Below are 71698 nucleotides of genomic sequence, written 5' to 3' on the forward strand. Positions count from 1 at the left end.
CTATGATGGAACTGTTAAGGGTAAAAATTTCCTACAAAGAACTGAAGAGACCTGGAGATACATCTGATTTTTACTAAGTTTTCTTTGACATAATGCTGTGTTGTTTTTTTTTTTGTTTGTTTGTTTGTTTTTGCATTTTGTTCTGAATCCACAAAGTTTTCTTGTTTTGAGTGACCAGGATCTGTAGCAAGGTTGCATTTTTTTTTTTTTTCGGCAAAGCTAACTTAACTTGTGTTTGCATTTTCTCTCCCCTTGATACCAATACAGTATAAAAATAGTGGTAGTAATTTTTTTACTACTTATCTCAGAGTCGGTTTTTACATAACTTCCATAGGGATTTTTTCTGCTTAAACTAAAAAATTGGACATGAGTGTCATTGTGTGGCTATGAATGGAATCTTCCAGGAAGTTGAAACAGACCTGAACCAAGAAGAGGAGAACCTCTTGCTTTGTCCGTGGGCTCCAGAGACCCCCAAGGAAGGTAAGGAAGCTGCCTCCATGGGCAGGACTAGACGACCCGGCAAACGAAAAAGTCCTGGTACCCTCGAGAAGCGGAAAGCCCAGGTGGAGTCTGAAGAAACCAACTTTGGTCTTGAAGCCTACATGGACCAATGTCAAGAGTTCACTCTGATCCTATATGGAGTGTTCCAACTAAGCCAGCTAAAATTGCTGTTTAGTTATTCTGCCCTTTGATTTTATGCAAAAATAGGTAAAATAGTTTAAAACTTTTGGCAGGCTGCGCTACCTATGCTGTCTCTTGACAAGGTCCTGACATTGGGGGAGAAGAGGGAGTTCCTGCACTTCCCAGAAAATCTAAACTCGGGAGTCTCCATGGCAACGCCTGCTAATGCTCTCCCGTTTATTCTTGGTTAATGCAGAAGTAAGTTAGTTATAAATTGGCTTGTGAAAACCTAATTCGGACCTAGATGCTAATTGGTCTATTGTTCTTAAGCTTGAATCATTACTAAAGAAAGTAAAAAATGCTAAAGGTATAGCCAGGAAAGAAATGTTTTGGCCCTGAGAACTATGGAGAACAAGCTGCCCTGAACCAGCTGTGCTTGGAAACCATAGCCTAACCCAGGGGGTACGTGTTTGTGGCAGCAGTACATTTCCTGGTGTGTGCAAAAGGTCAGTAGTTCTCTGTGTGGAGGTTAGGTATTTCTAGTTAAGAGTTAGACTTCAGTAGAACTAACATAGATTTGATGAGTTACTTTAGGCCACTTTGAAGTAATTGATAAATTAGCTAGATTAATTGAGTGCTAGGGAGATAGGTTGACTCCAGTAATAGAATATAGAATAGGACTTTCACGCCCACTCCAAAACTAGGAAAGTTTAATAGAATGATTAATTGTTACTGAATGTTGTGCTGTCTTAAATAATTGATCATGCTGGAAAATGAGCTGTACCAAGAAAACTAATTGTCCCTGATGTTTTTCTTAAGGTTATCAAAGAAGTGCCCTTTTGGTATGAGACCAAGGGAGTCTCTATATGTTCATGAGAAAATATGTAATGATTGTCTCTGTTCTGCTTTGATGCTTACGCTGATGTAATCTCACCGCTCGCCTTAAGGTATAAATAAAGACCTGCTGAGACCCTCAGTAGGAGATACTTGCACCAGAGAGGGTGTCTGTGTCTGCCTCACTCCACTTTCCCTCAGCCCCCCAAGATTTCGCCGACACCGTCCTCTCCTTTCAGGGACTTCTGACACGATGTTCTGCTGGAGCGGGTCTCCAGCAAAAACTAGATTTAGTTTGCAAACTTTTGCTGTGCTGTTAAAACAATTTGGGATCAAGGTTGAGAGAAGTTGTTTTTACGTAGGTTGAACCAATTTTAAGATTTTTTTTCCCTGCAATTTGGTATCTTTGCTGTTTTGTTTTGGCTAATGTTCCCAGATGGGTTTTTTGGGTTTTTTTGGGTTTTTTTTGGCTTGGACTGATAAACTATTTTCCAGAAATGGAGGACTTTTACTTTCCACAATGGACAATACCTGGAAAGACTGGTTTTCTTTCAAACTGGACCCCTTAGAAAAATTTTCATCTGAGGCTGTGCCCCTACATCCATATATTTGATCTCCATCACTGTGGAAATGGTGGCAAAAAGTGAAAGGGGGGAATTTTTAGGGAGAAAGAATTGTTAGGGGGAAAGGATGTCCTGAGCTAATTCCATACAGGCTTTGTGGATGCCACCCTGACTCTATCAAGACACTGGGAACTACAAATCCCATGATCCCCAAAGGGAAGTTGCAAGGACCTAAGGGCAGAATTAAGAAGCCATTTTCTCTGCTTGAAAATAAAACCAGCCATCTCAGTAGGTCTGGGTGCACTTGGCTCGTGCTCTCGGACAGGCAGGTTTGGTCTCGGTGGGTCATTTGGGATTCCAGGTCAGGGGAACAGGTAGGACACATTAAATATTTTATCTCCCTCTTTTCTCCCTGAGTTGTACATTTCCTCATTTCCCTTTCTCTTGTAAATAAACCTTTTGTTAACCTTTTTTGTGTGCCTGCAGTGTAAGTCCCTTTTAAGCGTACAGGTGAGGACCCACAGTCAGGCAACCTGTTTTATATCGGGGTTGCCCTGTAACATCTAGAAATGAGTGGAACTAAACCTCAGATTCCACAGTAACAATAACAACAAAAAAATAACAGAGACAGCAAGTGTTGGCAAGGTGTGGGGAAAAGGAACCTTCATACACTATTGTGGGAATTGGTCCAGCCCCTACAGAAAACAGTATGGAGTTTCCTCTAAATATTAAAAATAGATCTGCCAGAAGACCCAGCATTCCCCTCCTTGGGATTTATCCCAAGAACGCAAAACTCATTTCAAGGGATATAAGCACTCTTGTGCTCACTGCAACAATAGTTACAATAACCAAATTATGTATACAATCTAAATGCATAAAATAGATGAGTGGAACTATTGTGGCATGTACACAATGGAATACTACTCAGCTGTGAAAAATGATGAAATCTTGAATTTACAACAACATGGATGGAAATGGGTAAAATTATGCTTAGTGATATAAATCGGGAGAACCACAAATTCCAGGTGCCATGACTCATATGTGTAATATACAGAAACCCAGCAAAGGATCAGATAAAACCTAACTAAGCCCTTGGAGTCTGCTGCAGAACTGAGGCACCAGAGGGGGTTGAGGGTGGGGACAAAGGAGTAAGAAGGCCCAGAGGAACACAGGGGAGGACTCTGGGTGCATTGGAGGTGGGGGTGAGGAAATCTGCATCGAAGAGGTGAGTATCTGACTCTGAGTCATGTGCAGTGTGTAAACGTATGTTACCTCAAAAAAGGCTGTAATAAAAAAAACTCTTTTAAACCAAGAGAAAAAAAATACCTTGTCCTCTCCATCAATCACTGACCTCAGGACTTTGCCCTTGCCTCCTCACTGTCAAACAGGTTGAGGGGCTGGTTTCCCACAAGGTCAGAGGCAGGAGGTGCAGGGACTTCTGGGGCTGCTCAGACCCCACTGAGTAGAAACACTGCAGAGAGGGTGGATCTGAGGGTGTTATAGGACAGGGAGAGGGGCAGCCCAAACCCCCGCAAACCTGCCTATTCTAAATGGGTTCTGCCATCCGCCGCATCAACACAAAACATACGAGACTTTATTTTTTTATTTTTTTTAATAGAGGCATGTTTTATTTATTTATTTGTTTATTTGTTTGTTTTGTTTACACATGCACTGGGTACAGTCAGAAGCGCGGGAGGGTGAGAGAATTCACCAGAGCCAGAGCAGGGACCAGAGCAGGCAGAAGGACCGAAGTACACTGCTGAGGGGAGCGGGGGCAGCAGGAGAGGTCTGCGCGCCATGTGGGACCCTCCTCCGGTGGCCGGGGAGCAGCCGGGGATCGAACCAGCGCCGCAGAGGCCGCGGGCAGCTTCGCAACCCAGTGCTCAACCGCTGCGCCACCGGGGAGGACCCCATACGAGACTTTAATGGGAAGGAACTTTAATAAAACTAGGAAACAAGACAGGAAAGGCAAAGAATCTAGTTTCTAAATGAAGCACCCAAAGTTACCCGTCTCCTCGTGGGTAAAAGTCCACCCAAGCAGGATTGGCCCAGAGCAAGGCCCCAAGGCCTGCCACAAGTCTAAAGCATCTTCCAGTGGGGACCCACAGAAAAGGGTCAGAAACAACCAGACAAGCCCGGAAGGAAAAGAGCAAAATCAACATCAAGATAAAAGCTGCCATTGTCACCTCCCCACGGGTCTCACCCACATCTGTGTCACCCCGTCCACGACCAAAAGACAAGCGCAGTTTCTTCACGTGTCTCTAGAATCCATGTGCCTCCTCCAGGTCTCCTGGTTCCATCCTGCTTCCTTCCTCAGTCTCTTCTGCCGCTTCTCCCCTCCCTGCTCAGCTCCACCCTCTTGGGTGGGGCAGGGAATCTGGAACTTCCCCCTTTCCAGGGGAGCACCCTGTTACTAGGGGACCAGAGACAGAGGGTCAGAGTAACCCCAGTGCTGAGTGAGGATCTGGTTCCCAAAGAGAAGGGTGTGTGTGTGTGACAGGAGAGACAGGGCACACTATAAGGCAATGGGAGGACAATCATACATCACGCTCCAGCATAAATGAATTCAAATCCCACAGAGTGAAGAGTGTCAGGCAACATCCCAAATAAGTAAAGTTCCATGGAGAAGCAGGTTTGGAGCAGGATCTGAGGCAGCAGAGGCTCTGGAGACAGGAGAAGTTATGGGACTGGGCTGTGGGGGCAGCCCCCTGCCCCAACAGCTCCCTCTCTCCTCTAATGCTCACTCCAGGCTCATCTCCTTTGGCGTCAGGCAGCTCCAGCCTGGTAGCCCCTCTGTTTCCCAAGAGGTCACTGCCTCCTTGGGCTGCAGCTTCTTTCTGTCTAGACCAGAGCTGGAGGGAGTCCCACAGGGGGAGGGAGGAGTGTGTGCCCTGCTGGCCTGGCCCAGGGCAGGATTAGCCCAGGTCACCCCAGTTCCTGAGCTGAGCCTTTGTCCACAGTCCAGGAAGGGAGGGAGATGGAGCAGGGTCTACCTCAGCTCCTGGAGGAAGGGAAAATGCTAGAGTGGGTGAAATTATTTTTTCATTTCTGGGGCTCTCCCATCTCCCCAGGGTCACCCTCCATGTGCAGCAGGGAGAGGATCTCAGATAAACCCAGGCTGGTTCCCCACCTCCCCCCCTCCCTTCCTCCCCGCTGTGCTCAGGATGACTGTCCTGGTCCCCACTGGAAGAGGAGGCAGAAAGTGAAGTGTTGTTACCACATTAGCCACCAGGATTGGAGGTAAGTGTTTTCTTTTTTACTGTAAAAGTTCTATTATTTTTTGTGGTTATAATGATGTTGCTCTTGTGATGGAGGAAGATGAGGTGGGAGAGAGGAGGTGATGACAGGGGCTGTGCCCTGACACTGCTGCAGAAGTGAACCGGTTCTGACCTCTGGGTTCAAACAAAATAAATATAAATGATGTGAACTAGAAAATTGTGGGAGAGGGAGAAAATGTTAAATCGAGCAAACAATAAAAGCAGGACAAAAGGCAAAAATGAAACAAAATAAACACTTGGCTCAGTGCCCCCTGCTGTGGCAGCTGCAGTGAGGAAGGGTCTCAGAGCTGAGGGGGCTGAGGCCTCCTTGTGGTCACATCCCCTGGAAACATCCAGAGTGGGGGTTGGGTCCTCTAAGTGAAGGCGCCCACTATCTCCCCAGGCAGCCATATGTCATTAACTTGAAGTTAAAAATTCCTCCTGATGTTGCTCTTGTGATGGAGGGAGCTGAGGGAGAGAGGAGGTGATGACAGAGGCTGGGCCTGAGACTGCTGCAGAAGTTGCTGAGTGAGGATCTGGTTCCCAAGGAGAAGGGTGTGTGTGTGTGACAGGAGAGACAGGGCACACTATAAGGCAATGGGAGGACAATCACACACCAACCTGGACTCCAGCCCATCCCCCAGCACACGGGTGGGACCCGCACAGAGACTCCCCCGCAGAGCCTCAGTTTCCTCACCTGTGTGTGGTGAGGTTAGGGACATGGTGAGGGTGGGGAGCTGATGCCTGTGAGTCTCAGCTCAGGACCTGTCACATTGAGAGTGCTCAGCCCCTGTCTGCTCTCCTGGCTGCAGGGAAAGGGCGTGGGGGAGAAAGTGGAGGTGATGCCAGCCCTGTGAGCCCTCCCTGCCTGGTGTGGGGAGCAGAGAAGGCAGGTGAGGGTCCATATTGGGAAATGCCTGGGGCGCTGTGGGGAGCGGAGGCTGGAGAGGGTGAGAGTGCTCGGGGCAGGGAGGAGGCTCCTGCGGCCTGACCAGGGCATGTGGGGTCACCACCTCCCTGAGCATCTCCTCTTCTGTCCGTTTGTTCCCCTTCCTCACCCACCCTGCAGGACAGTCATGACCTAGGGGCCACGAATGGACCCTCCTGGCAGAGGGGACCTACAGCGTCTGCCTGGAGACAGGGGTCCGGGAGCACCTTCTGTGGCCACAGCTTCTGCCAGGCCTGTCACAGCTGAGTCACTCTCAGACCCACTGAGGGCCACGTGCTGTCCACGCTGCCAGGAGCCACCCAAGAGGGGACAGCAGTCAGTATGTGCTCCGGCCCCAGCTCTGGAGCTCAGGGGAGAGAACCCAGACAGGAATGGGGTCTGAGGGCAGCACAGGAAGAGGACATTTTCCATGTCCAGCTGCCAGGAGGGTGTGGTTTACAAAGACCTCAAACACGAATATCACCCAGTGTTGCGGAACGGGAAGATTCTAGGTCTTCTGTGAATGGTAACCTCTGTGACTATTATTCTGAATTTTTAAATTTGAAAGTTTTGGTGACTTGTTCTATTATCGATTGCCAGGCACTATCCTAGAGAGATAAACTCCTGCATTCTCAAATCAATACTGCTGGCAATACCAGAATCTCTTTGAATCTGATTGTATTGTTACAAATTATTTGTGAACATAAATACCTGCACTATCAAAGGCCCCTCCTAGATGACAGCAGGGGGTCTCCCAGGTTTGAGGACCCCTGACTCTGAGAAGGGGTGAGTAGGGGTCACCAGATGACTGACCTTCTTTCCCTCAGGTGGAAGGGGGTGCAGTTTCCACTCCCATAGCTGTGTCCTAGTAGGCTCACATGACTTACTGCCCCTTATTTAAAACAGCGCCTAGAAAAATTATAACACTTATTTCAAGGCTACGCAATCGGGAACAGAACTAGGATTCAATCTTGGTGTTTCTTCATTTGAGATCATGTGCTTTGCTGCATCATACTCTACAGCCTGTTTTTCTTTTCTTTTCTTTTCTTTTTTAGTTAGTTAGCTAATCATCCTTATTTATTTTTTCACAATATAGGAATTCCCCCCTCAGTGGGGCTCATATAATTTTTCCACCAGCAAAGTACCCACAGCCTTTACCACTGCTCTCTCCCCCACACCTTTCCTTCCTCTCCTCCTCCTGACTGTGTGTCAGATCTGAGATCTGATTTCTAGGGTCAGACTTACTGTTTGTCTTTGACCCTTTGTTTACTTTCTCTAGAGTCCACATTAAGTGACACAATCTGTTATTTCCCTTTATCCTTCAGGCTCACTTCTCTTAGAATCATCCTTTCCAGCTCCATCCATGTTGCTGCAAATGGCATGAGTTTATCTTTTTTTTGATTGTTGAGTACTATTCCATTGAGTACATAAGCCAGGTCTTCTTGAACCACCCATTAGTACTTGGGAGTTAAGTTGTTTCCATATTGTGACTATTAAAAGGATTATATTCTCTGACCACAATGACATTATGTTAAAATTCCATAGCTGGAAGCTCTGGAAAACCCCCAAATATTTGGAAAATGACTGATATACCTTAAGCCACATATTCATAGTTTTCAAAAGCTGTGAAAATGTCATCAAAACTTGTAGGCTGCAGCAAACACAGTGTTTAAGGGAAATTTATAGTATTAAATGGATAAAAAGAAAATATGATGACCAACTTGAGCAAATAAATTTGATAACTGATATGAAATGGATCAATTCCCTTAAGACACAAATCCCAAAATGAAAGGAGAAATAGGAATCTTAAATAATCCTGGATGAATTAAATCAGTTAAATTCATAATTTAAAAATACTCCACAAAGAAAACTCCAGGCTCAGATGGCTTCACTGGCAGATCCATTGAACACATCAATAAGTAGTAAGTACCACCAGTCCTGCCAAGCCTTGGAGAAAATAGAGGAAGAAGAAACACTTTTTTCTCATGTCATGAGGCTAGTTGTGGTTCACTGATATAAAAACCAGACAAAGTCTTGGATGAATATATAGAAATCAATCTAATGTATCATATTTATAGACTCAAGAATACCCACAGGGTCATCTCCATGTAGAAAAGGCATTTTAAATATTCAACACCTACGCCTGTCAGGCCATCATGGGCTTTTCTCTCCCCCCACTCTGGGTTCCTCCATTCTCCTTGTCACTCCAGCATAAGGTGAGGGGGAGTTCTTGAAAAGGGGAATCCCCTTAAACACTCCCCCTCTCCATTTTCCCCCCTTCCACCATATATTTGAATGACACCACACCTGCAGTCCAGAAAAATACCTAAAACTTGAGTACAGTTTGCCAAACATTTCTAGAGACAACACCTGTGTGATCACCACCCAGGTGAAAACAGAGACTCTCCCAGGCCCCAGCCAGAGCCCCTGGACCCTCCCAACAGACCAGCCCTCCCACCAGGGGCCCACTAAGCTGACCCTTCCCTGCCCCCACCCTCTGGCTCCCCCCCCTCCACTCCTGTTGGCCTCCCTTCCGTAAAGCCCCTATTTCCTCCCTCTCCTCACTCCTCCAGGAGCCTCCCCTCTTCCTGGCCGATGACCCTGGGTGTCTCTTCTCCTGACCCTGTTCCAGCACGTCCTGGGGATGGTGGGATTAGTGTTGATTCCCTGGAGGAGGAGCCTCCATCCCTGGAGTCAGCAGCTGGAGCAAATGACAGGGACTCTGGGTCAAGATCTCATCCCAGGAGACTGAGGGCACCTGGTATGTTTGTGGGGCCCACCCTGGTCCCGGGAGTCAATTATTATGACCTGGGGATCTTGTAGATCTAGGTTTCTCGAAGTCAAAGTATGCGCACGTTGTTATGAGAGAGGATGCTCCTGGGTCCGGGTGTGTCTCCGGTTGAGGAATAGCAGCCGCCACACCACACGTGAGAGCAGCAAGAGGCAAGAGCTCCTGACAGCAGGAGGGCTCCGGGAGGACACCTGTTCCCTCCAGCCTGCCTGTGACTACAGACGTCAGACTCCTGCTTTCCAGCGTGACTATTGATCAGGCTCTCGGTGGTCAGGGGGTTTCCTGGTGATTGTTTTTCTGTTCCCTCATTATCCTGTAGCCGGATCTTATCTAGGTGGTGGCCCGCTCAGCAGCATGTCAGCAAAACACGTCCGTTTTCCTGGGCGCTGTTTTGTTCCTTCTGTTCCTATATTGTGTAAAATCACTGTCCCGTGTCTCAGCCTTTCCCACTCCCCGGTCCCCTTGGTCTCAGTCCCTCTCAGTGTCAGTATGTATTTTGGGGAGCAATTCAGATGCAGAAGCTGACCTGGGTGGGGGCCCCTCCTCGCGTGCACAGCCATGTCTTGCTGCTGGGAGCCCCGGAACAACCTGGGGGCGGAAGAGGGTCAGAGCTTCTGTCCTCAGCCCGCGGCCACACGGGGGCGCTGCGCACCCCCCAGCTTCTGAGCCGCCGGGGAGAGGCTGTGACAAGGCAGAGCGGGCGGACCTGGAGGCTGAGCCTCAGTGCTGGGACTAGGGCGCCCTGGGGGTGGGAACCTGGGGTGGGCGCTGGGCGGGGCGGGGTTGGAGGAGAGCGCTCTGGAGGCTGCTGCGTGTCTGAGGTGCCGTCTTCTCAATCTTTCTCTCCAGCCCCTTGAGGACAGCACTGTGAAAACTGCAAAACGGTTAATTTATTCCACCATTCTCTATTGCTTTCCTGGGGACCGTTTTTTCAAATCAAATTTTTATTTGAGAATATTTAAAATGTACCAAAAATCGAAAATTTATTAGAATTCCTATATATTATCCCACACTCAGTTTCTCACCTCCAACATGTCCCTGACATATATCTACAGCTTGTGAACCTGCATGAACACACAACAACTGAACTCACACATTATTCAGATTTCACTTGTTTTTCTTTTTTGTGCTCCAGGATCCAGCCTTTCCTTCTTCTTGATGACCTGGATATTTTTAAAGAAGTGCTTCTTGGGTGTATTGTAGAATGTCTCACTTTGAGTTTGGTTGACTGAGACACAGGTTTAGGCAAGACCACACCCAGGGGCCATTCTCAGCCCCACACACCAGGGTAGAAGATCCACATGACTGTCACTCGCGGTGTTCACCTTCCCCACCCAGCTGAGGGCTGTTTCTCAGCTGCTCCCTGTGAAGTTCTTTTCTCCTATCCACACTGCCATCTTTGAAGGAGTCACTCTGTGCAGCCAGAGTGAGGGTGATCTGCCGTAAACATTGGGTGCGGGTTTCTGTGCAAATATAGTTTTTCCATTGAGTTGGATCATATTTAGGACAGTGGTCAGTAGATTGCAGGGTGAGTCTTTGTAAGAAACTGTTGAATCTTTCCTAGTTTTGGTGCTGTTTTTTATCCTACCTGGGGTGAGGGTCTCCGTTGCTCAGGTTCCTGATCTGCACTAGGTATTACAGGCACCACTTTTTAATTTGGCCATTCTCATAGGTATTTGATGGCATGTCATTGCTATCCTCATTTTCATTTTTCCAGTGACATAGGATGTTGAGAATCTTTGCAGAAGCTTATTTGTCACTGGCACATCTTTTTTGGTGAGGTGCCTGTTCAGATTGGCTTACTTTTAATTGAGTTATTTGGTTTTTTTATTGTTGAGTTTTGAGAGTCTATGCAAATTCTAAAACAAATCCCATATCAGATTGAATTGCAAATACATCCCCCAAGCTTTGACCCAGACTCTTTTACAGATATAAAATTATACATTAAAGTCTAGTTAGAAGCATAGCTATATCTTCCTGGGAAGAGTAAAGGACAATTACTACATGAATGTTTTCTAAGTAGAGGGGGTGACAAGGGACAATGTACATTGATTTTTTCATATTTCTGATCTTTTGAATTCTCTTGTGCACGAGTATTCACAAAATTACATTGCATTACAATTCCTAAACTTGTTAAACACTTTGCAGATCATGCTCAGATAATATGTTGATACTTAGATTCTGATCCTCTACTCTGGGACCCATCATCTCTGAGCTGAAATATTTGCCTTAAAATTTCCATTTCTGCCTTGATGCTGGGTGTGGTGTGATAACATTCATTGAGAAGGTATGTCCCTGTACCCCTAAAATATATATACAGTGTTGTAAACCAATGTCACCTCGATACAAGTAATTTAACTAATAAACAAGAATTCCTATTTCTATAATAGCCGGGCTAATCTGTATGAACAAATATTTCTACTGAAATTAACTAAAGATATCCTGTAAATTACAAAGGCATCACCTTCAACCTGACAGAGCTGAAAAGCTATTAATAAATTGCCTCACCTTATAATGAAGGGGGAGAAGCTGCGTGGGTCCCACAGAGAGCAGCGTCCTGAGGAGGAAGGAAGGGCTGGGAGGGCCCCACCCAGAGCAGACACAGAGCCCAGCCCTTCAGCTCTGCTGAGCCTGATGACCACCACCCGCCGTCCTTTCCAAATTTAGAAAGACCTGCCTTATTCTGATTATGATGTACATGTATAATATATTATGTATATGTACATGTTCACTACAGTACAATATGTTACAGTAGATAAATTTTCAAGAAAAACGAATCCACACACTTGTTGCATTTTCTCCTAGACTATTGCACATCTTGCTGCTGCCTGAGTGTGGATTTCTCTCTCTCTCTCTCTCTCTATGAGCCCAGAGCCCACCTCCAGATGCCACTGCCCAGTCAGCTCACCCCCACCCCTCCTGAGAGGCCCCTTCCTCCTTCCTCCTCTCTGTTCAGTCCCTTCAACTCCTCCCACTCCCCACTCAGGGCTGATGAGTTTATTTCCTTTATTCCTCAGAATCAGAAGCAGGACTCAGGTGAGAACTGCAACATCAGTCCCTGCCACCCCCACATCTCACCTGTCCCCTCTGACTTCAAGCAGTGAGGAGGGAGGCTCAGGTGGTGTCTGGGGCTGCCCTCAGCTTGGACTTTGCCCGCTGGGGTCCATGAAGGGGCATGAGAAGGAAGACACTGAGGCTCCCAGCATCCGGGCCTTAGCTCACAGGAGTCAGAGGTCCTGATTTGGTGTGGGGCTCTGTACTGTGCTCTGCTTTGGACTATCTTTCCCTGAGAAGTGGGGAGGCCTGGCGTCAGTGTCTCTGGCTGCAGGCCTGTGTGTGTGCCGCGTTGAACTTTTCAAGGTCCTTCGTCTCCACCCTTTTTTTTTTTTCCTAGGAAAAAAAAAACTTCATTTATGTACAGTCAGATATAAAGACATCTCTTTGACTCCTGTGCATATATTTCTTCAACTCAAGATTAGGGCGTAGAAGACAGGCCATATGCCAGACGTGCTCTGCCCAAGGCAGGGCCAAGGAGAGGATTGTCACTTGAAAGTGGGGACACTTAAATGGATGACAGACAGCACTGGACCAACAGACCCAGGGCATTCTTCTAAGCCCGTACTAGCTCTGGGAATGGAAAAGGGAAATTGGAAGCAGGGTCCCTTTCTAAGTCTCCATGTGAAGACTTCAGGTATTCAAGATGAACTTCCGTTCCCCAAGCCTACTTCCTGTCCAGGTTCTTTGCTTCCTGCCCTCCCAAGTAGGACATTCTCCTTTGTGCCCAAACCCCTCCCCACAATCCCTCCCAGGGAAGTCCCGTGATCTACAAACAGAGGCCTCCATAGCAGCGGGCAGGGCAGGCATCAAGTTATCCTCTCCCTTACACGTGGCTGGATACTGACTGAGGACCTGCGTCATGTGGATCACCAACACCCCACTGGGAGCCGCATCAGTAAGAATCTGGAAAGTATGGGGAGAACACACCAAAGAGGGGAAGGATGGATTCCCTCAATGCCCAGTGTCACAGGGCACACCTAAAGCATATTTTTCTGAGCCAATCAGCTAAATACAGATAGAGAAGATAGAGATAGATCACTGCAGCTAAATACAGATAGAGAAGTGACATAGCCAGGCTAACATCCATCAGAGTCAGTGACAAAGAGCAGCTGTGAGGGAAGGGTTGGGGAGAGGAGGGGAGTCTCCAGAGTCCCAGCCCCAACCCTCTTCTGCCATTGGCTACCTGTGCTCCCCACAAGTCCCTGGGCATTGAAGTGATAGGAGAGGGACTACAGGTAGGGGTGAAAAATACACAAGGAGAGCCAAACAAAATACAACAGGACTAGCATCAGTCTCCCCGCTGCACCCCACCCCCAGGGAAAATACCCTCATTGTGACTAGTATTCATGAAAATCTGTTAAGACTATTCTATGCAATGGCTCTAACCCCACACACACAGCAGCTGCCTGTGTTGGGAACTTATTCAAATCAGTGATTGCGGGAACAAATGGCATTTTCAGCATCTTTGGTGCCTGTGCAGGCTTTACCATGACCTTGTTTCAGTCCCAGTCACATTTACCTTGTTTTAAATCTAGAAATGGGGGGTAGGGCGCAGAGGAGAAAGGTGCTCAGGTGCTAAGTAAAGCTTACTCATCAGCAGCCTAGACTCCACCACTGTTCCTTCTCTTTGGTCTGTCTAGAACAGTGACAATAAATTAGGAAAAACAAAATTATGCTGGCCCATGGGAAAGAGAAGCAGGGAGGAAAGGGCATCGGGAAGGCTTTCTTCAAGACTGCAGACAGACAGACAGACAACCACCCAGACTGCTTAATGTCACAGACAGTCCCCCACCCCAAGCTCCCTTCCAGATATCCCCACAAATCATTGGGCACACTCCCTCTTGGAACCGAGATTTGCTGCCTCCCACTTATCCCTAAGGAGCTGGCCCTGCAGAGAGGTGTGTTGGTTGTTTTGTTTTTGCCAGAGGCCTTTCCCCTAGGTGCTCCTGCATAGGTAACTGTGGCCCCTGATTATGGGAGGAACATCGCCTCAGAAGCTCGAGAGCCAAGGAGAGCCAAGGATGTCAGATGGGGACCAGCCTCCCCACTCCCACACCCTGGGATCCAAGCTTGCTTGGTTCTTGCCATCTTGCGGGATGACCTCACACCACATCTGGAGGGAAGATAAACAGTGCCTCTCCAACCCTGGGGTTTGGGGAAGGGAATTTGCTGGGACTCTCCTGAGACTCTCGAGTGGGGGCAGGGGAGAGGGGAGCAGGGTCTAAATCCTCAGGCTCCTGTGCAGGTCTGTCTCTGTCCCTGGCGAGCTGCTATCAGAGTCCATTTCCGTGTTCTCATTGTGGAGCCTCTCCAACACTTTCTGGCGAATTAGTCCCAGGCGCATCAAGAGGGACTGGTAGTCAAAGTGGCCCCGCTTCTCTCCAAAAGGGTCCTGCACAATCTGGCCTTGAAGGTGCAGGCGATCTTTGCAGGCCACCTCATAGAAATCATAATATTCCAGGAAGGACTTCTCCATCACCCCTCGTAGGGGTTCAGGGCAGGGACACTTTCCTTCCATCATGTCGCAGACGGCCACTCTGATAGTCTCATGCCGAATACATTCACTGTAATTTTTGCTGTCTCCTGGATGTCTCTCCTGCTCAAAGCCAGGTTCATTGTGATGGGGGTTCTCAGTCCTCAGGCACTGGATGGAGACGAGCACGGAAGAGACGCTCTGGGCTGGGCTCCAGGCAGGGCCAGTCCACGGACCTAGAACACTCAAGCAGACTTTCCCATTGCGGTAGAAGTTGGGGTCAAACCTCACTGTGTTATTGCCCGTTGTCATCAGTTTGACCCGAGGTGGGTGGATGGGATAGTCGGGCGGACACCGAAACACGACCAGGAAGAAACCCCCTTCCTAAGGAGTGTCAAATGGGCCTGTGATCAATGCATGAATCTTAGTCATGTCAGCAGTATCAGGTACAACGAACATTCCTGGAGGAGGCTCCTTATAAATGGACGTGCTATCCCGCTTGGTCCGGAGGAGGCACTGCGGCCAGGTCTGAGCGGAGAGTGGGGTCCCAGAGGCTGAGCCGCGGCCCCAGGGGCAGCGGCCAAGGGCGGGAGTCCCCCGGCCCCGCCCGCCACTGCCGCCGCTGCCCACACATCCGGCGATGTTTTTTTGAAATATGTAAATCATGTCCTGTGCTGCATTTTTAAAAATAATTTTATTAACTTTTTGGAACCATTGACTGATAGAAAAATATCCTACAGCTCTTCCCTCTCTCTCCCTCACTCTCCTATCTGCACTCCTGAGCAGGGTGTGGCTTAAATCTTTCAATTCATCTATTGAATTCATCACATCTCTGATATTTTTAATTTATATGATTTCTTGCTCTGTAATTGTACATAACTGCAGACAATCCCATTTATGATTCATGTCCCATATAATTTTCATCTCTTAGCTATTGTTGACAATAGTGGTAGAGGGTCTGGTGGATCCCCTGCTTCCTGCTTTCATGAGATCATGAGCTCTGACCTCAGAGCACTAGCTCAGTCGTGCTTTACATTTTCCTTTGTCATTTCTGCCAACTGTCCCTCTCTTACAGTGACGGTGTCACATCACCAGGGTCTGGCTCTGCTCATCGTGTCTGCAGTGTCTAGAGGAGCCCTGATGTACTGGGGGTCTGAAAAGATACTCCAAATAATGGGAGGTTAGTCTCACGTCCTTCCATGTCTCCCTGAGCTGTGTCCTTGCGGCCTCCTGTCATAGAACATTCTGAACTGTAAAGCCGTTCACAGCAGAGGGTGCGGAGTCACCCTGCCTGCCTGGTGCACAGGGAATCAACGGAGAATGAGCCAATAAACTAAGAGGGACCCCAGGGGTTGAACCGCAGTTCTACCTCCTCCTCCACCTCTCTGAGCTGCCTTTTCCCATCTGCACAAAGGGACACGTCTGGGTTTCTCATGGGTTTGCTTTGAGGAGTAAGTGTGACCTGTGTGTAAAGCGCGTGGGATTATTCCCTGAGATGCTGTGTCCCACTGTCAGTTACCAACACTGCAGTGACTGTGGCATTTCAATAAGCTCCACTCTTTGCTTTATACATTTCAATTTAAGAAACACCCTTGAACATATATTTTTGGAATAAGATTATCTTATTGTATCCGGAAGACCAGACTTCGGGCCTTCACCTGTCACCACCAGCACTGAGCAGGCCTTCACCGCTGCCAGGAGATTGTGATGTGCAGCCCCCGGAGCTCCTTATCGCCCTCCTGGACACCTGGCCTCAGGCTCATCCCCCTGTGCTGAGGCTGGTCTTCAGATAACACCAGCTCCTGGCACTCCTCCAGCTGTGTCCTCAGGCTGGAAATGTGTGTGCGGTTTTCCTACTATACCAGCTTAGCATCTCCCCCAATCTACTCCCCCTCCTTATCCCCTATCAATAGGATGGGTTTTTTTTAACAAAATATCAAAACTTTTAAGTTGTTGAGACATTTTGCAAAATTGACCTTTTTCAGTCCCATCAGTCCTTATGCCAGCATGTTTTTGCTGCCCCCTAGTGGATTCTCCTGTCAATAACGTTCTTCATTATCAAGGTAACAGTTTGTCATTTTATTCCCCTCTCCCACATTCTCACATTCCTTTACATTTACCATTAATATGTCTGACATTTCATTGAATTTTTACAAATTGTTTTCAATATCCTTTAATTTTTTTTTTGCTTGGTATATGCTTATTTTAAAATGTGAAATTTAAGAACGCAGGAAGATCAGCCCCAACACCGAGACCTGGTCTGACACTGAGCTGGGCCCGGGGCTGTCAGGAGCCACCTGGCCCCGAGGCCCTGCCCTGTGCCTCTCCCGGGACCGGAGTCCTCCACAGACCAGCAGAGAAGGACGCTCAGAGGTCACAACACAGTGAGACACGCAAGACCACAACACCTTTTCTGTAGCGTAAGAAACACGCAGCACTGTCCATGTCGCAAATAGCAAACACCGTCCTGCTGCATAAAGTGAGTGACACTGTTTCTCTGCCAAATGCAGCTTTACCTTCACTCCACTCGTCCCTGTGGATAAGATTCATTGAGATGCCCAGTCATTCACGCTCCCAAATTGCGAACAAAGCCCAATCTACAGCGAACCCCACTTCCACAGGCCCACCCCCAATCATTCACCCAAGGACTGAGTCCCTCCAGTGCCCCCTCCACCGGTGGCCTGCAGCGGCTCCATTCCCCCGCAACCCCCGTTGCTCATCTAGCTGTTCACCCTGGTACCACCCTGGTGCCCCTAGTCATCTTTGGCTGAAGAACATCGACCCATTTCTCTTTTGTCTGTCAAAACATTTTAGGTATCTTTGCGTCGTGTATGGATATTTGTTATGTGAGAATGTGTGCTTGTCACAGATGTTTAGGATTTCTCATTACAGTTTTTCCTTTTTGGCTGTTGCTTAGAGAATTCTTCACTCTACAAGTGAAAAATGTCATGTATATGTTCAGAAAACTATGGTGAGAGGGGTCCAGGGGTGAAGGGAAACAAACGAATTCTAAGTGGTGGAGTTCTACATTTTATGTCACCTGCTCTATAAAAGTTTGTCTACAGGGACAATAAGGGATCTGACATGTGTTGTATTCAGTAAACATTACAACTTGGGTTACTGAGTGAGAACTTACATGTGATTATGTTTACAGGGTGATGATAATAAGCCCGAGGCCCTGTGTAGTAGAGACAAGAATTAGCTTCTGATGTGGTACATATACACAATGGAATATTACTCAGCATTCAAAAAAGATAAACATGCAATTTGCAGCAACATGGATGGTGCTGGAAGGGATCCTGCTCAGCGAAATAAGCCAGAAAGAAAAAGAAAAATACCGGATGGTCTCACTCATAACAGGAATCTAGAAAACCTAAATAAGGGACCAGGAAAAAGAATAATTATAAGAAAAAAAAAATCAAAATCAACAAACAACTATGAACCAGAGACACACTGTGGGGAGGGGAGCAGGGAAAGGAGGGATTGGGGTCAAAATAAGGGGGTTGCAATTGTATGGGGAATATAAAAATAAAATTTTAACAAAACAAAACAAAATAAAATAAAATCTCCATTTAAATTTAAAAAAAAAAAGAATTAGCTTCTGTGATGGGCGTTGCTGATTACTTATGACCTTAAGGTGATAAGCTGGGTTTTGATTAATGTCTGTACATCTAGTTACTAAAATGCATATTAAATTTTTGGACATGCTATATTATAAGCATAAGCCTAAGACCCTTTCAACAAAGCCACATGAAAAAAATTTGAAAATGAAAATTTCCACATGAAAATAATAAATCCACGTATGAGTCACACAGTATCTCTATGGAGGAGGAGACTGAAAACGAAGAACATTTCAGATGTGAACTGTCCAGTATGGTAGCTATTAGTCACACATGATTATTTAAAATTAAATGCAAGAAAACTAAAGCTGTAACTGCTCAGGGAACTAGCACAAAATGTTCTGCTGGAGACACTGCTCTTCATGCGCTGGGGCATCAAGTTGACACTTTAGACCCATGTAAAATGAAAGCACCAATATTATTTCTCTCAGAGACCATGTCAGATTTCTGTCTGGGTCATGAATTCACATCAAGCTGATATAAAATAAAACCAAATGAGGTCATGAGTGGGTCAGATACCTCCCGGCCCAAGTGGTTCCCTGTTCCTGAAGGGAATCCATGTCCCTCCACCTCCCTCCCCAGACTGAGGACTCTCTGTGGGGTCAATTTCCAGGAGTTGAGTTCTTTTCTAGAGGAGCCCAGGGACAAAGCTCTAAACTACCGCGGACCAGCGCAGCGGTAGACTCGCAGGACTGTCTCAGGATTGAGAAACTGTGAGGATGGTCAAGGATTCAGTGCGTAAATGACAGACAGACACACTTCAATAGTGAATATCTGACTGTAATGTGTTTAAAATCATCATACATTTTTATACCTTTTTCAACAATGGATGATTTCATACAAGTTAATTTTTTTTAGCATGAGATGATTACTAATACATAGGACATCATGCTATCTATCATTGTAGACGTGATCAATGTTGCATAGTAAAAAACAATCTCAAGGTAAGGATTACAGGAATTTAAACCCACACAATTATTTATGATTACACAGAACAACATTCTTTAAGCTAGTTTTTTTTGTTTTGTTTCCAAGGCTACAACTTATCAGATTTTGTTGAAAGTATAACATTTCACTAGTTTTAGATTTTGCTTTAGGTAATCACAAGTAATTTTATATATGTAAGCATGTTAATATTTGCAGTGTTGTCTCATGTGAGAAGTATTATGATTACTTAAAAACTAACATTACTACAAATTATTTTCTTTGTCATGCATTTCCTAACAACTGATTTCACAAGTACATAGAAAAAAGTAAAGTAGGTAAGAAAATAGTATAATTATAGAATGGTTGCTATGTTGCTTCTTATGCAGGAACAATGACCAACTGGTTAATAGTTAAACCGCTTTGTTGGTAGTCCATCAGGCTTGTTTCTTGATGACGATCTGCAGCAGCCTTTTTCTCAAGCAATGGAGGGATTTTTACTGTGGCCTCGATATCTAGATCGAGCTTGCAGGCATTTGCCTGAACTGAACGCCAAGGATTTCTACTGGGAGAGCGGAAAGACAAAAGACAAAACCCCTTGGGACTGCGCCTGTCTTAGGTCCTCAGGAGTCACAGACATGTGGCTAGCCAGTGCCCCCTTCAGTCTGCCCCCGATCTTACCTGTCATTGACTGTCCAGTCCATCGCACAGGGGAAGGGGGTCTTATTTACTCTGATTTATCATAAGTCAGAGTAAAAGCCTCCCTCATTCCGCATCTCCAATTTCATTTGTGTCCTGCAGCTGCAGAGGCAGCTGCACTAAACAAATTCTTGGGAGGCAGAGCCCAGGTCAGAAATACCCAGGTCAATTTCTGCATTCCCAGAAATGCAGAGGAGACCACGTTGGGCCCATTGGGAGATTCTCCCAGTTTTTTTCAGAACATCAGTCCTCAGAGTATGATCTATGGGACACTAGACTTCAATGAGATCCCTTTTCATGGATTCATGAGATCAAAACTGTTTTCACAGATTACTTAGACATCAATTGCACTGAGGTAAAACTTAGTAACAATGGAGGTTGTGGTACCAACTGAACTAGTAGTTATTCTTCACCACTTAACTACAAAAAGGCAAAGCCCACTCCAGTTTCATCTTAAAATGCCCTGGTTGGACCTTTGAAAATTATCTTTACTAAATCATCCTCATCACACATTTAGAAGATATCTCCTGGGATGACCTTCGATGCAACATGAAAGCACTTCTCTTACAGCCAAAGCACTGCGTCCCAAGGAAAGTAGGGTTGTTTGCTGAGCCAGGTTCTCTTTTTTATAATTATCATTTTTACTGGACAGGTGAATGACACAGGAAGTATATTACGTAGACTTGGCTCACTGGCATATACTTTCTTGAAAATAAAAGTGAGCTTCTCTCTCTTCGAGAAAACCAACTGATAGTTGACAGGACAACTCTTGTCTTGATGAAATGTGAGGTCTCAGGAGGAAGCCAGAATCACAGTGTGTCCACCCCTGAAAGCTCATCAGCTTCCCAGTGCTGCCAGACTTTCTGCTGGGTCAGTGGTAACACTGACAATGGGATTTTTGGACAATAAATATCCTGTGGAAAAGCTGCATAACTTCGTGAACCAAGGCATTATTGTAAAAGATCACGCATTAGTGCAAGACCTGCCCAATAAGCAAGACGGGCCAATGGAGTTTAGTGCACAGAACAGGAAATCCAGTGGGTCTGCTCCAGGCTCCACCTCAAAAATAAAAGTGGAAAAACTATATTTTTGTGGTCTTAGTATAAGTGTTGAATATCCATAATTTACTGGAGAGATAATTAAAAGTACCACCTACATTTGTGTGAGGCTGTATATATTTTTTCAGACTTCAACCAAAACAACAAATTAAACGTAGAAGCAAATATGAAAATCCAGCAGCCTACTGAGAGAGAAAAGAAACTTGTAAAAATATAAAAATGTCAAATATAAAAATGATATTTGTGTTTCCTGAGCCTGCCCTGGATCTGAAGTCAGAGTTCTGGAAACTTACCTGTGACCCATGACTAGGGGGTTTCTCTAGATCTCATGACAATTTTCTCCAGCCTCACATGTGGTATTCTCTTCCCATAGGTGAAAGGTCAGACTGCAGATAAATGTGTGTGAGGAAAGTGAGCTGAGCCCCTGAGAGTATGGAGGGAAAATGTGGGAAGCTCACCCACCCATGTCCCCTCTCCAGCCTCATCATGGGGCTCTGACCCCAGCCTAGTGTTTGCCCCCGCTCACCCCCAGCCAGCAATGATACCAATGTAACCAGTGGCTAAAGTCAAAGTCTCTTACAGGTGACGCCCCCCAGAGGCCGGTGCTGGTAAGGATGGAGAGCCCCAGGGAACAGGTGAACAAAGTATGGGTGGGGGTGGAGACTCTGATAGAAACATAAGAAAAGTAACACTAGCGTTTAGTGTTCGGGATTGAGCATTTGAGCCTTCAGTGTTTGGGATTTTAGAGATTTTGGATTTTCAGTGATTTCAGGGTCAGTGATTTCTGCACCCACTGCGCTAATCTTCCAGAAGGCTGTTGTGGGCTTTTGAAGGACATGGAGAGGCTTCCAGCATCCAACCTCAGAGAGGAAAAGTTCAGAGACTTTGCAGGAAGCCAAGCGACTAAAACTGCTCCTGGTTTTGCTGCTGTTACAGCCTGGCAGGGAAGGCGAATACCTAGAGCTGGATGCCTCGCTGAGCTTCAAGAATTGGGTTATTTGTCTGATTGTTAACCACTGCAGCTGCTCTTTTGAGTGTTGCTTGTCGGGTGCTGTGCTGGGGCATCTCAGTAGCTCTGATGAGCATCTCCTATTGTGTCTTCTACTGTCTTTATGAGTTGGAATCTGGCCTATAGTTTGTCTGCCAAGAGTTCCAGGTCTGCAGTGGCGGAAAGATGCCATCCTGGGAGTGTTTAGGACTTTACAACACTGGACACTCTTCAGGTGAGATAAATGGCCATTTTTGGCCTCAGGAACTCTTTGTTTTCCCTGGTTTATTGAAGCAGCAAGTTTCCCAAGTCTGCTGCTTAGATTCTGCTACTTTCCCAAGCCTGTTCTTGGGGGAGTCTGCTGCTTTGATTCTGCTGCTTGCTGGAGTGGAGAAGTTGCTGGGTGCACTGTACTGCTTGTCTTTGGTGGTAGCCATGGCTACCTTGACCCCCCTTCCAGAACAATAAAGAATGCTTATGCTATGGTGGATGGCATAGCAATTTTTCTCATACAAACTGTAGAAAACCTTGCCATTTTTGCTCTTGTGTGCTCAGCCTTCCAGGAACGATCCCACTGAGCCCGCCGGTGTACAATTAAATCTCTCTCTCCACCTCTCTGAGTGCCGTCTGATTTCTCTGGAATTGCCCTAGCATTTTTGGTTCCCTGACCAGGAAGCCAGCAGCACTGGCCACTTTGACCACTGATCTGGTGTTGGGGCCCTGCCCAGTGATTCTCCCTTGAGTGAACAAGGTGATGCCACCCACTTTTTGTCGGGTCATCCTTCCTGAGGTGAGCAGAGCTGGGACACACCTTACCCCTTCACACCTTACCCCAACTCGCAGAGAGAGGTGGACAGACAGATCCCATCAGGACTTCTGGATAAGGTAAGGCTCTGGAGCCCAGATTCTAGCCTGTCCCAACGGACAGGAGAGCCTGACCACCCCTCATGCCCCTTCAGGGAGGGGGGGGCTTGGTTCTAGTTCAGCCAGTCCCAACAGATGGAAGGAGAGATTGATCACCTCTCACAGCCCTCATGGGCCTGGTTACAGTTTTAGGCCCATCCCAAAGGACAGAAGAAGAACCCGATCACCTCTCGTGCCCCTTTGCGGGGCCAGGTAGAGTTTCCTGATGGGTGGAATGCACAGCTTCTGTTTGTGTGTGTGAGTGTATGTAACAGTCCCACGACTTTGTACGGGATGTGAGTGGTCTTGGCCTGCAGTTCCGTGATGACGTCATATGGCCTATACACTTTTTATACCTTTTTAAGGCAACAGCCCAGGGGTTATATGGGCTCGCCAGAAGCCAAGATGCCTCTTAAAACCCCAAGAGGGCTGCAGCCAGGGAATAACGTGAGTATTCCCCCCTCCCCTTTTGTGGTGGCACTGAACACAATGGGAGGGACTCAAAAAAAGAAAAAAGAACACAATTTAGGGGCCATCAGATTGTTCATGAGGGTACCTGCCGTACTGCCCAGTTCCTCTATTGAAACAAATTGTTCTAACCAAACTCAGGGTTCAAGTCAGTTCAGCCCAAATGGATTAGTCCACCTCTCACTTTCATTCCTAGACTTGGACAGCCTCATCTTATTGGTCACCCTCCCTAGAGAGTGAAAATGAAAGCTTTCGTCCAGGACTGAACTAAACTCAACCTGGAATCGCTTAAGCTGCAGTGCCCTGGTGTCTGGGCTGAAAAATCTCTGCCGTTTGGCCCTTAGCCATGCTCGGTTTCACATCAACCTTGAGCTCAGTAAGATCTCTGTTTTGCTACAACATTGCCCGATCTTTTGGGAGGCTAAGCCCGGCATCCAGAAACATTTTAATAGAGTGCTGGTCTCCCTGGAATACTCACTCTTGCCAGTCAAAAAGCAGGAAGAGGCCAGATACCATCCTGCACTATCCACCTGCCACCCCCATGTCTTTTGTCTCCGCATCACATTCATGAGTCAACCTCTTTTTGCCTCTAATAGGAGAGTCCCTGGACACAACAAAAGACTCAATTAAGCTTGACAAGGCTGCCTTGGGTTTAAAAAAAAAAAAAACTCTCATTTTGAGTAACCCTCACTGCAGAACTCTGGGCCCTCATCCGCATCTTTCAGTTGGCAAAAGAGCTATCAATTATAGATTCTTACTATGTGTTTGCCACCATCCACATGCATGGCACATTTTAGATGCAGGGGGAAAGAGCTAAAATTACCCAGTTGCTAAAAGCAGCCTGTTGTCTGGCCAAAGTAGTGGTCATTCACTGCCAGGGACATCAAAAAGGAAATCCTTCAACTGCTAGAGAAAGTCTGGAATCTGGTTAAAGTGCTGGGTATTCATTAGTCAGCTGGCCAAGCTGAAAACCAGGCTGGCAGCAGACCAGCAGGACAGGAACCTCCAAAGCCAGCGGCCCGTGGGCTGGGGCGGTGTCCACATCTACAGGGCCACCACAATCCTGGCGTTTGGGGAGCAATTCGGGCTGGTGTCAGTACACAGAAAACTGTGTCCTTTGTCCAGGTCATGGAGCCTGCACGGGGTAAGACAAACTCAGTGCCAGCCTGTACCAGAGCCCCCCCACGCCACCGGGACTGCCGCAGGGGGCCCCACCGCTCACCCAACACTAGGCAGAGCTTCTCCTCCTGGCAGCCCTTCAGCTCAGCCAGCTTCTGCCAACAACCGCCCAGACCCTTGCACACCACCTGGGATGCTGGGGTCCCTGAGAGCTGCCCCCGACACACAGTTTGAGGCCCACGACCAAAAAGCAGCAGAGGTCGCAGCACGAGGTTCTCAGCCTGCAGGTGCTGGTTAATGGCATAAGTTCACAGATCTCGCCTAGGCAGAATTGCAACTGTTGACTCGCCTCCTACATTGGTGGTCTCGCTGCACCAGAGTGGCCAGGTACGGCCTCCTCCTGCTGCAGGCCCCACACTAGCTCCGCTTCACCCAGTGTTGCCGTCCCTTCTCCGTCAGCAATTCCATGGTGCCCGCCTTGGGCCCCATGGTGGCTCAGCTGAGACATCACCTGCTGCCACCGCATCCTGGAACCCGCAGTGCTCAGGCTCTGGCTCTGCAGGCAGCAGCTACAACCGAGCTGAAACGAAAGATGGCTTGTGTCAAAAATAAAGTAGGAAACACCAGAGGAGTGATGGCTCCTACCAGTTTGCTTCTTCAGGTGCCAGATTTGTGTGCAACACAACACTGCTCAGAGGTTACGGCCCCAGCCAGGGAAACAGCATACAGGCTCCTTCCCTTTTAAAGACCTGTAGGTGACTTCACAAAAATCAAACCTTGCAGAAGCTACAAATATTTACTTGTCCTGATCTGCATCTACTCCTGTGTTACTCCAACCACTCCAGAGTTAAGCCAGCCTGCCCAAAGACACCAAAGAAGTCGATGGCCTGCCTGGACCCTACAAACCAACTCAGGCTGACCCTACAGAGGGACCCTGATCGGACACTTGAAACTTCCACAGCCCTGCTCCAACCACAACCCGGAAGCTGGTCAGTCAATGTACAGCAGAAACTTGAGGAACATCAGGTGGGGATGTTCATAAACTGTAGGACTGAGCCCCAGTGTTGGTTGTTTTTCCTGTTTCCTCTTTGGTTTGGCCATTCTCGTTGTATTAGCTTATTGCCTGCCCTGCCCTAAAATCTGGGTGCAAACCACCTGTGTTTTGGGTCCCGGCCAGCATCCTAATGTCTCTATATGTTGCACATTTCCAAGGTCTCTGGTTCTTCTCTATGTGCTCCCAATGGAACCTTTATGTTTGCTTCACTGGCCTCTATAGATGTCTAATTCCATGATGTGAGTCTCTGTGCCCTCACTTTGCTCATCCCTGAGTTCAACCTCCTGTCAGGTGACCCAGCCACCCAACTCTTGTATACTGGCCCTGGCCATCACTCAGAGTGTATCCCCCTGGCCATTCCACTGCTTGTGGCCCTTGGTGTTTCTCCTGGGATAGGCTTGGGGGCAGCAGGCCTCGGGGTGGCCCAAAGCAACTTCACGGTCCTCTCCATCAAGTCGACTGACACCTAAGTAATGTGGCCCAGTCTTTAAACGACACCCAGGATCAATGGACTCTGTAGCAGCTGCTGTTCTCCAGAACCGCAGGGGCTAGACCTGCTCACGGCCATCCATGGTGGCCTTTGCCTAAATCTAAATGAAAACTGTTGTTCTATGCCAACAAGCTGTGGTCTGTGAGTCTATCAACCAACTCCAAGATAGACTGTGCTCAAGAAAAGAACAGGGAGGCCCCTCTTGGTGGGAAGCATTAGCTGCTGGTGCTTGGGCTCACGCCCTCCTGGGCCTGCTGGTCTCTGTTCTTGTGATGCTCGCCCTCGGGCCGTGTCTTCTTCATCTGGCCACACGGTTTATCCAGTCTCATTTGGAGGCTGCTAAGCTCCAAATGTGCTTCTTTCCTAATGCTTCCTATGAGTCCTTACTTTGATATTCCCTAGCACATAGTAGGGGTATCAAAAGGGGGGAAATGAAGCAGAACGTTCCCAAGTCTGCTGCTTGGGGGAGTCTGCTCCTTACATTCTGCGCCTTGCTGGAGCGGAGAAGTTGCTGGGTGTGCTGCACTGCTGCTTCACAGGGGTAGCCGTGGGTACCCTGACCCCCTTCAGGAACAGTAAAGAATGTTATGCTATGATGGATGGAATAATAGGTTTCCTCATAAAAACTGCATAAACCCCTGCCATTTTTACTCCTGGGTGCTCAGCCTTTTGGGAGTGATCCTACTGAGCCCACCTGTGTGACAAGTGAATCTCTCCACTTCTCCGGGAAATTGCCATAACAACACTGCTCCAACAACACTGCTCCAACATATTTGTATGAGGCTGTATTATTTTTAATAGACTTCAACCAAAATAGTAGATTCATAATACATAAATAGAACTTCAGAGAATCCAAAGTTTTATAATGAGACAGACAAGAAAGGCACTTACAAAAATATAAAATGTGAAAAATGCACTCTTTTTACTGTCCTGATTATTTTCATAGCTATTTTTGATAAAAGCACTCTGTGTTAACATGAAATAGGCTATTGATATTAATCTTAATTTAATAATATTTTTGAAATGGTTTTATTCCTAACATAGTAAATATTGAGAGCTGTCACCCATATAAATAAAATCATACTTGGGGTCCTGGCTAATCTGTGAGACTACAGAGATCCTGAAATGAAAGTCTTTGAGAATCGCTGACCCAGCCCTGGCCTGGCCTCAGGGACACGGCGTGACAAAGGTCTCGGTGCAGGAGAGGAGGGCGGGAAGAGTCCCAGGCACCCGGGTATGACTCTCAGGGTCTCAGCCCCAGGCATTGTCTGGGGAGAAGTTAGTTACTCTTGGGGACTCCCCATTTCCCCACAGTTACTCTTTTGACCACCTGTGTGGGGTTCTGCTACCTGGACTCCGGTGATTCATGCCCAGTGCTCGCTCCCCTTTGCCTGGGGGGTTTCCTGAGGCGCCAATCAGCCTCTCCGGGACTCCAAAGTCTCCACTGAACCACCAGGACCGAGTCTCCCCAGATCCCGAGGCTGCGGATCACGGAGCCACGAATCCTCCTGCTGCTGCCCTGGGGACTGTGGCCTGGACAGAAACCTGGGCGGGTGAGTGTGGGGTCTGGAGGGGAAAGGCCGCTGCGCTGGGGAGAACCAGGGGACCCCTGGAAAGGCGCGTACCCACACCCTTATATTGTCCCTTGACCCCGCCCTGTTCTGGCCCCTTTCAGTCCCTCCCAGCCTCCTGCCTCCTTTTGCCTCCGGGAGTCTGGACTCTTCTCCTCCTGCCGCCCCATGTCCTTGGGACTCGGGACCACGTGGGAAGGATGGTCATTCTGGGTCTCCCCTCCCGCCCCCAGGCCCCCACTCCCTGAGGCTTTCCTGCACGAGATGCCCTGGCCCGGCCCCGGGGAGACCCGCTTCTACCTCGTGGGCTGCGTGGACGACACGCAGTTCGTGCGGTTCGACAGCCACGTGGAGCTCCTGAGGATGGAGCCTCGGGCGCCCTGGGCGGGGCGGGAGGGGCAGGAGCAGCGGGCTGAGCACACGCAGACCCAGCAGAGCAGCACACCTGGTGCCGAGCGCAACTGGACACCCGCGCGGCTACTGCAACCAGAGCCGGGACGGTGAGCTGAGGGGCCCGGCCAGGTCACCACCCCACCCCACGGACGGGCAGGGTCGCCCCCAGTCTCTGGATCTGAGCGTCCCCCCGAGACTGGTGGACCCGCCAGGACCCTGGATCCGAAAGAGCCCGCGGGCTTTCCCCTGCTTTCACTTTCAGCTTAGGTTTATCCGGGACAGGAGGTGGGGCGCGAGCTGGGTAACCGCGGGCTGACGCGGGGCGGGCTCAGGTGTCACGCCCTCTGGAGGAAGTGCGGCCGCCAAGAGGGGCCTGATCTGGACTCCTTGACTGGTCCACTCAGCAAGCCTGCGATGGGCTGGTTACCCCGCCCTGAACGAGGCGGACAGGGAGGCCCAGAGCCCCCAGCGGGCTTGACTTCTTCAGGTCTCCCCAGGCTGGCGCTACCCAGGGAAAATGGTCCGATGGTCAGAACACCCCCTTTCTGGTCAGGAGAGGGAGGAGGCCCCCTGGGCTTCAAGTTCTGTGTTAAAGAGACTCGCCCAGAGGGTCCTGCTCTTCCAGAAGGACAGTTAAGAACCCCAGTTTCTCCTGAGATGGGGGGGCGGGGAGACCATCCTGAAATCACCCTTCACTGCATGGTTTTGACCCAGCAACCATCAGGGTCTCTCCCAAGGTCTTGCTTTTGGTCTGAGAGCAGTTTCGTTCCGTTCCGTTCCGTTTCCTTTCGTTTCATTTCGTTTCTTTCTGAGAGCAACTTTGGATCCGACTCCTGACTTTCCAGTCATTCACCCTCCACCCACGTCAGGAGCTAAAGTCTGTGTCTCCTCCTCAGAGACCTGCATTCTCCCAGCAAGAGTTCTCACCGTGATTCTAAAACTTCGAAAGAATCTGCAATTATCCCACATACCATGGACAAGGCTGGTATCAGGGTTTTGCACTTCCTTTTCCAAAACAGATTGTCCATTCTGAGGATGGTCACATTGTGCATGGAGAAAACCCGAAGTGTGAATTTTCTGATTCTTCCCTTCAGATCCCCCCCAACTCACGTGTCCACCAGCCCACCTCTGACCATGAGGTCACCCTGAGGTGCTGGGCCCTGGGCTTCTACCTTGCGGACATCACTCTGACATGGCAGCGAGATGGGGAGGACCTGACCCAGGACACGGAGCTGGTGGAGACCAGGCCTGGGGGGACGGAAACTTCCAGAAGTGGGCGGCTGTGGTGGTGCCAGCTGGAGAGGAGCAGAGATACACGTGCCACGTGCAGCATGAGGGGCTGCTGGAGCCCCGAGTCCTGAGATGGGGTAAGGAGGGGGACATTGGCACAGAGACTCTGTCCAGGGCCATCAGGAGACCTTCAGAGGGTCAGCATGGAGGCCTGGGGCTCAGGGTCTCCCCTTCCCTTCCAGTGCCCCCTCCTCAGTCCTCTGTCCCCACCGCGGGCATCACTGCTGGCCTGGTTCTCCTTGAAGCTGTGCTCACTGGAGCTGCAGTGGCTGCAGCTGTGATGTGGAGGAAGAAGCACTCAGGTAGGGAATGGAATTTGGGGATCTTGTCCACTGGGGGTTTTTCAAGCCCCAAGGAGAACTTGCCCTACCTGGTTAATGGGAAGTACCATCCACACACATGTGGTCTGGAGCTGATTGCTAACCCTCTTTTTTAAAGCACTTATGAATATGAATCCCAAATTGTTTACCTTGATACTGGTGATGGGTACCCGATTCTTAGAGATGTCAGAGGGGAAGGTCCCTGCTGAGGACAGACTCCAGAGGATTGTTGCTCCCAACCCCCTTCATGTCCTCTCTTCATATTTCCTGGCCCTGCCCTGGGTCTTCAGTCACAGTTCTGGAAACTTCCCTTTGATCCAGGACTAGGAGAGTCCTAAAGGACTTCATGAGCAGACTCCTCCCTGGTCTCATGTGACGTTTCTTCCCACAGGAGAACAAGGAGGAAGCAACACTCAGGCTGCAGGTAAGTGTGGATCAATGGTTTGATCGCTGAGCCCCTGGGGAGAGTGAAGATGGAGCCCATAGGGGAGTCACCCCCATCAGTCCCTCCTGTGGTCTCATCTCTCCTGACTTTGACAGGTTCTATTTTGTTCTCCCTCAGGCAGCGACAGTGCCCAGGGTCCTAATGTGTCTCTCAGCCCCTAAAGGTGAGACCCTGGAGGCCTGCGGTGGCAGGGGCTGGTGGAGAAAGGATGGAATCAGGTTATGGGGAAGCTGTGAGGGGGACATTCTGAGGATGCGGTGGACTGTGGAGAATGTGGACACTTACATGATTCTTTGAATTTTTTAATGATTATTCTCAGCTGTCTTGTGGGGACTGAGTGATGCAGGATTTCTTCTTGTTTCCACTTTGTGACTTCAAGATCCACTGTTTTTTCTGCTGCAAAGGGCATGTGAGTGTTTCTATTTTCTTGTTGGATAATATAGGGGCTCTGGCCCAGCCCTGCCCACCAGGACCCTCCCCACACTGACCTGATGACTACACCGTTGGAGCAGAAGTGGCCTAGGCTGTCATATGTATGTTCTTTATAAAAGGGTACTGTAGTAGAGAATACACTCTTGCAATAATAATGCAGGTCTGAAATTTTTTTCTCATCTTGCCATATGAGTTTGATGGGTTAATAAAAAAGATTCTTGGTATTTGAGAGTATTCATCCAGAATCATGTGTTTGCTGTGCTGAGTCTGTGCAGGTGGGGGTGGGAGAGGCTGTGAGGAGCCGAGGGGGACAGGCCTGTGTCCAGTCGGTGCTCAGTGCATCATGGGCTTTGATGTGGTCACTCCTCAGGTCATCTCTCTGCTCCTTTGTCTTTGTCCTTCAGGAGCACCTGTCCCAGCAGGCCTGTGATCACAGGGACTGAGACATCACAACATCAGGCTGTCCTGTCCCCAGGACGTGGGTGGAGGCTGCATGTGGCCAGGTCAGTCTAGGCTCAGGCCATCATTTGGCTCTTAGTCCTCATACTCTGAGTTGAGTGTCTATATTTTATTTCTTTGGTTTTTATTGTTTTGTGCATGTTCTTGTCCATGTTTAGAGATCAGGCCTCGTGTCCTCGGGTTTCCCTGTCACTGACAGCAACACGAGAAATCTCATTGTCCCCCAGACCTGGGGCAACCCTGCACACAGGGTCTGTGGTGGTAGAGATGCATTTCCAGACTTGTCCAGCTTTTAGCTTCATTTTAGGACTGTTTTCTAGATTATTCTTTCTACTTTTTCCACAGCTTTTTTAAAGAACCGAATTCTGGTATTAGAGGAGGGGAGGATTAAATAATTTCTTCTCTTAGGTAAGTTCCTGTTAGAAATTGTTTTCTGTGCAGCTTCTGCTGCTAACCCTGCCCTAAGTGTAGTAATTCCAGTGCCACTCTAATCCACCCAGGGGTTGGTAAAGTAGTTACATTCACAATTCCCTGAAAAATAAGACTCATAAAACCAGGATCCTCTTTTCTGAAAGGAGAAATACACTTGTGTGCTGTGGTGTACAAGAGGGTTGTTGGGGGAAGAGAAAGCAGCATTTGGGAGAGCAGAGGGTGTACTGATGTCACTGTGAGTGGAGGTGTGTGTAGCATGTAGCCTCAGGCCACATTAGTAAAGATATTGTCTCTAGAACAGGGAGGTGCTCTACAGTGATCATTCATAACTGATAATTGTTGCACCATACTTGTGACAGGCTGTTTTTGCAACTAGGAAGCCTCAATGAACCAAAAACAGGCCCAATACTTGCTGACCTGTGGAGAGTGTTTCCTAGTGGGAAGGGGATACTGGAGACTGTGACAGCAAATAAGGATGTGTCTGGCTAGAAGTGGGTAAGGGTTGTGGGAAGGTGACCCAGAGTCATAGTGAGGGGACAGGGAGGATGGCTGTCTTCCCAGCATGGTCAGTGTGGGCCTCACTAAGGTGACCTTTGGGAAAATATTTGAAAAACATAGATTTCCCACAAGGATGCCCAGGGACGTTCTGCCCAGGCTGGCAACCTCCAGCACAGATTCACTAGGGCAGGAATGTCTGTGTTTGAGATGAGCAAGGAGACCTGTGTGACAAGCTGGGAGCAATTAAAATTACATATCTGTAAACCCACACTTGTAGGCCTCAAGGATATTGGAAGGGTAAGTAAGATGTGGGTTTGACTTTTCTGAGTAACGTGTAGTTACACGATTTTTTTGAATAGAGGCTTACCTGGTGCAACTTCTCTTTAGAAGTTTCAGTCTGGCTGCTCTACAGAAACGAGAGGTGAAGGTGAGAGGTGGCAAAATAAATGAAGGAAGCCAGTGAGATTCCCCCACCTTTGTTGGGGGATGAGCAAGAAAATGATAGGAAGTTACTGATTCTGGATATATTTAGAGGTGGGCTTGACAGCATTTCCTAATGGACTTATCTAGGTTGTGAGAAAGGGAGGTCAAGATGACACCCCACATTTCAGGCTCCACAGTAGACATCTGGAGGGCCTACAGTGAGATGGGGGAGACTCTGGAAGTAGCTCACTTGAGCAAATGGCATCCTAGGTATTCAATTTAGGAGAGTTGAAGCTGAGATCTATGAGAAACACAAGTCACTGTGGCGATTGGACAGACAATTCTGGAGCACGGATGAAATGTCTGAGTTAAGAAATAGATTTAGGAGGTGATGTGATGAAAATGGTATTTGAAGTCTTGAGCATGGAGGAGTCTCACAGGGAGTGACAACTAAGGAGGAGAAAGGAGCAAGACTGGACCCCAGACCCCTCAGTTATGAGCGACCTGAGCAGACACCCCAGAGCCAACTGCACAGTCTGACCCCACATGGAGAAGACGTGGAGACCAGGAAGCCCCCACTTCAGTGAGCACAGGAGTCACCTGGATGCTCATGAAGACTCAGAAGGTCTAGAACAGAGCCTGAGAGTCTGTTACTTGGCCCCTCCCCTCACCCTGGGGATGGAAAATTTGGGGCTGATGCTCAGGAAGAGGTAGTTTTATGCTTTGAAGCAGAAACAAATAACTCCATCTCTGGAGTCCAGGGTTTCATCTAAAGACACTGAGGGAACCTGTGTATTTTAGGGACCCACCTAGCTCCCAGCTGTTATGATCTGGACAACTGGCTCTGCCCTGAGGCCTGAGTCCATATTCACTCACTAGGGAGGAAATTTGAGGTCCTAACCTCTTATTGGACCTAGGCACCCCCTTGTGTGCAGATCCCTGTCCTCCTAACGCCACCCAGGGAGCCCTGGGGAGGGCCTGGCTGAGCAAGAGAAAGGGCAGCTCTGGGCTCCTGTGCTCAGCCCTGTGGCCACACGGGGGCGCTGCCGCGCTGTTCCGGATTCTGGTGGAGCCGCCAGGACAGGGCGGGGGCTGAGGTGGGCAGAGTTGGGGGTCCTGGAGGGCGGCGTCCTGGGACTGAGGTGCTCTGTGAGGAGTCAGAGAAGCAGAACTCAGAGGAGAGGAGACTCCGGATACTTCCCTGTGTGTGAGTTTTCCATGCTTTCTCCCCAGAACCCCTCTCTCCCATCCCTTGACAATATGGGGAACTCTGGAAAGTCACTTTTTCCTTCTACAACCCATTAGTTTGTTGTGGACTATTTTTTAAAATAACAGAAATAAATAATATTAGATTTATAGGAAAGTTGCAAAGGTAGTGCAGAGTTTCTGTATATCCCATGTGGTTTCCATATTTTTAACATCCTACACAACTACAGTGCATTTGTCCAGCTAATGAAGCAATATTGATACATCATTACTTCACTCCATACTTTATTTGGAGTTTGTTAGTTTTTTCTAATGTCCTTTTATGTTTCAGGATTCCATCCAGGACACCACTTGCAGTCCCAATCATGTTACAAATACAAGAGACTGCAGAAGCAGCCCCCCACACACACATTCGGTGCTGGGGGTTCAGCATTTTTGAATCCTCAGCAATTCTGATTGCAGGGTTAGAGATTTCTGCCCCCACCATACTGATCTTCCAGGAGTCTTTTCTGGGCCTCTGAAGGTGGAGGCCTTCCAGCAGCCATCCTTAGACAGGAAAAGTTTGGAGGTTTTGCAGGTAGCCAAGTGACTGAAACTGTTGCTGGTTTTGCTGCTGTTATAGGGTGGCAGAGAAGGTGGAGACCCTGCAGGCGGAGACCCTGAGCAGGCCTGAGTGTGGGCATTTGTTGGGTTGTTGAGCAGCTGCAGCTGCTGTTTTGAGTGTTACTTGTCTGGTGTTGTGCTGGGGCATCTCGGCAACTCTGGGAGTGTCTCCTGTTGTGTTTTCTGTTGTCTTTGTGAGTTGGAACCCAACCTAAAGTCTGGCTATCGCGTGCTCCAGGGCTGCAGTGATGGGAATGTGCCATCTTTAGAGTTTTTGTGTTTAGGACTTTAAAAACACTGGACACTGCTTCAGGTGAGGTAAATGGCCTTTGTGGCCTCAGTAACTCTTTGTTTTTCCCTGGTTTGCTAAATAAATCCTATCATTGTTCTCTGAACCAGAGTAGTCTTGCAATTGTGTGCATGGGTGAAGAACTTAGACAGTGACCAATAAATTATTTGGGCAGTGCCTTTGGCCTGTTTTAGTGCTCCTCACTGCCACTAATAATGGAAGTATCATAAGTACTTCCATACGTGCAGAGTTGTTTGTTTTCAAATATGATTTTTCAAATTAGTTGAGTAAATATCTAGGACAGTGATCATGGGGTTGTATGATAAGTCTATGTTTAGGTCTAAAAGAAATTGTCAGATATATTCCATTATGGTCATGCCATTTTATTTTATTTCATTGATTTATTTTTGTGTAGGACTGGGGTGTAGGTCAGAGGTTCAGGGAGTAAGAGGATTCACCAGAGACAGGAGCAGAGCAGGGGATCTACTAAAATACAGTACTAGTGTGAGAGGAGAGGTCTGCTGCGCCATGTGGGTCAGCTCCCTGGCCGGGGATGGAACTACTGTGGTGATGATAGCGTTGCAGCCACCGGGGAGATCCTGTGGTTGTGTCATTTTATATCTTGCCAGCAGGTACTATTTCTCCACATCCTGGTATTACATGTTTTCATAATTTTTACATTCTAATAGGTGTGCAATGGTTTATCATTTTTTTATTTGTATTTCCCTAATGACTTATGACATTGAGCATCACTCCTATTGTTATTTGCCACCTGTATCTCTTTGTTAGTGAAGTATCTGTTGAGGTCTTTTGTCTATTTTTAAATTACGTTATTTCTTTGGTTACTGTTGAGTTGTCTGTTCTTTTGTAAAATCTACATACAAGAACGTTATCAGATACATAATTTGTAAATCTTTTCTCCTATTCTGTGTCTTGAACTTTTGTGCTGATAGGACAGTATACAAAAGTGACTAGATACAAGTATAGATATATTTTTCTGGGAAGAAACATGATAAATTGCCAACTGGTGTTGAGCAGATGACCTGGGCAATTGGGGTGTTAGTGGGATGGGTATTAATTAGTTATTCAGGTAAGCTCTTACGTGTTATTTAAGTTTTCTTCTATGTGCATGAAATGATACTTTCAAACCTAAATCATACTAAAGTCCTTTCAATGTGTAAACACTGCACAGATTATGTCCAAATCATGTGTTAAGACCAGAGTGGTACATTTTACAAGTGATGAACATGTATCATACTCTCTCAGAGTCCATGGCTTAGGTTCACTCTTGGTGTTGTCCTGTTTATGGGTGTCAGGCAAATGTTTAATGACATGTGTCCATCATTATAACATCATGTAGCCTATTTTCACTGCCTTAAATGTCTTCTGTGCTCCAAGGAAACAAAAGCAAATTAAACCAACGGAAGCACATCAAACAAAAAAGCTTCTACAGGGGCGGAGCGGAGGGGCCGCCTGCCGGCGCCGCCCAGAGGGACTTGCGGGTGGGGTTTCCCGCCGCTCCCCGGGCCCCGGGGTGTCGGCGAAGTCTGGGGGCCGCCGGGTCCTGCCCTCCCGCCCGCCGCCAGGCCCCAGACGGCTGCTTCCTCCCGCCCGCAGGCCCCGCAGCTGAGGGCGAGGGCGCCCCCGCCCAGTCCGCTTCCGAGAAGGAACCTGAAATGCCAGACCCGAAAGAGGAAAGTGAGGATGAGGAGGAGGACGAGGAGGAGGAAGAAAAAGAAGAGTCTCATTGTGGAAGGCAAGAGGGAAAAGAAGAAAGTAGAAAGGCTGACAATGCAAGTGTCTTCTTCACAAAGAGAGCCATTTACAATTGCACAAGGAAAGGGGCAAAAACTTTGTGAAATGGAAAGGATACATTTCTTTCTCAGTAAAAAGACAGATAAACTTAGAAATCTGCATAAACGGCTTTACAGCAGACCGGGCACAGTGGCCTCCTTAAAGAAGAATGTGGGTGGGGTCGGTGGCTTTCCATTTGAAAAAGGACATATCCAATGTAAAAAGAAGGAAGAAATGTTGGAAAAAATTTAGAAATGCCGTGTTAAAGAGCACCTGCAAAGTTCTTGATTTGGAGCGATCAGGTGTAAATAGTGAATTGGTGAAGAGGATCTTGAGTTTCTGAATGCATCCAAAGCCTTCTGGCAAACCATTACCAACATCTAAAAAAACTTCTAGCAAAAGCGACAAAAAGGAACGGAACAGTTCTGGAATGGCAAGGAAAACTAAATGAACCAAATGTCCTGAAATTCTGTCAGATAAATCTAGCAGTGATGAAGATGAAAAGAAAACTAAGGCAGAGTCTTCAGATGATGAAGATAAAGAAAGTGAAGAGGGGCCACCAAAAAAAAGACATCTATAAAGGAGAAACCGAAACAGAAAGCCACTCGGAAAGGTAAAAGATCTGTAAAAAGTGCTAATGTAAAGAAGGCGGATAGCAGCACCACCAAGAAGAATCAAAACTGTTCCAAAAAAGAAAGTGAATCTGAGGATAGTTCAGATAATGAACCTTTAATTAAAAAATTGAAGAAACCTCCTACAGATGAAGAGTTGAAAGAAACAGTAAAGAAATTACTGTCCAACACTAACTTGGAGGAAGTCACAATGAAGCAGATTTGCAAAGAGGTTTATGAAAATTATCCCACTTACTATTTAACCGAAAGAAAAGATTTCATAAAAACAACTGTTAAAGAGCTAATTTCTTGAGAGAGAGGACAGATGACTTGTTCCATGGATTTAAGGATTTGATTTATACTGTTATACCAGCAGAGAATGTATTTCCTTTTTTTTTAAATCCTTGCAAGCATTGTGTTGGTCGAGCTTACTGCGGATCTTTTTTATTTATTTATTTATTTATTTATTTATTTATTTATTTTTAATTTATTTATTTATACAAGCCCTGGGTACAGTCAGAAGCACGGGAGGGTGAGAGAATTCACCAGAGCAGGGAACAGAACAGGCAGACCAACGAAATACACAGCTGAGGGGAGCAGCGGGCAGCAGGAGAGGTCTGCGTGCCATGTGGGACCCTCACCTAGAGACTGGAGATTGAACCAGCGCTGCAGAGGCTGTGGGCAACTTCGCAACCCAGCGCTCCACTGCTTCGCCACTGGGGAGGCCCACTGCAGACCTTTTATCTTGAGTGTTATGTAAATTTGAGTTTGCCTTTTAAAATTGCATTTCTGTGCAGTTTTTAGTTTAAAATTTTGCATGGCAATAATTGTTCCTTGCTTTTATAGTCATTTTGTACATTTCGGATTTCTTTATATAAGGTCATAGATATTGAACAGTTGTAGTTTTTAGTGCACTTTATATTAGCTAAAGACATACTTTTAATCAAGTAGTACACAAACTATTATAACTGGTATTTATACATGCAGAGATTATCACAGTATTTAGTATATGAAATATTTTGAATACACATCTCTGTCAGTGTAAAACTCAATGGCAGGGTGTTCATCATGTTTAAAATAGCCAGGCTTCAGCTGCCCAGATGACTAAATCAGAACTTTTCTCCTGCATGTGTATATTTGTCAAATTGTCAGCATGTCAAAGGTGACAGATGTTATTTTTGTATTTTTAAAAACAAATTTGTTGTATATAAAGTTCTTTCATTTCTTTTGTGCAGATCAATTTTTTTTGTGTGTGATTTTATTTTTTTATTTTTTAAATAAATTTTATTTTTATATTCCCCATACAATTGCAACCCCCTTATTTTGACCCCAATCCATCCCCTCCCTGCCACCCACCCCCCATAGAGTGTCTCTGGTTCATAGTTGTTTGTTGATTTTGATTTTCACTTTCTTATAGTTATTCATTTTCCTGGTCCCTTATTTAAGTTTTCTAGATTCCTGCTATGAGTGAGACCATCCGGTATTTTTCTTTTTCTTTCTGGCTTATTTCGCTGAGCATGATCCCTTCCAGCGCCATCCATGTTGCTGCAAATGGCATGTTTTTATCTTTTTTGAATGCTGAGTAATATTCCATGGTATATATGTACCACATCTTCTTGACCCAGTCATCTATTTTGGGCATTTGGGCTGTTTCCAAAGCTTAGCTGTTGTAAACAGTGCTGTACAGATCAATTTTTAAACTCACAGCTAGGATACCTTTACAGTTATAAACCATGACATATCAGTGTTCAGCCAGAAGGTGTGACAGAGCAGCGAAAGTCAGGATTTAGTGAAGGAAACAATGACAGAACAGTTCTCTGCTTTGCTTCGAAAGTGTCAATCTGTTACAGGGCAGGGAGAGGGGCAGCCCAAACCCCGCAAACCTGCCTATTCTAAATGGGTTCTGCCATCCGCCGCATCAACACAAAACATATGAGACTTTAATGGGAAGGAACTTTAATACAATTTGGAAACAATACAGGAAAGGCAAAGAATCTAATTTTTAAATCAAGCACCCAAAGTTACCCGTCCCCTCGTGGATAAAACTCCATCCAAATGGGATTGGCCCAGAGCAAGGCCCCAAAGCCTGCCACAAGTCTAAAGCATCTTCCAGTGGGGACCCACAGAAAAGGGTCAGAAACAACCAGACAAGCCCGGAAGGAAAAGAGCAAAATCAAAATCAAGATAAAAGCTGCCACTGTCACCTCCCCACGGGTCTCACCCACATCTGTGTCACCCAGTCCATGACCAAAAGACAAGCGCAGTTTCTTCACGTGTCTCTAGGCTCCATGTGCCTCCTCCAGGTCTCCTGGCTCCATCCTGCTTCCTCCCTTCCTGGGTCTCCTCTGCAGCTTCTTCTCTCCCTGCTCAGCTCCACCCTCCCTTGGGTAGGGCAGGGAACCTGGAACCTCCCCCTTTCCTGGGGACCATCCTGTTACAAATCTATAGTTTCAATGATAACTCTGCAACAGTGTCTGTAGATAACATTTTATATTTAAGGTAGACCAAAATCAACACATCAAAACGTATAGTTTTTTCGAGTGGGATTAAATACAAGCACATTTGGCTTATGAGAAGTGAGTTGATTTTTATTAACTGCTTTTGCCCGTGTAAAATGCTGATGTTTATAGAAAACTTGGCCACCTTTGTAATTATAAAAGTAGCCAGTGTAATTGCAGAAGATATGAGGGCAATAATGGAAATCTCTGACAAAATATTTCTCAAAAATGATAATATACTTGTAACATTAAAGAAATTTAATGTTTCTGGAATCGGGGCTGTTAGGGTTTAAATTACGGCCAGTCAGGACTCTAGTTGATCAACATATGGACCACTCATTCTGTCTTTTACATTGTCTTAATCAGTTTATTAAATAATCTGAATTTTAAAATAAAACATGCACCTTATGAGAAAATTAGGCCTTTGATAAACCAGTTGGGTGCTTCAAATAAAATATCTTTGCATCATAGAACAGAAATACAAAAATGAGATATAAATGTTGACTGTTAGTAGGTATTTTCACAGTTTTGACTTGTTTACATATTACAGATGAATGGATTAAGCAACTAAGTAAGAACTAGGAATTGGCCTGCCGGCGTTGTCCCCGCCCCACTTCCTGTACCTGGTTGCTGCACTGCATGTAAAGCTCAATGAAAGCCTGAAAAAAGCCACCGAGGGCTCCAGGACTCCTCCTTTACCCAGTCAGCTTGGATCCTAGAGAACCTGTCCTGTGCCCATTCCTGCCACTACACTGATTCAAAGGATTGGGCCTCCCCGGTGGCGCAGCGGTTGAGCGCTGGGTTGCGATGCTGCCTGCGGCCTCTGCGGCGCCGGTTCGATCCCCGGCTGCTCCCCAGCCACCGGAGGAGGGTCCCACATGGCGCGCAGACCTCTCCTGCCGCCCGCTGCTCCCCTCAGCAGTGTACTTCGGTCCTTCTGCCTGCTCTGCTCCCCGCTCTGGCTCTGGTGAATTCTCTCACCCTCCCGCGCTTCTGACTGTACCCAGTGCATGTATAAACAAACAAAAAATAAATAAATAAATAACATGCCTTTAAAAAAAAAAATAAACTAACAAAAAAAACCACAAAGGATTGTGTGCTCTTTGATGTTCATTGCAGCACTGTTTACAGTCGCCAGCTTAGGAAACAACCTAAGTGCTAACAACAGATGAGTAGATCAAGAAGATGTGGTATAAATACCCAGGGAATGCTATGCCATTGTGGAAAAAGATGAAATCTTGAATTTATAACATGAATGGAAATGCGGGAGATTAGGCCAAGCCCAGCAAATCAGAAGGAGAAAGACAACATCCTGTTGATTTCACTCATATGTGTGAAAACCAAACACCTGGGGTCTGACTGCAGAACTGAGGCTACCAGAGGGGACCAAGGGTCTGAGCAGAGGAGCAAGAAAGTCCAGGGACTTTGGTGAGAAAGGCAAAGGTGTTCAGCTGAGCTCCTCAGCTGTGGGTGTGGGGTAAACCAATACCTCTGAATCATGTATAGTGTGTAAGGCAATGTTACATATAAAAAAATGATAAAAAAGAAACTATCATAAAGAAAAGAAAAACATTATCTCCTCCATCATCACTGACCTCAGGACTTTGCCTTCGCCTCCTCACTGTCATGCAGGGTGAGGGGCTGGTTTCCCACAAGGGCAGAGGCAGGAGGTGCAGGGACTCCTGGAGCTGCTCAGACACTGCTGAGTAGAGACACTGCAGAGAGGGCGGCTCTGAGGGGAACCAGAGACAGAGGGTCAGAGTAACCCCCAGTGCTGAGTGAGGGTCTGGTTCCCAGAAGAGGGGAGTGTGTGTGTGTAACAGGAGAGACAGGGCACATAGACAGTGGGGGACAATTACACATCAAGGCCCCAGAATAAAAGAATTCAAATCTCATTAAAAAAGTCAGTACAACACTTCAGTAAGAAACACTCCATGAAGAAGCAGTTTTTGAGCAGGATTGAAGCAAAGGAATTGGAGAGAAGGAGGAGGTGTAGCATTATTCTCATGGTTGGACTGGGCTTAAGGAGCTGGTAGGACCCCCTCCAGGCCCCAACATGCACTTCAAGCTCTTCTCTTTTGGGGTCATTGTAGAAGACCCACTGGCCTCAGAGTCAGGGAGCTCCAGCCTGGCAGCCCCTCTGTTTCCCAGGGGGTCACCGCCTCCGTGGGCTGCAGCTACTTTCTCTCTAGACCAGAGCTGGAGGGAGTCCCACAGTGGGAGGGAGGAGTGTGTGCCCTGCTGGCCTGGCCCAGGGGCAGGATGAGCCCAGGTCACCCCAGTTCCTGAGCTGAGCCTTTGTCCACAGTCCAGGAAGGGAGGGAGAGATGGAGCAGGGACTACCTCAGCTCCTGGAGGAAGGGAAAATGTTAGAGTGGGTGAAATTATTGCTTTTCATTTCTGGGGTTCTCCCACCTCCCCAGGGTCACCCTCTGTGTGCAGCAGGGAGAGGATCTCAGATAAACCCAGGCTGGTTCCCCCACCTGCCTGCCTCCCTCCCTCACCGCTGTGCTCAGGATGACTGTCCTGGTCCCCACTGGGAGAGGAGGCAGAAAGAGAGTGTTGTTACCACATTAGCCACCAGGATTGGAGGTGCCTTTTTTTTTTTTTTACTGTAAAAGTTCTGTAATTTTTGTTGTTGTTATAATGGCATGAAATAGAAAATTATGGGAGAGGGAGAAATGTTAACCCAAGCAAACCATAAAAGCAGGACAGAAAATGAAACAAAATAAACATTTGCCTCAGCCCCCCTCCACCCCCGCCCCCAGCAGCTGCAGAGCTGCAGTGAGGAAGGGTCTCAGGGCTGAGGGGGCTGAGGCCTCAGTGTGGTCACATCCCCTGGAAACATCCAGAGTGAGGGTTGGGTCCTCTTAGTGATGGCGCCCACTTCCTGCCCAGGCAGCCATATGTGATTAAGTTGAATTCAAAAATTCCTCCTGATGTTGCTCTTGTGGTGGAGGGAAACAAGGGGAGAGAGGAGGTGATGACAGAGGCTGGGCCCTGAGACTGCTGCAGACATGACCAGGTTCTTGATAGATAACAAGTTTGTCATTTCCCCATTTCTTGCAATTCCCCTTATCTAGCATTAACAGGATGAATAGCTTGTCTTGCCCATTTGTTGCAGCCTCCCCCTCCCCTTGAGAAGAAACCCCAGCTGGCACCCACTGGTTTTGTGCAGACCCTGCCCCTCCCCCTAAGGAAAACAAGCTGGCGACCACCCTTCTCTGTGCTGACACCTTCCCCTTCCCTTAAGATGGATGAGTTGACACTCATCAGCCTCTGTGAAGACCCTCCCCTTCCTGTCCTGTGCTGACACTTTCCCTCTCCCCTTGATGAACACCAGCTGGTACCCATCCATCTCCCTGTTGAGCTGGCGCCCACTTGTCTCTGTGCGGACCCTTTCCCCTCCCCTTCGTGGACCCCTACCCATCTCGCCCTTGTAAAAATACCCCTGCCCACTGCCAGAGAGCAGGACAGTGGGCTTTCGGACATGAGTCTGCCGCCCTCCTCATTTGTCGACAAATAAAACCGCTTTCCTTTTCCTCAAACTCAGTTTCCTTTTATTGGCTGAGGGAAACTGAGGCCGGCGTTCAGTAACATTCTGACTTCTGTGTTCAAACAGAATAAGGATAAATCTTCACATAATAATAGACCTTGAAATGTCTGAAATCTTTGTGTGTTAAGGACGGTAAATGCCACCAGTAGACATTGTTTTCAGTATGTGTTTGATGGAATAGTCCCAACCAGTCATTACCAGAAACAGGAGTCCTCCTGAGCTGCTTTTTGTGTACCTCTGTTAATTTCTTAACTCAAATGACCTGTATTTGGGGTGCCACCCACAAGGCACTGGGGTGCAGAGTGAGCAGTCCCAGCACTGTTTGTCTAACTTCGAGTCCAGCTGGAGACAGGCCAGAGGGGGTGAGAGTGAGGGGGCCCTGACCTGGGAGCCGCTGGGCCTCCTCCCTGAGGAGGTGACAGGTGACCTGAGCCCCAGGGGGAGCAGGAGGGGACAGGAAGTGAGTCACCTGGAGGAGACAGGATGAGGGTCCTGGGTATTGGGCCGGGGCGGTTCCAGGGCTGAGCACGGGCAGGAGCTGGAGCCGAAGCAGCGGGTGCTGAGGGGTGTGGGCCTCCTCTTGGGCCTGGACTCCAGCCGGTACCCCCCAGCACGCAGGTGGGACCCGCACAGCAACTCACCCCCAGAACCTCAGTTTCCTCACCTGTGGGTGGTGAGGTTAGGAACATGGTAAGGGTGGGAAGCTGATGCCTGTGAGTCTCAGCTCAGGGCCTGGCACATCGTGGATGCTCAGCCCCTGTCTGCTCTCCTGGCTGCAGGGAAAGGGGGTGGGGGAGAAAGTGGAGGTGATGACAGGCCCTGTGAGCCCTCCCTGCCTGGTGTGGGGTGCAGAGAAGGCAGGTGAGGGTCCATGTTGAGAAAGGCCTGAGACGCCGTGGGGAGCAGAGACTGGAGAGGGTGAGAGTGTGCGGGGCAGGGAGGAGGCTCCTGCGGCCTGACCAGGGCAGGTGTGGTCATCTCCTCTCTGAGTGTCTCCTCTGCCCTCCGTTTGTTCCCCTTCCTCACCCACCTTGCAGGACAGGCATAACCTCAGGGCCACGACTGGACTCTCCTGGCTGAGGGAACCTGCAGTGTCTGCCTGGGGACAGAAGCCCCCTGGGAGCCCCTCCTGTGGCCACAGCCTCTGCCAGGCCTGTCACAGCCGAGACACTCTTAGACCCACTGAGGGCCATGTGCTGTCCACACTGCCAGGAACCATCCAAGAGCAAACAGCAGCCCCACTGGTTCCTGGTCAGTTTGTGATCTGGCCCCAGCCCAGAGCCTGGGGGAGAGAAATGGGGTTCTGTGAGCAGCACAGGAAAAGGGTAGTTTTGTATTTCCAGGAGAACCGGTAATTCCTGGGTGTGTTTTGCAAAGATCTCAAGCACAAACATCCCCTAATGCTAAAGTTGAAGACTTGTCAGGGAGGAGGGTCTCTTCATCAAAGTCTCCTCCCAGATGACAGCAGAAGGGTCTCTCAGGCTTGGGGACCCTCTGACTCTGGGAGGGGGTGTGTAGATGTCACTAATTACTAATCTTTCTTTCCCTCAGGTGGAAGAGGGTGCAGTTTCTAGTCCCATAGCTGTGTCCTCAATATGCTCATATGACTTATTGCCCCTGATGGTACTTGTGATAAAACTGAGCTTGGAGAAATTATATAATTTATTCAAGTTTGCACAATTAGGAGTACAGTCAGGATTCGAACCAGTTTTCCTTCTAAAAGTGTAACAGGGTGGTCCCCAGGAAAGGGGAGGTTCCCTGCCCACCCAAGGGAGGGTGGAGCTGAGCAGCAAGAGGAGAAGCTGAAGAAGAGACTGAGGAAGGAAGCAGGATGGAGAAGGAGACCTGGAGGAGGCACATGGAGCCTAGAGACACGTGAAGAAACTGCGCTTGTCTTTTGGTCGTGGACTGGGTGACACAGATGTGGGTGAGACCAGTGGGGAGGTGACAATGGCAGCTTTTATTTTGATGTTGATTTTGTTCTTTTCCTTCCGGGCTTGTCCAGTTGTTTGTGACCCTTTTCTGTGGGTCCCCACTGGAAGATGCTTTAGACTTGTAGCAGGCTTTGGGGCCTTGTTCTGGGCCGACCCCATATGGATGGAGTTTTACCCACGAGGGGATGGGTAACTTTGGGTGCTTCATTTAGAAACTAGACTCTTTGCCTTACCTGTATTGTTTCCTAGTTTTTATTAAAGTTCCTTCCCATTAAAGTGTCATATGTTTTGTGTTGATGCGGCGGATGGCAGAACCCATTTAGAATAGGCAGGTTTGCGGGGCTTGGGCTGACCCTCTCCCTGTCCTATAACAAAAGGAGTTGAAGTTTTTATGATCCTTGTTCTTTGTTGCATCATACTCTATAGCTTTTCGATTCCTATCAGAACTCCTTTGCATTATTCAATTTTTTATGGATTAAAATTCATATGATTGTTATTCAAAAAGATTAAAATACACATCCTTAACTTTTAAAAGCTCACTTCCAATTACTAATATTTTAGTTCTCATAAATATAGAAATCTTGCAACCATTTGACATTTATGTCATGTCCATCTTTTGTGTTATTGGATATATCAATATACACGTATATATTCCACAAGGAATGCTTCAATTTCCATTTTAACCATGGTATATCTACTAAGTAATGAAAAAGGCACCCAAAGAGAAGAAAGGAGATGTGGCATTTTGCATGTTGTGAAATATTTGCATTTCTGATATTCTTCCTCTTTTCTGAGATTCTGAGTTTCCAGATTGTATCATTTCCCTCAGCCTGAAGAATGTCCTTTACCATTTCTTGTAGTGTGGATGTTGGTGGTAAATCCTGTTTATTTCCTTTTATCTGAAAACCTACCTTGCCTCCATTCTTGAAGGACATTTTTGATATAGAAAATATAAATATAGAATATAGATAAATATAGATAAATATAGAAAAATGGGTGAACATTGCGTCTTTCAGGAGAGGTATTATCCATTTTCTTCTGGCCCCCTGTTTTCTGATGAGAAGGCATCAGACAGGAAAGGAGAAACAGAAGATATCATTCGTGATGGAGAAAATATCTATCCTATCAACGACTGCTATAAACCTCATGATGACGCCAATTAAAAGGCAGAGGGGGCCGAGTATTGGCAGTTGCGGTGTTAGGAAGAAGGCAGGGCAAGAGGGAAGGAAGAGGATCCCTTTGGTTCCAGGAAACCTCCTGAGATAGAGGGAGGCTTGTAAGGACGTAGTGGTCCTCAAGGCCACCAGCCAAAGCAAGTGCTTTTGTAAAAGGAGCAGAGCTCAGGTTTGTAAATTACAGTCAACAATTGAAAGGGCATCCTCTCCGTGGTCTCAATTAAGGGACACAAGCTAAGAGGTAAGCCACAGCTGGACCCGCCTCGATAAGAAGCTGTGTTGGCAACAATAAAAAGTTTTCTAGTAAATCAGTAACTTCAAAGAAAGACAGACTTCGAAGTTTGTGGCATTGCTAAACTCCCAAGTGCCAGAAGATAAGGTGGATTTTAAGGTATATTAACTGTGATACCGGAATTGTCAGGCCTAGTCTCCCAGCCAGGAACGGATCTCAGGCTGCAGGGGCAGTGCTGAGCCCCAGCCACTAGACCCCCACGGGTTGGTGTCCCACGAAGCCGCAGCAGGAACTTCGCAGATGCTCAGGCAAGCAAGCAAGAAGAGGCAGGTTCGTTTATAGATAGAAAAAGTTTATTGAGGAGAAAAAGAACAGAAATAAAGTGGGACTCCCAGGCTAGGGAACCAGGCCTGGGAGGGGCAAGGAAGCCAAAGTGGAGTCGTGTCTCAGGGAATATAGACCTTCTTTCCCTGATTAGTCTAAAGCTGCCCCAGTCTCTTTCTGGGCTCTCGGCTGTCTCACTTAATCTGCTACTGAGAGGGATCTTCACATTCCTTATCTAACAGGTTTGTCTTTCCCCATTTGTTATGCTTATCGCTTTATCTTTATGGCTGAGTCCGGGTGAGCATCTCTACACTTTATCTTATCACCTGAAGAAAACCAGGACCATCCTTAATATTGTCCATCGTGCTAGGATGTTTGTTTTTCCCCTATTGTTAACAATGGTCCTGGGATGTTTGTTTTTTCCCGGTGGAATTGGTTACATTCCCTTGGTTGTCCTTATCTCTGAAGCCTCCCTCAATTCTTCAGAGGTCCCCTCCTGCACTGTCCCTAAAACTGCCTAATAACCCTAGCTTGCCCCGTCTCAACTGGACACCTACCCAGACTTTCCCAGAAAATGTCCTTAAAAATGTGAAATGTTTTCCTTGCAGGCTGTATAAAATTCTCATTGTGAGGTTCAGAATTGAGACAGCTTTCCAGTGCTATCTGGAGTTGTACCAGGTTCAAGTCCTGGTCTTGATTCTTAACGAAACTCAATTTTCTTGCCTCCATTTATTTAAATGCACAGGTTTAAATGATGAAAAAGTTTCCTATATGGTTCCTGGAGGCAACAATGTGACTGAGTATGTCTCAGACGACTGGACGTGAGACGGCAGCACTCGGGAGGGCCAGATAAGGATTCCTTGTTCTTGTTGGCATCCAAGGGTTCGTGGTGATTACTGGTGCAGGTGACCGGGGCAAGACTTCAGTGAAATAAGTCATCCGTGGTATCTTTGTCACGATATCCCTCAACCCCTAATAATGCTTCCTCCATGGAGCCTCATGTGACCTGGGGATTTCCCAACCTGACGTCTGTCTGGGAATCATGTTGGAAAGTGGACAGGCAAGGTCAGGAACAAGCCCCTGCCCTGACAGGTAGCATGGTGACTGGGGAGCACATGGGGGGTCTGGGGTCTGAAAGGTTCGGTGCAGTAAAGAAAAGGAGAGCCAGGCTAAATTTCTCAAAGTGTTATAGAGCAGCCCCGATTTTGAACGGGTTCCTGGCTGTGGGTCCTCACCCGTGCGCTTAAAAGGGACTTATTAATACTCCACTACAGACACACACAAAAGGTTAATAAAAGGTTTATTTGAAAGGTTCGCCGCGGTAAAGAAAAGGAGAGCCAGGATACATTTCTCAAAGGGAGGGAAAGTTTATTGCGCCCGGGCGGACCTCACACACCCAAGGTGGGGGTCAGTGAAGCTGCGCATGTTGTCAGGGGGAAGCAGGGTTTTATAGGGTGAGGAGAGGTCAGGTGGGTAGTTGGGCTCATAAGGCGGGAAAAGTTTGTAGGGCGTGAAAAGTTCCTGGGGCAGGTAGAGGTTCTTTGTCTGAGAAGAGACTCATAGGGGGAAGGGGAAGGCTCACTGCCTGAATCCTCCAGGCAGGTATCCACATTCCTGCCCCCCAGGTGGGCCTCCTGGTTAGCTTCTGCATTCCAGCCTCCTGCATAGACCTTTCATACCAGCCTTTTGTTGATAGGAAAAGGGGCAACGGTTCTTTCTTTGGCTACTTCCTGCTGGATGGGGGCGAAGACCAAGGGGGTGACTCAGGCCTGGTTATGAGGGTCTTCTGCAGGGACGCGAGAATACGGGTGGAAAAGGAGTTGGTTAAAGGTGGTAGGGGACATATTCCCTTGAGATGGACAGTGTTGCCACTGGATAGGAATGCCAGCCAGTGCACACTGCGGCTTGGACTCCCTGTACCCAACGTTGGTCCCAAGGTTCTGAAATAGCATAGCTAACTTGATTCATATTGAAGCCCGTATTATGACGGACCAGAGAGAACATTTGGCCTTTGTCTGGAAGTTGTACTGTGCATGACTGGTAAGGGCACCCCCCATATTCTCTATAGGTACTTTTTGTAGTGATCTAAGGTTTGATGGTAAAGAAACAAAACAAGGTGTTCATACGGTTATTAATCGATGAAAGAATTAGGGTGAGAGTGATAGGTACTGTGCATCTGGCCTGTGGGCACTCCGCAGTACCCACCTAGTGGGTGGTCTCAGTGGATCCTGAGACAAAGGTCTCCCTAACTTTGAATTTCCATACACAGGACACTGAGCTAGGGAAGATTTTGACAAGAAATGCACATCCTAGTAGGACCCAGGTTATAACATACATACTGTTTGTCTTCAGGGGCACGTTTGACCCGTGATAGATGGTGCTGTTATAGGACAGGGAGAGGGGCAGCCCAAACCCCGCAAACCTGCCTATTCTAAATGGGTTCTGCCATCCGCCGCATCAACACAAAACATATGAGACTTTAATGGGAAGGAACTTTAATAAAACTAGGAAACAATACAGGAAAGGCAAAGAGTCTAGTTTCTAAATGAAGCACCCAAAGTTACCCATCCCCTCGTGGGTAAAACTCCATCCAAATGGGATCGGCCCAGAACAAGGCCCCAAAGCCTGCCACAAGTCTAAAGCATCTTCCAGTGGGGACCCACAAAAAGGGTCACAAACAACCAGACAAGCCCGGAAGGAAAAGAGCAAAATCAACATCCAGATAAAAGCTGCCATTGTCACCTCCCCACGGGTCTCACCCACATCTGTGTCACCCAGTCCACGACCAAAAGACAAGCGCAGTCTCTTCACGTGTCTCTAGGCTCCATGCACCTCCTCCAGGTCTCCTTGCTCCATCCTGCTTCCTTCCTCAATCTCTTCTGCAGCTTCTTCTCTCCCTGCTCAGCTCCACCCTCCCTTGGGTGGGGCAGGAAACCTCCCCCTTTCCTGGGGACCACCCTGTTACAGTGCCAGGAGGGGTGTCCCAGAAGTGTTACCACTGTAGGCGTGGTGAGAATGACCGTGTGTGGGCCGGTCCAACGAGGCTGCAGTGGCTTTGGCTGAAGCGATTTGAGCAGGACTTGGTCTCCTGGATGCAGTGGTGGGGAAGGTTGGTTGAGGAGGTCGAGATCCGAGGCAGGACTGGGTAAGTACTGGTCTGTGTGTTCCTGGAGCAGTTGGCTGAGTAGGGAGAGGTCAATCCTGTCCGGGTAGGTGTCCACACAGTTGGTGAGCTGCAAAAGAAGTTAAGCGAACTCCCCTTTGAGGTGACATACAAGCACAGGTTTGACGACGGGAACATATTTGTCAGACTTTTGCACTCAAGAAGGGGTGGAAGAAGAGCAGACTCAGGAATTGGCGTTCATTAGGCTCCTAAGTCGGAATGATGGAGGGGACTGATAGAGAATAGGGGAAGAGTCTGCAGCAGAGTCAGTTGTGAGAGCGAAAGCCCTTGCATCCGCCTTGTTATTCCCTGTGGTAACGTAAGAATTGTCAGTTGGTGTCCTTTCAGTGGAGAATGGCGACTTCAGTTGGAAGATGCCAGGCTATTAAAAGCTTAAGGATAAGTTTAGCGTTCATGATGGGGGACCCCTAGGTGGAAAGGAACCCCCTTTCCTGCCAAATCGCAGCATGACTGTGAGCAATAAGGAAGGCATATTTTGAATTTATATAGATGTTGACTTTCTTATGTTTGCTGAAGGTAAGGTCCCTGGTTAAGTGCTATGAGTTTTGTCTTTTGGGAGGTGGTTCTTCCGGGCAGTTTTCCTGTGTCGATTACCTGATCGATGGTAACAGTGGCCTAGGTGGCCCTCCGCTGACTGCGTGCATCTTCTCAAGAGCTTCCGTCTACAAACGCAGGAGGCATCTGACAAAGGAGAGTTTGGGTTTCTTCCAGGATTTCAGGACAGAAATGGGCGGCAGAAAGGGGACCAGAGACAGGCAGGAGAGTGGCTGGGTTGAGAGAATTTGACTGAATGAGACTCACCAGGGGATTTTCAATAAAGAGCACATGGAAATCCTGTAAATGGGAAGGAGTGAGAGTGGAGAGCGAGCGGGGAGACAGGAGGGCCTGAAGGCGGTGCGAGGAATATACTTGGGTGGGTCTTTTTAGAATAAGTTTGAGGGATTTTCAGGTGACTAGAGCTGTCGCCACCAGGGCTCTAAGGCAGGGTTTGCCAGCCCCTGACAGTGGAATCCATCTGCTTGGAGAGATAAGCGACAGGACGCAGAGCTGGGCTCAGAGGCTGGGAAAGGCCGCCTGCCGCCATACCCCGACGTTCAGCTGTGAACAGGAGCAAAGGCTTTTCTGGATCAGGAAGGGTAAGGACAGGTGCCTGAAGAAGGATATGTGTGACCCTGCGGACTCTCCAGGGCATTGGAGAGGTCCTTCAGGAGGCTTTTGCTGCATCGTGCAGTGGCTTGGCTGGGAAAGCAAAATTAGGGATCCAGTGTCGAAAGAGTCCAGCCAAACCTAGGAAGGAAAGGATTTGTTTTGGCCGATTCAGGGGAGGGAAGGTCCTGGATGGCCTGTTTGTGGTCCACCGTCAGCTGTTTGGAGGAAGGAGTTAGTGGAAGACCCAGATAGACGACTGTGGGAACTGAGAGTTGCACTTTGAATGGGCAGACATGGTATCCTTTTGAGCACAGGATGGTGAGGAGTTGTGCCGTGTGTTGCTGAGACAGTGGCAGAGAAGGACGGCAGAGGAGGAGGTCAGCAACATACTGGAGGAAAGTGCTGGGTTGAACATTACATGACGAGAGATCACTAGCTCATGCCTGACCAAACACATGAGGGCTGTCCCAGAAACCCTGAGGCAGGACTGTCCAGGCCAGTTGCTGGGAGGCGTGTGTCCGGATTTTCCCAAGGACAAGCAAATAGGAAGTAACATTGAGAATTTAGAAGGATGAAAAAATACCTTTGAGGTGAAGTACAGAGAAGTGTGTGGTAGGAGACGGTATATGAAATAGAAGGGTGTAGGGGTTTGGCACTGCGGGATGGATAGGCCGCACCTCGTCGTTAATGAGGCGAAGGTCTTGAACTAGGGGATAAGAACCATCAGGCTTTTTAATGGAGAGAATGGGAGTATTACAGGGCGAGTTGATAGGAGTAAGGAGTCCCTTTCCCAGGAGTCGTTGGCCGATGGGTTTGAGACCCTGACGGTGAGTGAGGGAGATTGGAAACTGGGGGCGAGAGGGAAAAGAAGAGGGATCCTTAAGGCGAATGAGAACTGGGGTACGATGGGTGGCAACAATCAGGATAGAGATATTCCAGAACATGGGGTTGACAGTGGAGGGAGACAGTGGGTAGTCCTGAGAAGGATTAGGAGATGTTTGGAGTCGTGGTGTTGTAGAGCAACCCCTATACAAAAACGGGGTGCCTGACTGTGGGTCCTCACCCGCGCGCTTAAAAGGACTTATCAATGCTCTACTGCAGGCACACGTGAAAGGTTAATAAAAGGTTTATTTACAAGGGAAGGGGAAATGAGGAAATGTACAGCTCTGGGAAAAAAGTGGGAGACAAAGTTTTAAATGCGTCCTACCCGATCCGCCGATCAGGAATCCCAAAATGGCGCTCTCAGAGTTGGACGCCAGCCAGGAGCGGTGAAGCCAGGAGGCGAGCGATCGCGAGCCAGAGAGAGCCCAAGGCCCACGTGTTTGGTTTTTTATATCCAACCTGGCTGCCCAACTCCACCCTCAGGTCCCAGCCACCCTCCCGTGGTGGTGATGGGATTTGTCTTTCCCAGAGTCTTGATGGCTTTAGTCTGGAGTGGGGGTGGGGTCCACAAAGCCTGTATGGGATTAACTCAGGACATCACTTCCCCCTAACAATTCCCCCTTTCACTTTTTGCCACCATTTCCATGGTGATGAAGATCAAACATATGGATGCTGGGATACAGTCTCAGATGAAAGTTTTCCAGGGTTCCAGTCTGAAAGAAAACGAATCCCTCCAGGTATTGTCCATTGTGGAAAGCAAAAGTCCTCCATTCCTGGAAAAACAGTTCATCAGTCCCAGCCGAAAGAAAACATCTGGAGGCATTAGCCAGAACAAGACAGCAGATATGTCAAAATCACAGGGAAAAAATGTTAAAATGGTTCAACTTATGTAAAAATGAATTCTCTCAACCTTGATCCCAAACTTTAACAGCATAGCAAAAGTTTGCAATTAAATCTACTTTTAAACCATTTTGCCTATTTTTGCATAAAATCACAGGGCAGAATAACTAAGCAGCAATTTTAGCTGGCTTTGTTGAAATACTCCATATAGGATCAGAGCGAACTGTTGACATCCTGTCCGTGTAGGCTTCTGAAACAAGTTGGTCTCATCAGACTCCACCTGGGCTTTCCTCTTCTCGAGGGTACCAGGGACTTTTCGTTGGCCGGGTTGTCCAGTCCCGCCAATGGAGGCAAGCTTCCTCACCTTCTTTGGAGGTCTCTGGAACCCTACGAACAAGGCAAACAGGTTCTCCTCTTCTTGGTTCAGCTCTGTTTCAACTTTCTGGAAGAACTCCACACAAAGCCAGGCAATGAAACTTATGTCCAATTTTTTTCAGTTTAAACAAAATCCCTATGGAAGTTATGCAAAAACAGACTCTGAGATAAGTAGTAAAAGATTACTACCACTATTTTTATGCTGTGTTGGTATCAAGGGGAGAGAAAATGCAAACACAAGTTAGCTTTGTTGGAAAAAAAAATTACAACCTTGCTGCAGATCCTGGTCACCAAAACAAGAAAAATTTGTGGATTTAGAACAAAATGCAAAAAAATCATGAGTATTATGTCAAGGAAAACTTAGTAAATATGAGGTGTATTTCCAAGTCTATTCAGTCCTTAGTAGAAAAGTTTTACTCTCAACAGTTCCATCAATAGGAATCTGTTGAGACCTTTTCTCCCTATATTTTCAGAAACAATTCCTGTAGATATTAAACAATTGAAGTATACAATATTACAAGGTGACAATCATCATTGACAATTTACATCCATATCAGGTCATGGTGTTACCCGTTTTCCCAAGTGACAATGCTTCCCTTCTAGTTTTACTCTACTAGGTGAGCCAAATAGAACAAAATTCATCTAATGCCTTTCCCAGGAGGAAAGGAAGAAACTTTGTGGAGTGTCTCAGGAGCTCTACTGAGGTTCCACAAAATTTCCTTGCATCAGCCAAATGACAGGCTACCAAATTTGTACTTGAATTTAGATTTCTGGGAAGCTTTGCCATAAATATCAGAAAAATAACAGAAACAACAATGTTCAATCTCTATGAAGGCACCGGCTTAGTTCAGTAGCACAATGTTGACAATGAAACCATAACCTTTAGTTTTTCTCATAACTGGAGACTCTTTTTTTTTTTTCACGTCTATGGGCACCATGTATACCAATTTGTCAATCACTGGAGGTCAAGACAAGGACACAAGGAAAGGACATACAGACATACAACATATAGACACAAAGAGCTCTTTAGTTACCATGTATCACGCGTGGGATATCTCATACAACTGCAGTTTCACTCATTGGCCAAAGTAACAAAAAGAAAGCAGAGAAAAAATCTCAAAGGTAAAAAAAAAGCAAAAAGTTAAAAAAAAATAACAAAATCAAAATCAAGATTGAAAACCTTTCTGTGTAAAAAAAAATAGTGGCAGCATATACATGATCCTAGATGTTATTTCACGTCTCCTAAACTTTGAAAGAAAGAAGATTGGTTAGAGCATGTTAGTTTTCTCAGAGTTTCTTCAGGAAAAAAAAAATGAGTCCTTGGGTATCCTGTAACAATAACTGGAAAAGAAGTCAGTAATATTCAAGTTTTTGTCTGTTTCTTAAACAAATACCTCAAGTCCTCAATGGGTTCACAAAACCAATGGGACTTCATCTCTGGGTCAGTTCCTCCTGGGGCTTTCTTAACTCTGGAATGATGTACCCAGGGTTTTATGCCTGCAAGTTTCAGAGAAGTATGTGTGCTCAACAAGACATCATAGGGACCAGTCCATTTTTCTGACAGCTGGTTTTGAGCATCCCCGCTCTGCCAAGTCTTCAGTAAGACCTGATCTCCAGGTCTGAAGGGATGCAATGGTTGATCAGGAGGCATAGAGATCCTTGAGTTTGCAAAGTTATGAATTACTGCCAGAACCTCCTGGATGTGTTTCACATATTGTGTGATCCGGCAATCTTGTGTTATTTCCGGACTGGCTTTCAGAACTGAGGCCTGGAAGGGTCTTCCAAACACAATCTCAAAGGGGCTTAATTGTAGCCCACTTCTAGGTGCCACTCTTATGCGGAGGAGGGCAAGGGATAGTACCTGGTCCCAACGAAGTTGTGTTTCTTGGCACAGTTTTGCCAAGGTTTTCTTCAAGGTGTGGTTCATCTTTTCTGTTTGCCCGGAAGACTGCGGTCTCCAAGCAGCATGCAATTTCCAGTTTATCTGTAACGCACTGCTCACTGCATGGGTGACGTCAGAGACAAATGCCGGCCCATTATCACTCTGGATAGAGTCCGGCAACCCAAAGCGAGGAATTATCTCTTTCAGTAGCTGTTTGGCAACCTCGGAAGCTTTTTCCGTCTTTGTGGGAAATGCTTCCACCCATCCCGAGAACGTGTCGACAAAAACCAAGAGGTATTTGAAATTGCCTGTTGTTCTAGGCATTTGTGTGAAGTCCACCTGCCAGTCCTCAAAAGGACACTTGCCTCGATATTGAACCCCAATGGCTTTAGGGTGGGAGTCAGTCTTGGGGTTATTCCTGGCACATAATTCACAACCTCTGGTGATCCGTTGTGCTATTTTGTGTAAATACGGGCCCTTCAAATATGGGCGCACTGTTTCTAATAAGGCATCTCTCCCATAGTGAGATCCCTCGTGAAGATGTTTTAGCACCGGATATACCAGGGCCTCCGGGAGGAGTATCATCCCATGAGAGTTTACTCTCCAAGTAGAGCTGGGATCAAACTCAGTAAATCCCCATGCACGAGCTCTCTCCTCATCCCGCTCGGTGTATTCAGGAGCATACTGAGTCAGGTCCACAAGAGGGATGAGTGCACCCTGGAGGGCAGAATGGGCAGAACGGGCAGCGACCTTAGCCACCCGATCGGCTGCCCTGTTGCCCTTTGCCATGTCAGACCCACCCTTTTGGTGGCCAGGACAATGCATCACGGCAACAGCTGATGGTAAAGCTACTGCCTTTAACAGGGCCAGGATTTCTAATGGATGTTTGACGTCCTTGTTACTGGCAGTAAGAAGTCCCCGCTCCTTCCAAATGGCCCCATGCATGTGGAGAATCATAAAAGAGTACTTGGAGTCAGTAAATATATTGACTCTTTTACCTTTCGAGAGTTCCAATGCACGGGTCAGGGCTATTAATTCAGCTTTTTGCGCTGATGTACCTGCCGGAAGAGCCTTGGCCTCCACGGTGTTCTGGAGCGTCACCACTGCATATCCAGCACATCGACGGCCTTGGTCCATGAAGCTGCTGCCATCTGTAAATAGCTCCCACTCTGGGTCTGGCAGAGGCTGGTCAGTTAGATCTGGTCGGCTGGCATACACTGTGTCTATGGTTTCTAAACAATTGTGGATTAAAGTGTCATCCTCAGGTCCATCTGCATTGCTTGGAAGCAGTGTGGCGGGATTCAGGGAGTTAGAAACCTGCAGCTTCACATTAGGATTGTCTAACAGAGCTGCTTGATATTTTCCCATTCGCCCGGCAGTCAACCAAAGTCCACCCTTCTGCTCCAGCAATGTCAAGACCTGATGTGGCACACACACAGTGATGGGCTGACCCAATGTAAACTTCTCCTCCTCGTGTAGGAGGTCACAAGTGGCAGCTACAGCACGCAAACATGGAGGCCATCCCTTAGTGGTGTGGTCCAATTGTTTGGACAGATATGCAACGGGCTGCATTTCTGGCCCCAACAATTGGATTAGCACTCCTAGGCCAACCCCCTGTCTCTCATGTACATAAAGTTTGAATGGCTTCCTAAGATCTGGAAGCCCTAATGCTGGTGCTGAGATCAACTTTACTTTTATTTCTTCAAAGGCCTTTTGACATTCTGAGGTCCAAGACAAAGGTTCAGAGTCCAGGCTTTGAGAGCATCGTACAAGGGTTTTGCTATTAATCCAAAGTTAGGAATCCAAATCCTGCAAAACCCAGCCATACCCAAAAATCCACGCAACTGTCGCCGGTTGCTGGGGACTTTAAGGGCTGAAATTACTTGTTTCCTTTCTGTCATCAAGCTCCGTCTGCCTTTCCTAATTTCAAACCCCAAATACGTCACCGTTTGTTTACAGATCTGTGCCTTTTGGGGTGACACCTTATAGCCACATTCTGCCAGGTGGTTCAGTACCACTATGGTATTTTCCAGACAAGATTTGTAGTCTGGACTTGCAATCAATAAATCATCTACGTATTGCAACAAGACGCCCTGGTTTAATTGAACCTTCCTGAGATCCCTGGCCAGTATTTCCCCAAAAATAGTTGGGGAGTTCTTAAACCCCTGTGGAAGCACAGTCCAGCAATACTGGAGAGTGCTCTTGGACTTAGGGTCTTGCCACTCGAAGGCAAAAAGCGGTTGATCCTGGACATCTATTGGGATACAGAAAAAGGCATCAGGTCTAATACCGAAAACCACCCAAAGTCACCAGGTATGGCAGTTAGTAAGGTGTAGGGATTAGGCACGGTGGGATGTAAATCCCGAACAATGTCATTAATGGCCCTTAAATCTTGGACAAAACGGTACTCGCCTGTATGGGGTTTCTTCACTGGCAGAATCGGAGTGTGGTGTGGTGAGCGACAGGGCCGAATGAGTCCAGATTGAAGGAACCTTTTCAATACTGGCTCAATTCCCCTCAAGGCCTCCTCCTTTAAGGGGTATTGCTTCCTCCTCGGGGTTCTGCTCCCCTCTATCACTTCTATTTTACAGGCTCAGCATTTTTCGCACGTCCTGGGGTTCCATCAGCCCATACCCATTTACTTACTCTTTCAACAATTTCTGGAGGTAAAATTTCACCTTTCGGTGGAACATCTTGAGTAAGTAACATCTGGAACCGCAGAGCATGCTCTGGAGGCACCTGTAGGTGAAGCCTCTGATGTTTTGGTGAGAATATAATTCGTGCGTTGAGCTTACTTAAAAGGTCACGACCAAGGAGAGGGATTGGACACTCTTCCATGTATAGGAAGCTGTGCTGGAGCTGTGTGGTGCCCAGCCGGCACTCCAAAGGTTGCAGGAAGGGTGTCTGTTGTGACTTCCCTGTAACCCCAATGACTGCTGCAGTCTTTTTGCTCATTTTAGTTAATTTCGAATTCAAAACTGAGTATGTTGCTCCAGTGTCCACCAAGAAATCAATCAGACGATCCCCCACAGCGAGGGTTACCGGGGCTCTGAGGGGGTTATTCTAATGGGCTTCTCTAGATCTAGTGGAGCCCCGGGCACCCCTATTCTGCATCTGAACTTTCTCCATGAACTATCATCTGTCTCCTCTCCTCTGCACTTGGTTCTAGATTCCTTCTACTCTGTCTGTATTCCCTCCTATCTTCACCTGAGGCTCTACCCTGTGCTGTCATTTGTCTCCTGTCCTCTGTGCTGGCTCTCGATTCCTTCTCTGTCTGTATTCCCTGTCATCATCTGAGCCTCCACTCTGTGCTAACATTTGTCTTCTTTCCTCTCTCCTTGGTTCCTGGTTCTGTGTGCTCCTTCTATATTCCCTCCTGTAACCCCTACGTGAATCATCATGTCTTGGGGTTCTCTGCCTTCTATCCTGCCTTCTATAATTATTGCATCTGCCGCTTCCCTGTAACCTGGGACAACTGTACTTCCAATGTCCCTCTTCCCTGCAGAAAGCACACTGTTTTCTTCCTAGGGGTTCACGTCTCTGTCCATTATTGTTTCCCTGAAACCCTGTTCTGTGTTCTCTTTGTAAGAAAACAGTCGCAGGTTTCGGTCTCCTGGCCTCTCTATTATTATACACCCTGAATGCCAGGTCCACTACCTGGGACGGACTCATCTCTGTGACGCCGTCCACCTTAGCTAACTTTTTCTTTATGTCTGGGGCACTATGGGTAATGAAAGCCATAGTGATCAGACGAGCATTTTCTGGGGCATCTGGGTTTATATCTGTGTGGTTAGTGTAAGTTTGAATAATCCTCTCAAGGAACTCTGACGGATCCTCATTAGCTCCTTGCTCGAGTTGCAATATTTTGTTAAAGTTTTTTGTTTGGGGATCCCCTGCTTCAGTCCTACCAATAAGCATTTTTTATAGAGATCCAACATCGCCGTTCCTCCATTGTTAGGGTCCCATCCAGGATCTCTCTCTGGGACAACAACCTCCGGCTCTGGGGACTGCCTATCCTGTTGGTGGAGACGGTCAGCCTCCTCCCTGGCTTTCCTGAATACCATCCTCTGCTCATCCAGCGTTAATAAAGTATGCAGCATGGACTGTATATCTGCCCAGTTAGGGCGGTGGGAGACAAAGATAGAGGCAAACAAGTTCGCCATCCTCTGAGGAGCTGCGGTACGAGGGAACAGAGCTCCTCCAATTTAGGAGGTCCGCAGTACTGAACGGATGGTGCGACCAAAAGTACCCAGCAGGTCTCCCATGTTCATTTAAGCCACCCATTGGCATCTGGCGAAGGGGAAACTGCCCTGCCTCAGGTTGATCCTTCCTGCCAAAATGGGTGCCGAGTCTAGTGTGGGGAGGAGACGCCATTTTAGTGTCCTCCTCAGAGGGCAGTGGAGGCTGCGCAGCCTCAGGGGTCTGCACGGGAGGGGCTTTGTCACGTGGAAGAGGATTTTGTCCTGGTGTATTTAAAGTATTTAAAATATGATGCTCCTCCTCTTCTAACTCTGCTCGCTGGCTGTCCTCATGGAAAGGGGAAGGTCTATCCTTTCTCTGCACCATTAGCCTAGCCTTCGCCTCCGCCATATCTAATTTATGGAGGGCGGCCTGCATCTGGTCCTGCATACCTTTAAAAGCTGACTCAAAAGTCCGATTTTGTTGTTGCACTTGATACAGCATGCTTTGATAGGCTGACTCAAAAACGTTACAATTTTCATCCCTTATACTCTTAATAGTTAAATCAAAAGCCTGATTTTGTGTTGTATGGCCACGTTAAAAGCCTGAATTTGTTGTTGCATGGCTATGTTAAGAGCCTGAATGTGTTGTTGCACATTCTCAGTATGTGAAGTAGAACTTCTACCTCTCACAGAAACAAGAATGTAGCAAATTGCGCTTACACATATTACCAAAAAACCACCCAGAAGCACAGTCTGTAAAGGGATGGCTTGTAAACCACCCATGTATGTATACAATAGTAAAATCACGTGCCATACACCAGGCTTCATCAAATTATTTACATTAATGAAACTGGTGGTGATATTTAATGGAAGAAGGCTACTCAAATTCAAGGCCGGAAGGAAACTGAAAGAACTCAGGCTAGGGATGAAACTGTATAGGCTCATGGTTGAGGCCATATTTGAGTCAAAACACACCCACAAGGGCTGTACGCACAAGGAAAAAACAGACTTTTCAGGACTAGAGACAAATATTATACTGCTAGTCCTGCAGAACTAGTGCGCTTATGGTGACCAACGCAAGGAATGTTACTTTGGGCTGGTCAACCGCGGGTGTAACTTGGAAACCACGCTGGGCGCCAAACTGTTGTAGAGCAACCCCGATACAAAACGGGGTGCCTGACTGTGGGTCCTCACCCGTGCGCTTAAAAGGACTTATCAATGTTCTACTGCAGACACACGTGAAAGGTTAATAAAAGGTTTATTTACAAGGGAAAGGGAAATGAGGAAATGTACAGCTCTGGGAGAAAAGTGGGAGACAAAGTTTTAGATGAGTCCTACCCGATCCGCCGATCAGGAATCCCAAAATGGCGCTCTCAGAGTTGGCCGCCAGCCAGGAGCGGTGAAGCCAGGAGGCGAGCGATCGCGAGCCAGAGAGAGCCCAAGGCCCACGTGTTTGGTTTTTTATATCCAACCTGGCTGCCCAACTCCACCCTCAGGTCCCAGCCACCCTCCCTTGGTGGTGATGGGATTTGTCTTTCCCAGAGTCTTGATGGCTTTAGTCTGGAGTGGGGGTGGAGTCCACAAAGCCTGTATGGGATTAATTCAGGACATCACTTCCCCCTAACAGTGGGAGGATGAGAGCAGCGCTAGGGTGTTGGAACCATGAGAGAGTAGCCCTGAGTTTGGTCAGAAGATTGTGACCCAGGAGTGGTGTGGGGCAAGGAGGCATGACTAGGAAAAGAGCGGGCCAGTGGTCCTGAGCTGAGAAGGAAGGCCGTCAACACCCGTAACCAAGGCCTGAGAAGGATAAACTTGACTGGAATAGGAGGGGAGGACAGAGAAGGCGGCCCCCGTGTCCACCAGAAAGGAGATGTACTTACCTGCTACCTTGACTGTTACCCTGGGCTCCTCGAAGTTTATTGGAGTCTATGAGTCCAGGCCTCTTCAGTCCTCAGCCGCCAACCCAAGACCGCCGGTGGCAAGAGTTGCAGGGACTGGAAGGACTGGCCCACCACAGCCAGGCGTGGAGGGACAGTCACTTTTCCAGTGACCTGGACGTTTCAGATGAGGCAACGGTCCCTGGAGGGCGGGGGTTGGGGCATTGTCTGGACCAGTGGCCTTCTTGGCCACATTTGAAGCAGGCTCCCGGTGGTGGTCGGTTGGGGCCCATGGGGCCCATTGTCGTCCTCTGTCGGGCAGCAGGCACTGCGGTCATTGGAGGAGCTGGGCCTGGCGGTCTCAAGGCAGCTACTGGGGCCTGAGCTTGAAGCTCAGCCTTCTGGCGACTACGGAGTTCCTCTCTGCCTGTCCCATTCCTCCCGGTTGTTAAACACTTTAAAGGCCATGTTCAGCAGATCCTGGATAGGGGTTTGAGGACTGTCCTCAGCCTTTGAAATCAGGAGGGTTTTTTGAGGAAGGCTGGGTAATTTTTCTGAGTTTATGAAAGTTTATAGGTTTAGGCGCTGCTGTTTGGAGACCAGCTAGGGGACAGGTCAGAGGTCAGGGTAGAAGAGAAGATAACATGTAATTACATGTATGGTCATAGGCTTGGATAAGATAATGAAATTTAGGTGTAGGTAGTGGGATAGTTTGTGAAAGAGCCAAGACGCTTTTCAAGTGGGAGAGATCAGACAGACAAAGGAACATGGACTCTAACTCCTCCTTCAGTCCCACCCACTTCCCTGCAGGGAGGGAGAAGAGGATCAGCAGGGAGAGGGTGTGGCAGCTGGGAGGTGAAAAGAAAATGGGGGAGGGGCTGGATTGGGGAGCTGGAGGAGGTGAAGACTGAGAATTTATAGGATTAGAGAATGCAGAAGAGGGTCTGGAGAGGGCTTAGAGTGAGAGGAGTCTTGAGACTTAGAAAGTATGGCAGGTTTTCAGGAGGGAGGGAAGGGGAGGAGCGCAAGAGAAAAACAGCCTGGCCCTAAGGATCTCTGACCATTTTCCGTTGCGGTGACAGAATTGTTTAGGTCAGTGAGGACCGAGAAGTCAAAAGTGCCATGTTTGGGCCAGTGGGAACCATTGTCCAATTGATACTGAGGCCATGCAGTGTTGCAGTGAAGGACGAGATGCTTAGGGCGTTATGTGGCCTTAGTCCCAACAAACCGAGGTTTGAGAGAAGGCATCCCAGTGGAGTGGCCGGAATTTGGCTTGGAATTTGCAGATCCCATGACTAAGTCGGCTCCTTTCCCAACTAACGGGGGCACAGAGTCAGGACGCAGCGTCCCACGAACCTGAACTGGCCGTCGGGGGCACAGGCCCCGAATCGCGGCGTCCCCCGATTCGGTCCTGGCCTTCGGAACAGAGGCAGACAAGCGAGGGGGACGTCTCCACCGCTCGGTTGTGCCTAGGATTCGGGCACCTAGTCTGGACGGGCGTCCCCAGATCCAGGGTCTAGGTGTACGGGAGTTGGCTGACGTGGGCCGACGGTTTACGGAACAGCCAACCAAGGTACAGGGGTCAGGAGAGGAACCGAATAGCCAGAGGCGAGGGCCTCCCAGGAAGGAGGGTCAGGCAGGTGACTTACCCCAAGGATTAAGGCCAGTGGTGGGTGTGAGGCGTCTGCAATGGAGAGGAGAGGTCCCAGGGACGAGAAGGTGGCCCCGGCGCCAGGGGACACGGCCTTCCCGGTTTGCGGCACCAAGATGAAAGGCTCGGCGCGGTAAAGAAAAGGAGAGCCAGGCTACATTTCTCAAAGGGAGGGAAAGTTTATTGCGCCCCGGGCGGACCTCACACACCCAAGGTGGGGGTCAGTGAAGCCGCGCATGTTGTCAGGGGGAAGCAGGGTTTTATAGGGGTGAGGAGAGGTCAGGTGGGTAGTTGGGCTCCTAAGGCGGGAAAAGTTTGTAGGGCTTGAAAAGTTTCCTGGGGCAGGTAGAGGTTCTTTGTCTGAGAAGAGACTCCTAGGGGGAGGGGGAAGGCTCACTGCCTGAATCCTCCAGGCAGGTATCCGCATTCCTGCCCCCCAGGTGGGCTTCCTGGTTGGCTCCTGCATTCCTGCCTGCTGCATGGACCTTTCATTATTTACAAGGGAAAAGGAAATAAGGAAAATGTACAACTCAGGGAGAAAATAGGGAAATAAAGTCTTTAATGGCGTCCTACCCGATCCGACGACCTGGAAACCCAAAGTCTCAGAGCTGGCCGGACGCTGCGAGCTGGCGGACAGCCAAAATGGGGGGTCCCCCAAAGCCCACATGTCTGCCTTTATATCCACCTGGCTGCTTAACCCACCCTCAGGTCCCAGCCACCTTCCCTTTGGTGGTGATGGGATTTGGAGTTCCCAGTGTCTTTGGCTTTTGCCTGGGGAGGGGGTGGAGTCCACAAAGCCTGTATGGAATTAGCTTTAGGACATCCTTTTCCCCCTAACAAAAGGAAGGAAAGTTTATTACACCCCGGGGGGACCTCACGCACCCAAGGTGGGGGTCAGTGAAGCTGCGCATGTTGTCAGGGGAAGCAGGGTTTTATAGGGTGAGGAGAGGTCAGGTGGGAAACTGGGCTCGCATGGCGGTAATAAGTTTGTAGGGCGCGAAAAGATTCCTGGGGCAGGTAGAGGTTCTTTGTCTGAGAAGAGACCCATAGGGGGAGGGGGAGGCTCATTGTCTGAATCCTCCAGGCAGGTATCCGCATTCCTGCCCCCTGGTGGGTTTTTGCATTCAGGCCTTCTGCAAGGACCTTTCAGGGTCATTTTCTTGGAAGATCTCATTCCTGAATTTGTCTTCCTGGTCACATTTATCCAGATGATCTCAGGGTTCTTGAATCACTCTTGCACTGCAGACTCCCAGAAGGAAATGGGCTGCAGGCTATGGAGGTGGCTGCTTCCATCAGCAATTCCAGCAGCTCAGCTAAACCCAAAATATCTGAGCACACTGCATTGAAAACATGTGTTTTGGGGTTTTGGGGGGAACCATTTTCTTCTTATTTGGACAGGGATTATTTTTTGTCGCTATCTTCAGAAACTGGAGGAACGTGTCAGAGCAAGGCGGTGGTGTCCATGCAGGCATTCCCTCATAGCCCAGCCCAAAGACAGTCCCCAAGTGTCTCCTCAGGGGCCTCTGCTGCTTCCTCTAGTGAGCAGAGGACTCAATTCACGGAGGAGGGAGACCTGCCCTGTCACATCTTTCCTCCTGGGGATGAATGTGGGGAGTGAGCCCCCAGCACGTGTGCAGACAGCACAGGACCCAGCACAGGGTGCACTTGACCTGAGGGCTCCTGGGGCCTTTTCTGGGAAAGAACTTGAAATGTAATTAGTGGGGCCTCCCTGGTGCGAAGGGCTGTTAAGCACAGCACTGTGAAGCTATCCACAGCCACTGCAGCAGGAGTTCTGTAACAGGGTGGTCCCCAGGAAAGGGGGAGGTTCCAGGTTCCCTGCTCCACCCAAGGGAGGGTGGAGCTGAGCAGGAAAAGATGAAGCTGCAGAGGAGACTGAGGAAGGAAGGAAGCAGAATGGAGCCAGAAGGAGACCTGGAGGAGGCGCATGGAGCCTAGAGACACGTGAAGAAACTGTGCTTGTCTTTTGGTCATGGACAGGGTTATACAGATGTGGGTGCGACCAGTGGGGAGGTGAAAATGTTGGTTTTGTTATAGGACAGGGAGAGGGCAGCCCAAGCCCCGCAAACCTGCCTATTCTAAATGGGTTCTGTCATTCGCCGCATCAACACAAAACATATGAGACTTTAATGGGAAGGAACTTTAATAAAACTAGGAAACAATACAGGTAAGGCAAAGAGTCTAGTTTCTAAATGAAGCACCCAAAGTTACCCGTCCCCTCGTGGGTAAAAGTCCATCCAAATGGGATTGGCCCAGAGCAAGGCCCCAAGGCCTGCCACAAGTCTAAAGCATCTTCCAGTGGGGACCCACAGCAAAGGGTCAGAAATAACCAGACAAGCCCAGAAGGAAAAGAGCAAAATCAACATCCAGATAAAAGCTGCCATTGTCACCTCCCCACGGGTCTCACCCACATCTGTGTCCACCCCGTCCACGACCAAAAGGCAAGCGCAGTTTCTTCACGTGTCTCTAGAATCCATGCGCCTCCTCCAGGTCTCCTGGCTCCATCCTGCTTCCTTCCTCAGTCTCTTCTGCAGCTTCTTCTTCTTCCTGCTCAGCTTCACCCTCCCTTGGGTGGGGCAGGGAACCTCCCCCTTTCCTGGGGACCACCCTGTTGCAGTTTTTGTCTTGATTTTGATTTTGCTCTTTTCCTTCCGGGCTTGTCTGGTTGTTTCTGACCCTTTTCTGTGGGTCCCCACTGGAAGGCGCTTTAGACTTGGGGCAGGCTTTGGGGCCTTGCTCTGGGCCAGTCCCATTTGGATGGAGTTTTACCCACGAGGGGTCGGGTAACTTTGGATGCTTGATTTAGAAATTGGATTCTTTGCCTTTCCTGTATTGTTTCCTAATTGTATTAAAGTTCCTTCCCGTTAAAGTCTCATATGTTTTGTGTTGATGCGGCGGATGGCAGAACCCATTTAGAACAGGCAAGTTTGGCGGGTTTGGGCTGCCCCTCTCTCTGCCCTATAACAGTTCTATTCCCTATCCCCAGACCCGACAGGTGGCATGGGCCATGCTACTCATGTTGGACAAAGGTCTGGGCATGGAGCAGATTCCTGAAAAGTCAGGAATCTCATTGACTGACTCCTGCTAGATTCTTCTCATTTGTTTATGGCTGGCTTCTACTGAATGTGGCAATTGTTAAAACACGCATTTAAAGTAAAACTGCAAATGCTGTATGACCAAGTACTAAACTAATTGGGCAACAGTGGCACTGTGTGATGCCAACAGTACATTCTTAAACCATTAATAAACTTCTGCCTGAAGGCCGTGATTCAGAATTTGGTTTCATTGTGAACAAGTGATATGCCACACTTAAAATCTTCTGGGAACTAAAGGATGTAAACATTTTCCACCAAGTCCTTGATACAGATTTCTGGTCTTTTAAGACAGAGACCATCTGGAGAGCAGTTAAAATTGGAGATAGCAGTTAAAGTTAGAAACAGCAGTTAGTTGACAAGATCATCAGGGAAGTAACGGGTGAAAATATAGCCTTGAGAAAGTAAAAGGAGTTTCCCTTTTTTTCTTTTGAAGCTTGGGGTTAGATAAGGGTTAGTGCAACTTATGAGGCACTGGAATTCTTTGGGTTTTTTAATTTTTTGACTACTTTTGTTATAGGACAGGGAGAGGGGCAGCCCAAGCCCCGCAAACCTGCCTATTCTAAATGGGTTCTGCCATCCGCCGCATCAACACAAAACACATGAGACTTTAATGGGAAGGAACTTTAATAAAACTAGGAAACAATACAGGTAAGGCAAAGAGTCTAGTTTCTAAATGAAGCACCCAAAGTTACCCATCCCCTCGTGGGTAAAAGTCCATCCATATGGGATCGGCCCAGAACAAGGCCCCAAAGTCTACCACAAGTCTAAAACATCTTCCAGTGGGGACCCACAGAAAAGGTCACAAACAACTGGGCAAGCCCGGAAGGAAAAGAGCAAAATCAACATCAAGATAAAAAACTGCCATTGTCACTCCCCACAGGTCTCACCCACATCTGTGTCACCCCGTCCACGACCAAAAGACAAGCGCAGTTTCTTTACGTGTCTCTAGGCTCCATGTGCCTCCTCCAGGTCTCCTGGCTCCATCCTGCTTCTTCCTCAGTCTCTTCTGCTGCTTCTCCTCTTCCTGCTCAGCTCCACCCTCCCTTGGGTGGGGCAGGGAACCTGGAACCTCCCCCTTTCCTGGGGACCACCCTGTTACACTTTCATTAAATTAGAATAGATTAGTTATAGGAATAAGAAGTTTTTGATTTTAGCAGTAATTGTACTTGATTACCAATATATAAGGCGATTATGTTTTTTATTTTTAAGATTTAGGAATTTTATAAATTTTGATTAATTAGTAATTTAGCAGTTATAAAGGAATTAAGTTTTAGTCATAGAAGTTTTTGTTTTGTTTTGTTGTTTTTTAGCATTAACAGAATGATTACTGGGCAGTGGAAAATAAATGATTGTTAGTGGACATTTTGTGTGGTAATTGTATTTACCTTTAGAACTAAGTGAAATGGCTATTATCACCTCAGCAAGGGGTCAAACGTCCCCAGGCCGGTTTGGCTGGTTTTGAAAAAAAATGCCTCCGTTGCTAGTTCTTTTTTTTAACTTGAAAGCACTTGCTTATGTACTCCAGGCTTGCTTGCTGGAGATGTATAAATAAAGAACTGCTGAGACCCTGGGCAGGATACTTGCACCCTGATCAAGTGTCAGTGTCTCCTCACTCCTCTTCCCCCTCATCCTCTCAGATTCATCCAAACCATCTGGTCCTTACAGGAACCCCTGACACAACAGTTTGCCAGAGCTGGCTCCTGGCAGACAGGGAGCTACCCACATGGCACAGCAGACCTCTCCTGCCTCACACTCTGCTCCCTCAGCAGTGAATTTCGGTCAGTCTGCCTGTTCTGTTCCCCACTCTGTTTCTTGTGAATCCTCTCAACCCCATGCCTCTAGCCTGTACCACCCCAGCTCTTGTATGCATAAATAAAGAAATCTTAAAAAAAATATTTGAAATACAATTAGAAATAAGAATATAAAAACAGTACTCAGCTGCCTCTGCTGTGAGTCCATGCTCTAACTCTCCAGTGACAGCTTTGATAACGCTCAGATGAGACCGACTCTAATTATATCTGGTGGTTTCCTTAGCTTATCCTCAAACTGACCTACTCCTTGTCCTCTAGCTCAAGATATTCATCTATTCTTGGCTCTATGAGCAGGGAAGGCCCTTTCCAAGCACAACATGCTCACACGCCCATTTTCACTTGGAAGTTCAGATGCCCATAGGCCCTTTCAGGACCCAGGCGCCTTCTGCGAGGACGTCCTAACACTCAGGGTCACCAGGCCTGACCTTGCAAATATCCTCTTGTTCCATTTCCTGTGAAATAGCAAAGCTCACCAATAGCCTTTCTTTTTAAATTTATTTATTTTATATATTTTTTACATGATTGTTCATTTTTAAACAATTTTGCTTCCCACCCCCTCAAGTGTAGTCCCCACAGATTTTCCTTCCCCAGTGCACCAGTGCACCATCACCACAGTCTCCTGTGCTCCTCCTTCACTCCCTGTGATCCCTCTCCCTCCGCCTTCCCTGCAGGATGTCTCTGATTTATAATTGTCTGTTTTTGTTTTGTTGTGTTTTGTACCCTTTATTCCTCCTATAAGTGAAATCATCTAATATTTTTCTTTTTCCTTTGGCTTATTTCCCTGAGCATAATTCCTCCTAGCTCCATCCATGTTCCTGTGAAGGCATGAGTTTATCTTTTTGATTGCTAATAGTATTCCATTGTAATATATATACCACATCTTCTTGATCCAGTCATGTACTTTGGGGCATTTGGGTTGTTTCGAGGTTTTACGTATTATAAATAGTGCTGCAATAAATGTAGGGGTACAGGTATCTTTTTTAATCAATGTTTTTGTGTTTTTTGGGTAGATCCCTAAGAGTGGAATTGCTGGATTATATATTAGCTCCATTTTTTAGTAGACTGAGGAAGCACCACACATCATAGTGGCTGGACCAATTTGCACTCTCATCACAATGTAGGAGAGCTTCTTTTTCACCACATCCTTGCCAACATTTGTTGTTGGATTTTTTTTTTTTGATATATGCCATTCTTACTAGTGTAAGGTGATATCTCATTGTGGTTTTGATTTGCATTTCCCTGATTATAAGGGATGTTGAACATTTTTTTCATATGCCTGTTGGCCATTTGCATTTCCTCTTTGGAGAAGTGTCTTTTCTTTTAAGTCTTTCTGCCCATTTTTTGATTGGATTGTTTACTTTGTCTTGTTGAGTTGAGTGAGTTCTTTGTATATCTTTGTGATCAGTCCCTTATCAGTTGTATGGAGTGCAAAGATTTTTTCCCAATCAGTGGGGTGTCTCTTTGTTTTGGCTAATGTCTCTTTTGTTGTACAGAAGCTTTTTCATTTGATGTAATCCCAGGTGTTTATCTTTTCCTTAACTTTCTTTGCTTGGGTGATGAGTCTTTAAAGATGTTATTGAGCTGTATGTCATGTGGTGTTTTACCTATATTTTCTTTTATATATTTTATGGTTTCAGGTCTTATATCCAGATCTTTTATCCAATTTTGAGTTGATTTTTGTGTATATGGTGGGAGGTAGTGGTCTAGTTTCATTCTTTTGCATGTGGTGATCCAGTTTTCCCAGCACTATTTATTGAACAAACTTTCTTTGTCCCATTGCATATATTTTGCTCTTTTGTCAAAGATCAGTTGTCCCTATATAAGTGGCTTTATTTCTGGGCTTTCTATTTGGTTCCATTAGTCTATGTGTCTGTTTTTTTTCCAATACCATACTGTTTTAATTATTATGGCTCTGTAGCATAGTTTGAAGTTTGAAAGTGTAATACCTCCCTTCTCCTTTGTTTTTGTCAGTAGAGCCTTGGTTATTCATGTTTTTTTGTGGTTCCATATGAATTTCATCAGTATTTATTCTATTTCTTTGAAGAATGTCATTGAGATTTTATTGAACTATCTTTGAATCTTTGAATTGCTTTTGCTAGGGTGGCCATTTTAACAATGTTAATTCTTCCAATCCATGAGCAGAGGGTGTCTTTCCATTTGTTTGTGTCTTCTTCTATTTCTTTTAACAGTGCTTTATAATTTTCTTTGTATAGGTCCTTCACCTTTTGTTAGGTTTATTTGCAAGTATTTGATTTGTTTTGTTTCCATTATAAAAAGGATGGTTTCCTTAATTTCTTTATCTTCAGATTGATTGTGTGTAGGAAGGCTACTGATTTTTGCATGTTGATTTTGTATCCTGCCACTTTACTAAACTGGTTTGATTATTTTGAGTAGTTTTTTCTGTGGAGTTTTTAGTGTCCTGTATGTATATTATCATATCATCTGCAAATAGTGATAGTTTTACTTCTTCTTTCTCTATTTGGATTCCTTGTATGTCTTTCTCTTGCCTTATTGCTCTGACTAGGACCTCCAATATTGAAGAAGACCTCTTATATTGAAGAGCAGTGGTGAGAGAGGACATTCTTGTCTTGTTCCTGATCTTAAAGGCAAGGCCTTCCTTTAAGATTGAGAATAATACTGGCTGATAGGGCTTTTATCATGTTAAGGTGTGTTCCTTCTATCCTTAGAATTTCAAGGGCCTTCTTCATAAATGGATGTTGGACTTTGTTGAATGCTTTCTCAGCATCTATTGATATGATCATATGGTTTTTATTTTTTTGATGTGTTGGATTGCACTGATCGATTTTTATATGCTGAACCATCCTTGAGGCTCTGGGATAAATCCCACTTGATTGTGATGTATTATCCCTTTGATGCATTGTTGGATTCTTTTAGCAAGGATTTTGTTGAGAATTTTTGCATCATTGCTCATTAGGGACATTGGCCTAATTTTCTTTTTTTGTATTGTCTTTGTTTGGTTTTGGTATTAGTGTAATGTTGGCTTCCTAGAACATATTTGGTATGCTTGAAAGAGTTTGTGTAAGATAAGCACTAATTCATTGCTGAACGTTTGGTAGAATTCATTTGTGAAGCCATCTGGGCCTGGGCTTCTGTTTTGGGGGAATGTTTTGATTACTACTGCAATAATGCTGCTTGTAATTGGTCTGTTTAGGTGTTCTATTTCTTCTGTATCTAGCTTTGGATGATAATAACATTCTAGGAATTAGTGCATCTCTTCTAGATTGTTGATTATGTTTGAATATAAGTGTTTATGGTAATCTCTATTCTTTTGATTTCACAGGAGTCTGTTGTGATTTCTTCTCTTTCATTTATAATCCTATTTATATGTGTTTTCTCACTTTTTTTTCCTCTGTGAGCCTGGCTAGAGGTTTGTCTATTTTTTCAAAGAACCAACTTTTGGTTTAACTGATCTTTTGGGTTGATTTTAAATTTCTATTTGTTTATTTCTGCTTTGATTTTATTATTTCCTTTCTTTTACCAGTTTTAGGGTTTTTTTTGTTGTTTTTCTAGTTTTTTGAGATGTGAGATTACGTTGTTTCTTTGAGTTCTTTCTTGTTTCTTGATGTGAGCCTGTATTGCTCTATATTTTCCTCTTATTACTGCTTTTGCTTCATCCCATACATTCTGGAAAGCAGTGTCCTCCCTGACGTTCAACTCAAAGTGTTTTTTAATTTTTTTTTTTGATCTCCTCATTAGTCCGCTGGTCTTCCAGTAGTGTGGATTTCAAATCTCCATGAAGTGGGAGGGTTCTTGTTTTCTTTTCATGATTTATTTCTAGCTTGATTGTCTTTGTGATTAGAGAAGATAGTTGGAATGCTTTTGATCTTCATGTATCTGTTGATGTTTATCTTGCAGCCCATTATGTGATCAATTCCGGAGAATGATCCATGTGCCCTTGAGAAAAATGTGTACTCAGATTTTTTTGGGTGCAGTGTCCTATAGATGTCTTTTACTTATTTATTTAAAAAAAGATTTATTCATTTATGTATACAAGCATTGGGTACAGTCAGAAGCGCGGGAGGGTGAGTGAATTCAACAGAGCCAGAGCGGCGACCAGAACAGGCAGAAGGACCGAAGTGCGCTGCTGAGGGGAGCAGCAGGTGGCAGGAGAGGTCTGCTTGTCATGCAGGACCCTCTCTGGTGGCCAGGGAGCAGCCGGGGATCGAACTGGTGCTGCAGAGGCTGCAGGCAACTTCGCAACCCAGCGCTCAACCGCTGCGCCACCGGGGAGGCCCCTATAGATGTCTTTTAAACCCATGAGGTCTATGTCTTTTTTAGGGCTCTAGTGTCTGTTTATTTTTTGATTCATTGATCTGTCCATTGGTGAGAATTTGGTATTGAAGTCTCCTATTTTATATGCATTTTCTTTAGTGTCTGTTTTCAGACATAATTGTCTGAAT

The 71698-nt window shown here is 47.2% G+C and overlaps 3 pseudogenes; 2 read left to right on the forward strand and 1 right to left on the reverse strand.

Annotated features, from left to right (window-relative positions):
- Positions 1-14243: 14243 nt before the first annotated feature.
- LOC119251125 (ubiquitin-conjugating enzyme E2 Z-like) lies at positions 14244-24792 on the reverse strand (annotated as a pseudogene).
- Positions 24793-27682: 2890 nt separating this feature from the next.
- Positions 27683-30027, forward strand: LOC119251126 (patr class I histocompatibility antigen, A-2 alpha chain-like; annotated as a pseudogene).
- A 5560-nt stretch (positions 30028-35587) lies between these two features.
- Positions 35588-36957, forward strand: LOC119251127 (protein DEK-like; annotated as a pseudogene).
- The last annotated feature ends 34741 nt before the right edge of the window (positions 36958-71698 follow it).

The sequence above is a fragment of the Talpa occidentalis genome, unplaced genomic scaffold (genome assembly GCF_014898055.3).
Source record: "Talpa occidentalis isolate TD23 unplaced genomic scaffold, MPIMG_talOcc4v2.1 talOcc4.2, whole genome shotgun sequence".
Lineage (NCBI taxonomy): Eukaryota > Metazoa > Chordata > Mammalia > Eulipotyphla > Talpidae > Talpa > Talpa occidentalis.